General features: G+C 48.2%; 2 long non-coding RNA genes across 2 annotated transcripts; one reads left to right on the top strand and one right to left on the bottom strand.

Annotated features, from left to right (window-relative positions):
* Positions 1-19,377: 19,377 nt before the first annotated feature.
* Positions 19,378-37,198, bottom strand: LOC140579244 (uncharacterized). The gene is made up of 3 exons (XR_011983349.1): positions 36,329-37,198; positions 23,685-23,825; positions 19,378-19,874 (listed from the first exon to the last, which is right to left on the bottom strand). It is a non-coding gene; the product is annotated as an uncharacterized lncRNA (long non-coding RNA).
* A 1,829-nt stretch (positions 37,199-39,027) lies between these two features.
* LOC140579038 (uncharacterized) lies at positions 39,028-44,251 on the top strand. The gene is made up of 3 exons (XR_011983274.1): positions 39,028-39,411; positions 42,187-42,231; positions 42,540-44,251. It is a non-coding gene; the product is annotated as an uncharacterized lncRNA (long non-coding RNA).
* The last annotated feature ends 27,838 nt before the right edge of the window (positions 44,252-72,089 follow it).

The following is a 72,089-nucleotide window of genomic DNA, read 5'->3' as shown; positions in this document are numbered from 1 at the left end:
TGGTCTGGAGTTTTACTTTCTGAACCTGAACTTTCCACCTGTGTGAGAAACACCCTGTAAGATGAGAAAGCCTCCAGGCTGCCAGAATAATGCGTGCGAGCAAAGCACGGCCATGCAGCTCGTGTCACTCGTGGTTTGTTTGCTAGTACGCGGTGCAGGCTGAATAATTCAGCGGCATCGTCAGGGACGATGAGGCGGGAGCCTTGCCGGCTTTGCCGTCGGCTGGCAGGCGAGGAGAATTAAAGCACGTCCCGGATACGTATGTTGAGATTTCAGAGAAGCCGTGTTCAATTTAGCACGCCTAGAGTGCATGTCATAACATATTCATATCAGGCGTGTGCCGCTTCTCCGGGCACCTGTTCGGCGTAAATGCATTCCATGGCGTGTCCCCGATAAGGCCGCGGGGCCCTGCCAGACCCGCCGACGGTAATGGGAAAACAAAAGAGGTCGTAAATCTCATTGCACGGCCCAGAAGCCTTAAAAGACTGAACATGGTGTTTATTGCCAGATGTCTGGCATGGTAAACGTTGCCGGAAAATGGCGGGATGCGTTCCTTACAGCGTGACGGGTTTTTCTGTTCCGCGGTTAAGAGGAACGGTGCCGGTGGTGACTTCACGTCCTTCCCGGCCAAGAAGCCGCGTTGGGGCTGCACGGCACGGCGAGTGCCAGCACTGGATCACCGTCCTCCTTCACTCGTGCTTCCGGCCCCCACAGCCGGACCTGCAGCTTAACCATGCCTCCTGAATCCGCGGAGGGGGGAGAGTCCGGCTTGTGAGAGAGAGCCTGGGTCAGACGCAGTTTGCGGGGGGGAGGGGTTACCCCTGCAGTTTGCTAAATCAGCACCCCCCCCTCAACACAGCTGCCTGTGCTGCCTATGGGCAAACTGATGATTAGCCTGAAATATGACCCAGCCAGACATGTACAGCACATATGTCTGTAGTTTGTTATTTTTATGTTAGTAGGTTTGTGTTGAGCACTTCTCACATTAGTGCCAGAACAAGCTTATGGGACACTGGGCTGTCCTTGGATGCCTGTGTTGGCAGTTGCCGTGTGATGTGTGATGTGCACTGTCATGCATGAAGCCACAATCCCCACTCCAACCTCATGTAGGTACTGTGTCAGCATACCCCCCCCCCCCCAATCCCGCCCCCGCACACCCACGAGAAGCTGTCACTGCCCTCCGGCCCAAATCGGATGCCAGCCCCCAAAACGGACTGAGTGCTGTTTTAATTGGCATTTTTTTAGTTACCACAAGGGATATCAGTACTGACGAGGCAGCTTTTAATTACGAGAGAGACTCAGCACCTCAGGAACTACTCAGGCCCATTCCTGGGAAAAAGGGGGGGGGGTATTTTTATAGAAAGGGATCCAGGTTTGTAAGACGCCATTGTGTGGACAGCCCCAATATGTCAGACTCATCTGCTGGAGAGGCCGGGTGGATGGAAATCCGCATGCTGATCAGCTGCTGTCTTGCATTTAGCCACTGTAAAGGCGCACCCCCCCAGGACAGATACATCCAGATGGGGGGGGTGTGTGTGTGTGTGTGGGGGGGGGGGGGTGGTCTGTCTTGAGAGAAAACCAGGTCTCTGTGACTGGGTGACTAATTCATTTCAGCTGCCTCCCGCTCCAAGTGCGACTCAGGTTGTCTTGAATCCGGCCCTGATCCCTCTTCTTTTGTTTCCTGTTATTTCCCACATTTACTCTCTCTGTAGCGTGTCACTCAGCACTCCGCTAACCCTGAACGGGAAGCCTTGTCCCTGACTCATCCCCATCTCACATGACTCTTTTCTCCACCCCTCTCCCCCCCCCCCCCCCCCCATCTCCACCCCTCCATTTCAAGATGATCAGACAGTGCCGCTTGACCCCGAGGTCACAATCAGCATCGTGGTTCTTGCAGGTCGGGGACCACAGGTGAGCGATCCCATCAGGGGCAGCCAGAACCTGCCCATCCAATTTGTTCCATCCAGCGATTTGACCACAAATGCTGATGATTCCGATAATCAAGCCTTACGTCACAGCGTGTTGGGGTGAACCAAAGGCCACGAGTTCTACTTAAAAAAGCAGCCTGACTCTGCATGACATGGTGACCGCTCGCTTCTGGAACCTTCTGCAAATTGCAGGGGGGGTCCTGTGGGGTGAGCCTGGGCTCCCATTGGGAGTCAAAGGGTGAAACCGCAATCTTTACCCTTCCACACCTGCGAGTCAGGCCTCACATATCATCACGTAAGGAAATAATAAAACCAGGCTTCATTTCACAGCGTGAGACGTTTGCTTCTGTATGATGGAGGAACAGCAGCAAGCTCAACGTCATCCTGAAAGGTGTCGGGGTGCAAAGAAAATCTGGGAATAGTTTCGGTGGCTGAAAATTTAATCGCAGCAGGAAATGGAATCTCGTAGATGAGTAGATGAGGGCGAATATCATTCTACGATCTCAACGACGTGGACGGCTCTTCCAGAAAGGCAGCTGATGGCTGTCTGTGTGCGGCTGTTTGAGGATATTTAAAGTAAATTTGCTTTTTCTCAGATTTAAGTCTAGTAACCTTTTTTTCGTTCCGGGTAATTTTTTAAATCGTCATTTGGGAGATTAATTCCCGCTAAAGTAAATGGACAAAAACGGAATGATTTTTCCCATTTAATTTGTTTTTCAGAGTGTTTTGGGACTTAATCAGAAAAGACCGATTCCCTGCTGGCCTCTTCCGCCTGAATGTTTCAGGTGCCCTGTACGCTGCCTCAGATTATTTGAACGACTTTCTCTGCACAGGAATGGATGACGATTGGCTCGGAGAATGAGCACCAGACTCACGGTCCTGCTCCAGGAAAGAGGACGCATTATAAATACCGCAAGGTCAAAGGTCATATCGCCTCATCCACATTCACAGGAGACAACCGGCCGACATTCACGGAGACGTGCAAGAAATTAATTCGCTTAAATAAGCATGTAAAAATAAACACATATGACTAAATCTGGAAGGGCTTAACATTATTATTTCTAATATCTTAAAAAATTACTTGAAGCTCATGAAGTTTAAATGATTCTGGACATACGTCGTGACTTATGCTAAGCTCATCTGCATTACTGTAGGTAAACATATATCCCCTCTGCTAATTAGGCATCCTGTGTCTTTAAACACGCGGATGCAGGCTGGGAGGCAGCATCGTAAATCTTCATTCCTCCTGTCAAATCGAGCCCAAATTGATTGCCGGAGCAGCAGCGTACGGTTTAATGGGAGCAGAAGAGAAATAGGTAATCATTTATTTTTCTTCCATTTTCCTGATTAATGTCAATAGGTCGTCTTCCACTGCTTGGCCGGGGAGTGCAGGGCAAGGCTGGGGAGGGGGAGCGGCCCTCGCTTTTCTCCTAATTAAATCTCTCAGCCAACGCCTCTCCTCGTCGCTTGCTCCTCATCTCCCCCCCGGAGGTGTGTTTTTACATTTCCGGAACTTTCTATCCTTCCACTTCTCCGCCTCGGTTGGATAGGCGTGTGTCTCGGAAATAATTTCTTGTGCCCCCAGCGTCAACGGAGGTGGCCCAGGTGCCGGGTCATAAGGACCCGGCGTCTGACGTTGGGGGGGTGCGGCGCCACAGGATGACTCCGGTTACGCTGGAGAAGGCCGTGCTCAGACTGTGCTTAGGAGGTCATCAGCCTTCACGTCCTTCAGTTCCACTCCTAAAGATGACCACCGTGGCCATGCTGTACATTTGACGCGCTCGCCTGTAAACAGAGCCGACATCCCTGTAGGGCGCCATCTTCTGAGGGGACACTGACTTAGCAAGCAATTTCACTTTGTCTCAGACGGGGGTGTAGGAAGTAAACTTTACCTAGTGTGCTACATTTACTTTGGTCAGTACTGTGACTTGTATAGGGTTAAAATGCCTCAGCCTGAAGGTGTTTATCGCGCCCCCCCCGCGCCCCCCCCTCCCCTTGTGGGCAGATCTGTTGGCACTGAACTGTCAGCACCAAGACATGATTCAAAATCCACTGTGTCTACAAGTTTGCTGAGTATGCATCCACCCTGAATCGATGCCCCCGCCTGATCACCAAGGTCTCCAAGCGGCTGAGGCCGTCTGGGGACAAGGACGGCTCGCTCGGAGTCTATGCAGGGAAGTGGAGCGAGATAAGGAGCAGAGGTCCAGCTGTGAATCAGCCGGCCTCTGCCCGGGCCCGACAATTGGGATGGTCAGGTCCATGTCAGGAAGCGAGATGGGGAGGCAAATGGATATCGATGCTTTTTAAATTAACCTTCATTTGACTGCCGCTGGGTGTCAGCCATCTCGAGGCAGACTGATCACGGTTCGAGGACCCCGACCGTCCTGGATCATCCCTCGGGGGCGGCGGGCTGTGAGACAGCATGCGTCCCCATGGGGGCATCACGTGGCAGCCTGCCGTCTGCGATGTCTGTTAGCGGGCCACTCCAGGGCTGTGTTCTGGAATGTTCTGGGGATGATCCATGGTGTCTCTCAAACCCAAGAAGTAGTGCAGCCCTGGGACCCTGCTCTCAGCCCCTAGCAGCCAGCCTCTGTTTAGTGTTTCTACCTTTTATAACCCCCCTCCCCCCCCCCCCCGCCCCCCACAGCCGCACAAATAACTACCCTCGGCTACAAGGCGCGCTATGGCCCCGCCGAGAATCCAATAGCGGGGGCAGCCGCGTGGTGCCTGCGAGAACCCGTCTCCGCATAAATGGGCTTCTCAGATCCCCATTTCCGAAACGGCGCTTTGCAGATTGCCTCCTCGACGATACGGCCGTATAATTGTCCATAAACGCAGAGTTGGAGGGCAACGACGGGCTCACATGAGCTGCTGAAAGATCCGGAGGCGTGATTCAGTGTTTCTGGCTGAGAAGGGAGAGATACAGAATGAGGACGCTGCTTCAGCTCACGACACCGCGCTTCCATTAAGGCCCCGGGTCAGGCCCTGACAGGGCAGGGCGGGGCCTCTGACTTCAGGCTCCTCCCCCTGCCCTCCCAGCATCCGGAGCGTAAATCGCCATACCCCCGGGCCCAACACTAGCTGGCGCTGGATGTGGAGTACGCCCCCGGAATACGAGTCCATCATTTACCGGGAAGGGGGCAGACGGGAGAGACCCGAAACTGGGGGATTGGGAGTGGGGGGAGTCAATAAAAACAGACTGGAGCCACCGATGCAGAACTGGCTGCGACCCCGGCCCGGTCCAGACCACTGACTTTCTGCGACTACACCAAAGGCAGACTGGGACAGCTTAGCAACCCAGATAGAGCACAACAACACCCAGAAACAAGCTAAAATGGAAGCTCTGTCACCCCGAACGGTCACATCGAGCAATAGAGACGTAGACAGGCCAGCGGTGAGTGTCTTTGTGACTCTCTGTCCCAATGACTGGCTCATTTACCTTTCCCCATTAACCACAACGAGCACCGACACCCCCGCCTAACCCATTTAGAACTCGATCTGTTTATAGGTCATTACTGAGTCCTTCTGACACCTGAATAAAACTCACCCTAACACTATTTACCCTGTGATATAACCAGGCATACAGAGGCACGCCTGTGCTAAGCTTGTCGAACGCCTCTCACGTCCAGGGCCGTACAACAAAAGCAAGAACACAGAACCAGCCCTCATTATCTCCCGGGATTCGTGGGCCGTTTTACGGCCACTGCCATCATGTAGGGTCTGTAACTGGCACCAGAACAGTCTTTACACAGAAAATAAACTTTAAGTAAGAATGAGAAATGGGCTTTGCGACTTAAGCCAGACTGGGGAGGCCGAGGCGAGTACAGAGAAGCAGACCTGCTGAATTCTAACCTTGTAAATTAGGGTTTAACCCCAACCTGCTTTTGTCCTATATTGTGTGCAATAAAAGACACCTTTGATCAATATAACATCAGCGCTGGGAGGGGATGGACTGAAGAATTACAATGCTCATTAATTTAACATCCTGCCAACTATGACTTTTCAGCTATTAAGACTATTAGATTTTAATTAAAGCATTTCGTCTTTTTTATGTGATACATTTATTTTTTTGCCCTGTCTAGTTTGCTACATTGAACCACTGAAGTCCATTTTCCCCGCAAAAGGGGACCGTGAGCACCTCCTACTGGTGGACTGTTCAGGCTGTAAATTTTGATAAAAGAATAATAATTCAGTACTACCAGCTAAAAACTAATCTGTATGGTCCAGTTAGGGAAATCTGCATTTGGAGATTAGCTTGTAGAGATCTAAAGTGCACAAAGATGACTGTGACTCCTTCCTCACACACCAGAAATAATACTTTTTACACTTTACTAAGCTGGCATGGGGTTATTGTTAGGGTACGGGTTAGGTTTAGGATTAGAAGTATGTTTGGGATTGCATGGATATAAGGCTCATGGGAGTTTAATTTACACAAAAATGTTCTGAGGACAGAAGGAAAAATGATTGGTTCAGATAGATAACCAATCAGATGGCAGAAGAGGTGGGACCAAGACATCTGATTGGCTGGTCCTGCCTCCTCTACAATCCTATTGGCTATCTCTCTTTAAAACATGAGGATGAAAACATGCTTTTTAAAAAACTTCAGAGGTTTTGAGGTGGTTCGAGAACCTAAAATAGCTGTTTGTGTCAAAAATGCACAATAAAAAGCAAATGTTTTGCCGTCATAATTTTACAGCCAGCTGAAATTGACTGAGACTCTCTGTGTGACTTAATTGATTCTTCGCAGCCTTTCATTAGGAAATGTTTCAGTCTCTGTAAAGCTTCCAGACCTCTGTAAAAAAAAACACTCATGCTTGGAAATAAAGTGGAGGAATTAAAAAGCACTTGAAGAAAACTGAGAACGAGAGACAAGGGATATCACTATGGCCAGCTGAGGCAGTGAGATGATCTCATGAATCCTGTGAGAGGAAATCCAGAGCAGATACTGAGCATTAGCAGAACCTCCTAGACATGCTGACGCCCATATAAAACATTGCTTTTCACTTCTTGTCCAGGTTCACTGCAATATTCCCAAGCTTCACTGCATGCAGTGTGGCTCAGAGCTTGTGTCTCATTACAAAAAAATCTATATATGCAAATAGCCACCTTCTGGATGCCCATCCATGACAGACACAGCGATGGGTCTCCCATATGACCCCAGTGACCGTGTGCCTCCAACAGAACCATCTATAAAGTGAGAAGACTGACCCCGAACGAGCTCTGTATGTTTATTAGCTGATCATGGAATGGACACAGAACTGGCTTTCCATCTAGATCTGTGGACCAGCGTGAGGAACAGCAGCAAAGCCGAGGCTGCTGAGATGTGCTCCTCGGTGGGGCTCCCTGCAGCATCCTGCCTCTCTAAGAATGCCGTCGCAATAAATCTGCATGCTGTAAAACAAGTGGAAGTGTCACTATCGGTCTTCACATCAGCCTCAGCGTAATGCAGCCCCAGGGGCTGCTTGCTAATCCCCACGGTAACAATCCTCAGCTTCCCCACAACACCTCCAAGACTTAACACCTCAATTAACTCCAAATCCGAATTCTGGAACAGCACGTGCTGTAAAGCACAGGGCTCTGGAGATTAACCACAAAAAGCTGTCGTCACTGGAAACCTGAAGTTAGCTAGAAGCATTTCTAATACCTCTGTAGACAACTGCAACTTTGCTTTGCTGCTTTCAGTGTTGTTATGGCGTTGATCACCTTGCCTTTCACTGCAGGTTACAGCTGGACTTTATATCTTGCCTGTGACAAATAAATCGTTTGAATCCTTGAATCCTAATATATTATTATAATGTTTCTAATCGTCGGGAATTCATCAAGATGCTGGTATTTAGTTTGGTGGGGTGAGTTTAGCATGTTTCGATGAGAGGTACCAGGTACCAGGTCTGTTGGACCCCCACTCAACACATTCCACACTGGGCCCCAACCAGCCAGCATCTACGACGCCCCCAACATGAGGAGAACTCACCAGTTCATTCTTCCTGCTCAATCTCACCGGCCTGTTAGGGCCAAGCAGCTACTGCCAATGTGCAGCTAAATATGACTAAGCTTCAACCCTCCCTCCCCCCCAACATAAAAACCCATGAGGGCCAGAACCTAGCCAAAATGGTCACATGGGCATTAGCACCTGTTTGTATTAAGGGTCTCAATGAACAGGGACCAATCAGGGCAGAGATAGATGGATGATGTCACTGTGCTTAAGTACAGATTGACTGCTAATGGATTCGTGAATGGATGGATGATGTTTCCCACCTTTGTTGGGGCACGATTGTTGCTTCGCGTCACCCCATCACTGGCCAGAGGGTGTGGGTTAAAAAAAAGCACATAAACTACACACTGTTCCTCTTATCCACACGAGGCTCTGTTGGCTCAACATGAGAGGGCAGCTTGCCCTAGTCCTGCTGCCAAAGGGATCACAGACGGCTGGGGTCACCAACCGTGCAGGCGGGGGGGCCCCGGAGGAAGACAGAGTGCGGCCAATGACAGGTGTCTCTCCACTCACCCAGGGTTTGGCGTCTGTTTGGCCAACGAATCGCTTCATGCCAGGTGACGGAAATCAGGCTTATCCAAAGGCAAGCAGTCAGACAGACTGTCACAAAATAAAAATCACATGCAAATCCTCTATCTGTAACTCACCTGTGCCTTCCTGTGAGGGAGTGTGTCTTAGGATTACCCACTCTGTATAAATATGTGGATTGGGAACGCCTTTGGGAAGTCTAGTTTCGGAATGCCGGAGATAGCGCCGTAATCATCTGCAGTTTATCGCTAATCCTTCACATTCAGAAGCAGTCTGTAATGACTTGAGCTGAGCAAATCAGTTCTGTTTTGCGTGAAAATCATTACTGTATGCTACTTAATTACTCGTCTTTAATGTTTTTAATTCAGCCTCCGACAAACAAACGCCGGTTTAATTTCGCATTTAGGCTCAGCACGCGGCTCTGGAAAATATTTGCAGACGCTCACAAACAGCGACGAGCCGGGATCGTAATCTGCCCAGTCGGTGACAGTGAGACGCCTAGACGTTAAAAGTCGCTCTGCTTAAAAAGCAAATTAAAAAGTTAAGCGCAGAGGGTTTTTTTTCTTCACGTAGCCCTTTGCTTCAGATAAAGGGCCGGGAGAAGGTTGAGGCCACAAGATCCAGGTGTGAGCGTGTATCGATCATCCATCAAGAGCAGGGGGCCTTCCCTGGCAGTAGAAACGTAAAGCCAAACCGCCAAACTCCAGCTTCTGTGCCTTCTGACCTTGTTTATCAAAGCGAGTTGGAAAAAGGAATGAACGGTCCCCGAGCTTAAAGGTCCGGATGGATCGATGCGGGTACACGGATTGATCGCGCTTTTGCGGATATCGCCGGAAAGCTGACTGAAAGGGTTTTAGAAGATCTGAGGTGCACACCTTCACATGAAGATCTGATACGAAAGGCACACGTCGACATAAAGATCTGATACGAGGCGTGCAGCATTCACGTGAAGATCTGATAGGGGAGCCACACGCACGCTTCAACCCCCACAAAGCAGTGCGAATCCCAGAAAAGATCTCCCCTACGTTTCGCCAAGATCCCCGCCTGCATCACACACTCAAAGAGGGATTAACTGTAATTACTGTCATTGTTTTTGTTGTTATTTTCATTATCAAGGACATATTTATCATCATTAGTATAATTATTAAATAGAAACATACCCTGGTTTCCTCACTGGTTTTCTATTTTTTCCGAAGCATAGAAGTCTTTTTCTGGGTCTCTGAGCTCCAGCAGAAACACAATGAGGGGCCTCATTTTGCATGAAAGCCACACAGCCTTCAGGGATTTTAGGGCAACAAGGAAGCAGGGGGTGAGTCCATCTTTAACAAGCAGGTGCGTTATTTTAAAATCATCAAACGGAGACCGGGGGACACGAGCTGCTGGGGGCACAGAAGTTGGAGAGAAAGCTGCTTTTTGGTGAATGGGAGGGTGACATGGACAGAAGCTTTGAACGAGATGAAAAGTCAAACTCTGGGCCAAACCCCCACTGCGCCAGTGCAGGGGCATCTCCTGGGCTCGCGCTCCGGGCTGGTTCAAGCTGAGGCTCCACTCCACCATGACATCGCTCAAGGAGGGACAGAGGGGTTTACTTCTACAGATGGCCCTGTCTGAATGAGGTGACTTCCATGTTGAGGGTTAAGGGAAGCAGTAAATCATGCATTTGTGTGGCGCCCCCTGTTGGCCACAAAGAGTCACTACACTAAATGTTAAATAAACATGTTTTCTATTTAGGAGATGATAAAGGAGCACAATAAACTAACTGGCTAGCTAACTACGATCTTCTAGCTATAATACTGAGGTCCCCTGAAGGATTGCCAGTAAAAGTCTAATCTCAGCCTGTGAACTCAGCCCTCTGCATAAGAAACAGGCTCGTTACTCAATCAGCACTAAGACGTTAAAACTCTCCCATCCACGACCCCACTAAGCCACACACTATATGTCATAGTTGTATTAGTTCAGAATTATTATAAAAAATGAAATGGCTGTAAATTCCGTGGAGGAGAAAACAAATGGACAGGGAGTGCAGCCTTGCTGCGGCCAGATTCGTTTGAGGAAACATTAATTAAATTTTACCCACCAGTGGTGCCCACACTACTCTGCCAGTGCCATCTGTGTTGGGAGGGGGCTCGGCACACCTGCAACAGCTTGGAGCAGACCTCTCGGCCAGCCCTGGGAATGTGGGGCAAGCTCTGAGCCATATTACCCAGGGAACACCCCCCCCCCCCCAGCCACTCTGTGGGATGGGCGTCTATCAATAGATACTCCGGTGCCGAGGCGGACAGTGGACTAAAACTTATCATGCCAAATTAACCTTAATTATTGCTTCCAGTGACGTTTCACTACGGTCACAAAATACACCTTTACCTCCATTGGGTCCCTTGGCTCCTGCTGGACCTCTTCCTGGTGCCAGACCAACCGGGCTTTCACTCAGAAGGGCAGGGCCTTTGGGTAAAAACAGAATAATTCTGCCTGCAAGAAAGCCCTGATTTCTGATTATTGTAATGTACCCATTTGTGTCATCATAGTGCAATTTGGAGGAAATGAGATGCATGCATTTTAGGTATTAAAACAAGAAAACAGTTGGCATTCACGAAACGAATGTGCAGCAGAAAGAAAATTGCCAATTAACATTGTTACCAAAGCACAAACACAGGCTGTCTCAGAAGGGGGCGCTGATGTGATTACGGAGGAGAGATTGTCGTAAAACTTGCCTTGTTTTACATTTCTCACGTGATCGCTGTTTGATGGTGTGCTGAAGACTCAGTCATTTTCTGTTGCTCAATCCACTGGGACCCTACTGCAGGTTCCCGGATCTTTCTGTGTCCTCCGCAGCTACATTAAGTGTATTTCTATTGCTCACACAGTGTGGAACGTGCTTCCTTTTGGCTGCCGGTTTAATTACCGGACTCATCCTGACGAAGGCTCCAGAGGGCCACCTTGAAATAATTAGCATGCGAGCCGCTAACGCGGCGGTTCTTTCATCAGTGAGCGGTTACACCGTGCTGAACTCTGGGTGGTAATGGGTAGGTGAACGGGGCTGGGAAGGGTGCGGGTGGGTGAACTGGAGAGGAAGAAGTTGGGGGAGGAGATGCTTGTTTGATGCAATCTTGTCTCTTTGGTTTGGGCCGCATTTCTCTCCGTAACGAGATGGTGTAAATGAACCATGAATAGTGTCCAATTCATCGGGTGTAACGTGAGGTTAATTGAAATGGTATGTGAGCATCATTCCCACCCCTGTTGCTTCCCTCCTGCCTTTAAAGACTGGGGACTAGAATAGGTGGGGGCCAGTGATATTTCCAAAAATGCCATGCTGGGGAGGGCACTTGGATATGTACTGTAGGGTGTGCACCAGTGTTCAAATTGGGGGAGGCAGCGACAATAGGCAGCGACGGGATGGCGACAGCAAAGTTATCAATTGAATAATGTAGAGATTCTATCCAATGACTAATTTAATTGAAATTTGGTGCCCTTCTGTCGGATGGGCAGAGGATCCTTTTCACGTGGGCAGCGCTGCAGCCACATCCCTGGTGGGGGCGCTGCGACGACAGCCGAGTGGGAGGCAGTGTGGCATTCTACGCGCCTCCTCTCCTTCCCCTAGTCCTCTCGCTATCTCCATCAGCTCGACAACAGCTTTTCTGAGGGCTGGACCTTCACGACACAAGCCCACGTCGCAAACGGCCGGGGCCGTGACTCTCAGCTCCTCGTAGTTGCTGATTACTGATGGTGCGCTGACGCCGGCCTCCAGCAGCGGAGCCGGCCTGGCAGATCTGGTCTGGTTCGTGGGACGTCTTTATAAAGTGAGTTATGCACAAGCACTGGGCTAATTAAAGGTCACTCACTGTTCTCCATCTGCCGCTGCGAGCAGCATGAGGAGAAAGAACTTCATATCGGCTCTTAACCATGTTTCTTCAGAGAAAACGCAGCGGCACAGTCAGGGGCGAGGGAGAGGAAGGCAGCGGCTGGATCAGGGGCGAGGGAGAGGAAGGCAGCGGCTGGATCGGGGGCGAGGGAGAGGAAGGCAGCGGCTGGATCGGGGGCGAGGGAGAGGAAGACAGCGGCTGGATCGGGGGCGAGGGAGAGGAAGGCAGCGGCTGGATCAGGGGCGAGGCAGAGGAAGGCAGCGGCTCGGTCAGGGGCGAGGGAGAGGAAGGCAGCGGCTGGATCAGGGGCGAGGGAGAGGAAGGCAGCGGCTGGATCGGGGGCGAGGGAGAGGAAGGCAGCGGCTGGATCAGGGGCGAGGGAGAGGAAGGCAGCGGCTTGGTCAGGGGCGAGGGAGAGGAAGGCAGCGGCTGGATCGGGGGTGAGGGAGAGGAAGGCAGCGGCTCGGTCAGGGGCGAGGGAGAGGAAGGCAGCGGCTGGATCAGGGGCGAGGGAGAGGAAGGCAGCGGCTCAGTGGCAGCTCACACATCTCACTTTATTACTCTTCTTCTGATCAAAGGATTTCTCCAAGTAAAAAACAAGGTGATTATTCTCCATAGCCAAAGAAGGCTGATATTTAATTTAAGCTGGTGTCGAGGCGGTCACCACGGAAACCGCCTCATTCTTTCCTGAGGGCTCAGAAGCGCACAGAAACCCGCTCGATGTCCTGCGGAGACCTGGCCACTCACCGCCTGTGACGTCCCCAAGCCGTCTGCAGCGGAGCCTGGCTTCTCTACGCTATCCCAGAAGGCATCTGTGACAGCCGCTGTGAGCCGTCTCTATCTACGTATCTGCACTCTTCTGGTGCAGAGCATAATCACATATGAGACTCAATATTGTTCCTGGTTTAGGTGCCAGTACCCGATAGAGAATTCTATAGATGTAGAAAATGGCCGATCTCTAAGTATTACATGTAATAAGTCATCAGTGTGTGATTGGGACATTGTTAGAGGGGCTTAGTGTCATGGGTTCGCATGTTTACCCAGAATTTAAAACCGAAAAGGGCATCGCATGCTAATCAGTCGGTGGGGGGAGTGCTGGATTCGGTCCAAAGGTCCAGTCTAAACCCACGGATATTTAATGAGCAGTTGAGCCTTCTGTCAGCATTGAGATGGACCGCGGCAACTCCAGAGACCGGCTCAGCTGTCAAACTGGGCGACAAACGCTGACGAGTCACAAGGCCTGTAGCAGTCCTCTGGTGAAGGAGCTCACCTTGCCCTCCTCCCGGTGTAAGCACAGCGCAGTACACAGCGCAGTGCACAGCGCAGTGCAGCGGCCAAAAGCAGATTCTTGTCCATCAGTCATCCCAGACCTGGACCGGAGCACGGGCCTCTCCCTGCGGAAGTATGGAAATCAGGGAAGGAAAAAGCCAACTGATTACAAGTCATCAGTTTTGTGTTGTGTAGTTAGCAGACATTATAACACTAATGAGTCCATTTATCTACTGATAAAACACAGCCAGACATAACTTACACCATGGAATTTTATATTTTGGTCCTAGTCCGCAACATGCGTTTGAGACATGAATGTGGATCCTGACACGGGTCCAGGAAGCCAGAGGTATTCCTGCCACTGACATGCTGAGTGACACGTGGCACACATTAAGCATGGATACCGATCGTCATTAACAGGAGACTAATCGTGCCGATTCACACCCACACCCCCTGTCCTCTCGCAAGGTCACACTCAATGTGTTTTATGTACTTTTCAATTAAGCCGCACCTAATTTACAGTCTAATTAGTCATATAAAATATTAATGATGACTTTGCAGCCTGTAGTAATATTCATATTACTCGCGGCTTACATTTTCAAATCAAATTTACCATTAATTTTATTTTTTCGCAAATAGCTTCATTCCAGCAACACAATAAAATAAAATCTAAATCTAGTAAAGCAATCTATGGTATAATTCTATTATAAATCCTCTAATTTAAATGGTATATTATAAATGATAAATCTATGAATATAAATTTCCCTTTGCGGACTCTTCTGGAATCCGAGGTACGTGGCTCCTCCAATTAGATTCAGTGTTATTTTTAAGACCGACCAATGGAAAGAGGCTGGAGCAGCTGGGGATTGAGACCCAGTGAGTTTGGGGGTGGCATTAAAGCCACCCCCATCTCCACATCTGCGCCTGTAGGACCTGTGTCTGTTGCCTCCATTCTGCAGAGAAGGGGAGTGAGGTTTTCCGTGTTCCCATCCAGATACTCGTGCAGTGTGCAATTCGGAGCCTGAGGCGAGAGCAAGCAAGAGCCGAGTGATGCCTCGCAGTGACCTCCACCGCTCTTCATTACACGATTGTTCTGTTTTCAAAAAACAACATCCACCTCGGTGTTGAGGGGTTCAAGGTCCACGCAGAGCAGATAATCTGATTCCCTCACTTACACGGAAACAGTGTATCAGAGCAATGTGCCGCCATAAAATGTGAGGAGAAGCATCATAATAATGAAAAATAATGATTTACTGCTTGAGCTTTTTAATTCATGTTGCATTTTCAACAGTGGAAATGTGACCTTGAGCGTTTAGACATGGAGTTTTGCTTTTGCTTACATCATGTTCTGGTCCACTGGCCGCCTAGCCGACGTCATCCGACGTGCCTGTCCTTACTTCCCAGCCTTCTGGGGACCGTGGCCGCCCTAACCCTCATAATATTGACCTTTCAGCCTCTCTTTCAGGTGCTACCTCTCTGGCTAAGAAGCAAGCAGAACCAGAGACACTTGAAGGGAGGTTGGACATGGTGCCACTGAGCTTCTCAGGTTCACCACAGTCTCTCCAGGCCTGGTCCAGCCTGGTTAACTTTGCCACTTATATCTTCAGCTCTGTGCTCCTCCTTGCGGCTCGCTTTCCCGCTTTGGCTGCTCCGCGGCCCTCCCCACCGCGGCCCTCCCCACCAGCAGAAATGTCACCGTCATCCCTGGCGGCTGCGGTGACAGGCAATTTCGGCAGGCAATACGAGCAGCGTCAAATGGTGGCTCGCGACATCCGCCGTACGTCCCCGATAACGGGGACAGGGCCGGCCAACGGCAAGGCAGACGGCTAGGGAGTTATTCCGAGATTATTCCAACGGCGAGCCTCCTCCTGAAGCATTCAGCTGGCGTGACAGAAAACAGCAGCCACCACCCCAACGCCCGTCACGGATTCTGGCCCTGAATATGTCCAGGCAGTGCCTATTAGAACCGGTGTTGTTGCGGTGTTTGACGGGGCTATTTTTAGGACCATTAGGCCCAAACTTTAAGAAGAAGAGTTGAGCTTATATTTTATTTTTTTTTAGCAGACGATTTTATCCGAAGCAACACATTTGAGAAAGCAGGGTCATTGACTCCCAGGAGCCAGTGGGGGTTAGGGGCCATGCTCAAGGACCCAACGGTGAAATCACTCAGCCGATCCTGGGATTTGAATCAACAACCTTCCGCTCAACGGCACAGTGTCCTAACCCACTGAGCCAAAACAATGCCCTAAACGACTGAGTTCAGGGTCACCTTCCTTTCGTTAAAATTCCTCCTTGACAGAGTGGACTTGCGACACTATCATGCACAATAAGGCATGATCTCTGGGGACAAGCAGTTAGCCAGATATTTATGTAGCACTGATCAAATGTGATTAATACGAAAATAACAACCCTTACTGAGTCATTTAAAGTCATTAAGAAATGCTATAAGACAACTGAGTGATTAAGAAGCTGCTAACCTACATACACGAGTGCAGTGTTTCCACCATGCCTTCCATGGACGCGACCTTCTGTGACCCCTGACCCCTGCGCGACCCTACCATCAGGCAACATCACTGTGTATTACCCTCTCATCCACTGAGCCCTGGACCAGGGCAAATGAGACAAATGAAAATTGCAAATGAAAAGTTTTGAAGGAAAAAAATCAATTTACTGTCATGGTAACGGAAGATCTGCGCGACCTACCCCAGGATCCATGCAACTGTAACTGTCAATTACTGACAATAGCCTCCTGACCCAGGCTTCTGTAAACCTTCAACAGTCATTAGCAAAGACCACAGGCAGCAAACATGACTGCAGATTATTGATAGTCGCTGTCCCCGAACAATGACTTGTACTGAAAACCAATCCGTGATAAATTGCACCTTGGAAGAAACATAAGTGCCAGATTATGACCTTTGATCTTTTCAAAAGGAAGTTATTAGAAGTTATGAGATTCCCCCTGGCTGGTGAATGTCTTTGGCCAGTGTGAAGCTGCCATTCGCAAAAACCCAGAGATCCACAAAGTGGCATTAGCAGTGAGGAGGGGGGAGGGCAAGGGGTTCGAGTACCAGGACAGAACCATCATTAGCTCCTGACAACTGCGACCAAACAGCAATCACCACTGCCTGAAAACCAATAGGAAAGAGGGTCATGAATTATGAAACCAGGTTTGGGAGAAGGGGTGTGAAAGCAGACCGGTGATCACATAGTGAAGGCTGTCCTTGTCAGAACAGCGGACGGCTACCACTCTCCGTAAAGGAGAATGCTAACACAATGCAAGAAAGACAGCGGGTGGAGGAGAGAGGGAAGAGAGGAGGGAGAAGAGACTACGAAGAAGAAGGGGCCGGAGGTTCGGATGAGAGGATTCACATCCTCCAAATCTCCACATTGTAGAAACCGAAGAAAAACAATGATATGAATCGATAGATGGGTGAAGGCGGGACAGGGAGACACATTCAGCTGTTGTGGGACGAATGAAAGCAAGAACTAACGGGCAGGAAGATGGGAGCACTACGCCCCTACAAGCACCCTTATGAGGCGAAGCAGGAACGCGTTGCAGTGAGAAAGCCCATGCGCGTGTTGGTGTTTCCCTGCACCCTGATGCAGACCTGCGTGTGCAGGTAATGCGCCTGTCCATGCGGCAATAAAGGTGGGGGTGCGGAAGGCATACAGCTGAGCGGCACGTTCCACTGGCGACCCGTGATGTGGCCCGGCAGCAGTGTCATCCCCAGTCCTCCTGGGGTCCAACGCGCATCTGCATGCAGTGAGCGCCGAGGGCGACAGCCGGGGCCAGTGCTGAAGCTGTGGCTTCATTTGCACAATGTCATGTATGAGGCACCAGTGCCATCTTCTGTCCCCGTGCGCGTTTCCTGCGGCGTTTGTATTTAAAGGGGCGGGAGAGTTGGGAGCTCAGCACACACACACACACACACACACACACACACACACACAACCCCCGGGAAGCTGGGGCCCCCTTCCTAAAAAATCTCCCATAAAGAGAGTGTGCTGGAAGACCAGGCTGTCCCACACAGAAATGCATCTGCAGGTGCTTGAGCGTGTGGAACTAAAACACACCAGAGCAGCTACTCTTCCATTGAGCCATTTAGCAAGACTCTGAGCCCCTGAAAAAAAGTTCCTGGGATAGTAGATGGACAGGCGACCCGGCGCTCAGACCCTAAGGAGAGCATGCCGGGATATGAAAAAAGCAACACATTCCAAAGTACCGTCTCAGACTTATATAAATAAATCTAAATTTCAAATTTCGAACCCCAGACCGCCTCTGTTCGTCATCGAAACACTGTCATCAAGTAAAACCCGCAGAAGAGGCCACGCTGCTTGAATGAGATGCTGATTGTGGTCACGCAGAGTCGCACTGCCAGCTCTCTCTGCCTCGTTCATCTGAGATGATTGTCTTTCGTGAAAAGCCGCAGTAATGGCTGTCCTGTGTGACGACGGCGGTTAAGGCAATCGAGCTGTGCCTGGTACGTTTGCACTTTCCCCACGGATCGACATGCATTCCCATTTAGTGCTGGTGGGGGGCTCCGCAGTGCCGCCATTGGCCTGGAGGGCGCCCCCCCGCGAATGAGGGACAGGTGGACCACACGAAACAGGAACCAATGGGAGAACATGAATCTCCTTCAGCTCCACCTTCCTCAAGATGACTCCATCTGAACCCCTGATTTACAAGATCCGTCACATGGATTAAAAGCTTTATTAAACCATCAGAAACGCACTTGGGCGTGCCCATCCCGGTCCGAGGCACGCGCCTAATTGAACAAATGAACGCATCGCATTATCCTCGTAGGGAAGGGAGGGGCAAATGAGTGACAAGTAAATTAACTCCCCCCCCACACACTTTGCATGGTATAAATTACTGCAGACACGCTTTTAATTATTTCTTGAATAGTTTTCACTGCAATAAAATTACAGGACTGGTGTTCTGGTAATAAGAAAGCGTTCATTACGGGCTTTTTAATCTCTGGGATGCAGGTCTCTCACAGGGGGTTACGTGTACTGCTACCGCTCTATGTTTAGCTACCTCAGTCACTTAAAAGCGACTCCCTTCCCGTATCGTATTACTGCCATCGCCGAGCCAAGGGACTGCCTTCCCAGTGAATGGAAGCCTGCTGATACCTTATGGAAATCGAATCACGTCCGATTCCAAATGCATTCCCGAGAAGAAACACTGTCTGCGACACCTGGTCCAACTCCCATCGGAGATGAACACGGATCTTTCCGGATTTCCGTGGAATCTCCGCCGAGCCTGGATAACCGACCTAAACCCATCTGGTCTGGCTGATTGTTTTATTACATCTCTGGGACCTGGGTTCCCTTTCCGTAAGACACAGATGCATCAAGCAACTAAAAATAACACACACATTTCATAAACTGTCAATATTAACAAGTTGTGTTATTAATATCAGTAGTAGTACTATTAAGATTTGTAGCAATTAGTATTTGTATTATTACTTAGGATTGCTACAAAGAATGATCTTCATTTACATTTTCTACAAGTTCACGTGGCTGTTAACTATCTGCTTGTTCTTTAAATTAATTTTTGGAAAGTCAATTATGTTATTAAAATACAGTCAGACCTCAAACAGGAGAGCAGCGAGGCTATAATTTGACAGGTACATATTAACGTATGTTCCTCATTACACTCAAATTTTGTTTACTCAGTTGCTGAGTCCAGTTTTTCTGATATTTTTCTTTCCTGCATATAGTGGGTGTCTATGCTCATTTTTTTGGATTCTCTGCAAACTTCAGACTGCGATAATGAAATAATCAGCTTGTCTATAAATGTGAGGAAGGCACCCGTGCATCTTAAGGATAAATACAGGCTGTTGTTCCACAAAAAGCCTGAATCTGAATTTTCACCCTGATCCTTGTCCCAATACTTCACATGTGCTTAGGTAACCGTGATGTTTCATTCTACCAAAAACTGCCAGTCTTGTTGTTTTATTATTTTGATATTTTGTCTTCAAAATTTCCTTGTCAAAATATTTTGAAATAAAAAAACAAAGAACACTGCAATCACTTTGTGTAAAATGCTTGGGTTCAATGTACATTTTGGGTTGGAATCCGCAATACAGCGTTAACATTAACATGATCAGACGAGGAATTAAAATGAGAAATTCATGCACAGACAGGGATTTTCCTGATTTATCACAGTGGTACTGAGCAGTGATTCAGTCTTCCCTGGAGTGGTTTTAGTTTCTGTGAGTGGGTTTTTTTTTCTTTCGGTGGAGGGTGTTCTGAGGCTAAAGCCCAGGAAGAGCAGCTCTCCAGGAGACCCTGCTGAGAGACAGAGAGAGCCCTGTGGTTAGAAAACCATCGCCAGAAGTTAAGAGCCAGCTGGGCACCCCATCTGTGGCATGTTTGTATGTGTTGCATCAAAATATGGCGCCAGTCATGTCCAGACAGTATGAGAAACAAAATCAGGTTCTGGCAGGAAGCTGCAAGGAGAGGAGGATTAAAGAGGGAAGGAACGGGGAGAAGGAAACTGCGGAGACAACCAAGGAGGATCGATGTATAATGCATGAACTGGAGAGAAGCAACGGTATAACGGGAGGCATGCAGAAGGACACCCGCAAGTACGAACCATGCAGTGACAGAGTCGATTCATTCACCCGGCAGGGACTGATATTTAAGTGTCAGTCTTTGCAGTCTCCGCATTATTGATGACACAACTGTCAAAAGACAACGGTCCTTCCTACTGCGGCTTGTATGGATATACTGTGCGTCTGTTCGGACTGTGCAAGTCCCCTGAGCCAGCAGGTCAGCATTCCAGCCATTCACCATGCCGGAGAAGACCTTGGACCAGGTTTAGTCTCACCCCTTTCCTCATTTTGCCTCCCATGGACCCATAAAAGTAGCTGCCCACCTTTGTAGATTCCCTGAAGTATCAGCACACCCTGTGCTTGGACCTGCTTCTTTCACATGCCAGCCCTGGTGAAAGATTACAGGAGATAACATGTACTAATACCCAATAATCTGATTAGGGGCCCGCTCCGGCTGCTACCCCTCCTCAGCCAGGGGCGAACAAGCTCCTCTCGCTCACTGCGGGGGACGCACGCTGACCGGCAAAGTGAATCAAAGTGCGGCCAGCCGTGTGTGAGATCGTAAAATAGGGAATTCAGAAAGGCATTTGCAAGCTGTCGTCACTGCGGCCACGGAGAATAAATGATGGAGGGAGTGAGAGAAAGAGAGAGGGCAAAGGAAAGAGCTTTGTCTCTAAGACGATGAACTACCTCATATTTATTTAAGCTCCCCTGACTTCAGATCAGTTAGTGTCAGTTTGCAGGGCACCCAGTTCATATTTTTCATGAACTGCTTATCCAGCTAGCTGCAGTTATCTGTACTGTGCCATTTGAGAGATATTTTTTGAATATTGAAATTAGCTTAGTTACCCGAATAACCAACAAGCCGTGCAGGGAGACAGAGTAAGTACACTCTGCCTTTAAGAAGCTAAGGACACTTGCATAACTCTAGAATAGTTTTGTGTTTTTCCACATTTACTCATTCTTAAAATGTGTTTGACTCTTCCTTTGTTTTATTTGTATAAAGAGAACCCTGGGGGTCTATAAACTGCATCCGGCATTCACTGCAGAGAACAACATCAGTCACAGCACTGTCATGTCTAATAAGTTCCCAGGCTGAATAATATCCCTTCAGCTTGCTTCCCATCTGCTCAGCCCGCCTTTCCATTTGCTCCCTGGCACCAAGCTGCTAGCACTGGGGGCTGACCCCAGACACACGCAGTGAAGCACTGGACACAAACACAGGAAGTGACACGGCCAGCAGAGCCACGCCCCCTACTGCTCCTGGCAGTGCAAAAACGAGCATGGAGACCTACTACGTAAACAGAGTGGACAGCGTAGAGGAGGCAGGGAGCCAGGCCTGACATTTCACAGAATGTCCACAGTCCATGTTGGCATTTGCGTCTGACGCTCCTGGTTCCTATGAATGCTTTGTTGATCAAATGAATGTTTTAGAGCCTTAGATGGAGACTCAAACTCCCGATGCCAGAAAACCCAAAACCATGGCTGGGGTTGTCGCATGCGATCCAAATCCAGCTCTTATTAATTACTGATCATTTTTATTAGATTAGATCCTGAAAGGGAAAACACTGGATTTAATATATGCACATTATTATAAACATCATCATGAAAATTCTATAGTAAAAATAAAAGCTCTTGAAAATTATTTGTACATGCCAATATATGATGTGACATGGTAAATAGGTGCCACGGGTTTTGCCTTGGTTCATTAACATCTAACGGAAATAAATGTTTATTGACGCTCAGATCTGCAGTGCGGGTCATCTTGCCCCTAGAGACAGGTGTGATTGGATCTGCTCGCCGAAGGAGACAGCACTCCGTCAAAGTGGCACCTCTGCGGTCTCAGCAGACATATTTATCACCTCCAACCAAAGACGAGCATGGAAATCAGCCGCCGACTAGCTGGTCGTGCGCGCGAGACCGGAAACGGGGACACGAGGAGGCACTTGTGCTCACAGAATGACGAGACGTGCAGAGTTAGGGAGAAAATTCAGGAGAAGGTGTAGAATAAATGGCCCCGATAACTTATTCCTCTGCAATCTTGGCCTGTGTCTGCATATGTGAAATGGGGGGGTTCTGTGCAGGCATTAATATAAACATGAAAACCCAAAGAGGGTTTGGTGGGAGGAGACTGCGGGGAACCTCAGAGGAACCAGAGAGGAACCTGGGAGAATAAAACAGAACCCGTCATGCCACTCACCATTATGATCTTTATTACTGTTATTGTTTACATCGTGGTGTTTATGCCCCCCGACATGATTACTATTTTAATTTATTTAGTCTTTATTTTCTCTTATATTGAAAATATTACACCTCTGACTGATTAATCTATATGTAAATCACTTTTGAAAAAATGAACTATGCGGTGACTGTCAATTAAGGACTTTAGAAGTGAAAGGGAACTCGGGGGAAGCAATGTGTGTGTGTGTGTGTGTGTGTGTGTGGTCATGCTCCCCACAATGTGATTAAAACCTGTATTTTGACATTATGGGGACCATTTCTTTTCATCCCCAGAAGGGGAAACTCAATTTTAGAAAAATCTGGGCCTGCAATCGAAAAACTAAAAATGTCAAAAGCTGGGTTGCTTGGTGGGATTTAAGGTATTGCAATGAATGAATGGTCCCCACAAAGATATGGATACAAACGTGAGTCTGTGTGTGTGTGTGTGTGTGTGTGTGTGCACCTCTGGTGGTGCTCATCATGCTAACATGTGACAGCGAACTCATAATGTTGGTTGTTCCCATGTGACATTGTGTACATTACAGTTTATAAGTTTATAACCTGTAGGTACACTGTGTCTTTATTAATATCCTTAATTATTTACTGTGTCTTCAAGACCGGGGGGGGGGGGCATGTAATTCCTTGCTGGCCAAAGACAGGTAATGAGCACATTCATTCTTTCCACCTCAGTATAGATGAGACATTAGGTGGATGGTACCCAGCTGACATTCTACATTCTGCGAAATTCCAGAATGTGTGACCAATGGATGCTACGCTATCGCTCAAGGCCATTGGAACAACACAGAATATTGCATGCTCAACAATTTTGGTTAAGATGGCAGAGGGAGTGCGTCTCTGTACAAATTTAAGCAGAGAATAATACTGAATATGTATTTATTTTTGATAGTTTTGAATAGTTTTGCAGGGGTCGAGTTACATCATTGCTAAACATCCTGCATTTGCAAGATGGTGACTGCGGTTTGTCTGAATGTATGCAGACTGTCCTTAAGCGTGCGATTTCCGATGCACCCGGGGTTCTGCTTCCAGCCCCCAGAAAACCTCTCCAGACCCTGATACCCTTTTGTTTTTCTGCATCCTGAAGCTGAAACGTCCATCTCTTGGGCTGCATTCCACTCCTCCATTTTGTTGAACCCGTGTCGTCTGCCCCTCCCTTCATGCCATCTCTGTGACCAGCCCTTACCATCTTTATTACAGTGTTTCTGCCCCTTTAACTGTAAAATGAGCAAAGGTGCTGAAAGCTCACTGCACTTCACAGCCATTCCTTTTGAAACCCAGAACATCCTCCATTTGTGTCGCATTCTCTCACCTTTTCCTGGCTCTTTGCAGATCTGAAACTCCAGTCTGCTTGGCTGCAGCTTCTTTCCCGCCGTGCGTCTCCGGGACTAAAACCCCGCGGCTTTTCTTTCACCCGGTTCCCCTTCAATCTCCCATTTCAAGTCGAGTCTCCCTACAACAGGAGATGTTATTTTTCACTGGGAATTATGGAAAGAAGGGGGAGATTGAAAAGAATCGTACTAAATCAGAGCCCATTGATCCCATTGATGTCAGGCCTGTCATCTCGCTGGGCAGTGCTGCGATCGATAGGCTGATTGAGCTGACAATAAGGAGACTGGAGGCCGCGGCTTGCATACAGTGCTGAGAGCGAGCGGCCTGCACTGGTGTTTCCCCTGGCCTTGTTCATTGGCTCCCCCCATGAAGACACAACAACACATTCAGAGCGAGGGAGGGCTAGATGTTCGACATTGACGTTTGGATCTGCTCCTTGCCACCATCTGGCCTTGGGGTTGGCAGGATGGCCTAGACTGCAAGAGCTTGTCAGCTTCTATGATGGATGTACACTCAGTGGTCACTTTATTAGGTACATCTAGCTAGAACTGGGCAGGACCCACATTTGCCTCCGGAACTGCCCCAAGGGCAGACGAGATGTGCATTCAAAGAAGCCATTTTCCACAGCAGTGTGCCGCCGCGCTGTTATTTTTGTACTTGTGACCTTCCTGTTAACTTCAACTGACCATTCTCATATGACCTCTCTCATTAACAAGCCACAAAAATGCAGCTGACTCTAGACACCGCAGTTTGTGAAAATCCCAGGGGGGCGGCTGGTTCTGAGATGCTGGAATCACCACGCAAGGCACCAGCAATCACACAGCATTTGAAATCTGTTAGATCAGGCCCCTTAGCCTCTCTCTCTAATTGGCCCTCTGTGTGCTGTCTAGTGTTAACAAGCAGGTGTGCCTAATTAACTGGCCACAGAGTTTATACTAAAGAAGGAAACAGAGGAAACACAATTCGACCGGATTTTCTCTGAATAAACGTTCCAGTTAAGCTGCTTAAGCTGTCATTATTTATCTTTATTCAACTGTATGTTTAATCAAAGTGATTCATTTGACAATATTTCTTTTATTTAACCGGATGCGCAATTAAAAACAGTACAGAAGGTTAAAAAATTAAAAGCTGACCCAATAGATTATTCCTCTCATTACACGGAACATTTGGCAGTGCCAGTTTAACCTCTGACTTTCCGTTCCAACCGCGAACACAAACACACGCACAAATACTCACGAATGCTGCTGACTGATTCTGAATTAGTGGGTGAAATTTGAGAATAATAAGAGTTTTTCAGTGCTGCCCCCCTCTACTCAGATGCCTTAAGGATGTTGTTTGTCATTTAAATTCATTATTGAAATGAACCATAAGGGGGATCGGCTGGTAGCAGGGCGAGAGGGCCGGCTGGTGGAGAACCCACTTCCTGTTGGAGGACTGACAGTGCTCTCTTAGCAACAGGACCTGCCCGTTTACGATGGGCTGTATGCCCCCCCGCTGAACACTTGTATTAATAAGTGACAATTGCAGCTGCTTATTTTGATTTAATAAGCTTCAGTAGTTCAAATGTATGGCATTGAAGTGGACGGCTAAATTAGGGGTCCTCGCATGTATTAGCTGGATTTGAATGTACCTGTTTGTGTAACTGATTTTTAATACTTATATGCTTAGGTTTTTTTTTATTATTATTATTCCTGAAGGATTTTTTTTCAGCCATTTAAAATACACACATTTAACATAGCGTTTAAATTCAGAGCTGAGCCAGAGAATAGGCATTCTGACATCACTCAGAATCTGAATCAGCACACTATGTAATTGTCTCGTCAGATGCTTTATTTCTTGGAGGTTGTGACTTTACGCGTTTCAGCTTTTAGAGGAACTCAGATTTGGCTTTAAGGACGTGTTAACATTCCCTCGAAATGACAAGGAGCAAGCGTGCCCCCCCCCCCCCCCCCCACCAGCATCACTCATCACTGTGAGTCTTGATTTAACTTAAACACTGGGGCTGGGGGCCAGGGTGGGGGGGGGGTGGCTGGTGTTTGGGGGGGGCAGTCATGGTTGTTTCCTTGTTGCCATTTACTCAGCGGCACGTCCAGGAGCCCCCCAGTGGAAGGGAGAGGGAGTAAAGTTCATCCCTGCAACTTAAAGAACGCGCTGGCGGATGGGATATGGCCGTGGGAGGGGGGCGGCTGCCCCCACTTGCCGGTGCTCTCCCTCACGGCCTAAGTCAGAAAGGCAGTCCAGTCTTCTGTAGAACCGCAAGGCTTGGCATTAAAAAGTCATCAGTCTGACAGCCCCTTTGAAAAAACTTACAGGGGCGTGTTACCCAGCGGGTGATATATAACCGGGGTCAGCCAGACCCCAGGGCTGTGACAGCGGGCTCTTTCCCGTCGGAGTCCTGCATGTCTTGCCCTTCTCGGCCCAGTCCGGTTGTGACGCCTGACGTCCCGCGAGTCTCCGCAGGGATGCTATTTACTTGCCCTTGCGCATAAACAGACCAGAGCCGTCTCGCAGAGATGCTCGGAGCACGTGTTGGTCTAATCTCACTGGGGTCATCAAAACAAAGACATGCATCATGGATGCTATTGGGGTCACCAGGTCTTCTGATCACCTTTTGAGTTCTTCAGGGTGGCAGACTCACTGGGAATGTGGCGGTGGTCATGGTAGGTGCCTCTCCTTGCCTGCCTCGTCTATCCATCACAGCAGACGGCCGATCCTCCTGGGACGCTGGGGGGAGGCCCTGGGTATCCGAGGGGACGAATGCTCTGCACACTCCTGTCCTCATTTGTCTCCTGACCTCTTAGCAGAGGCAGAGCATGTAGGCAGGTGGAGCTCGCGGCCCAATTCATCTTTTGGTTTGCTGATAGCCTGTGCGGTCGAACGCCGCTGGGGTCACGACCAGGCAAACATCGATTTTCCTCTGGGGACGAGCCGATCCGGCAGCGCTCAGCCGCTCATTAAAAGATCCGGGAAATAGTTTCCACTCTGTCTGAGGGCACGGGCTGTTGGAGGTATCGAGAGAGCTGTGATTGGGGGGTCTCGGGTACTAAGGAGTTCTCCCTTGGCAGTTCCCTGTTGAGGGTTCTCCGTTGAGGGTTCTGTCACTGTATGCCAGTAAGGAAACATGTACTTTGGAGGAACTGTACCGCATAAGTGGTTCGGGAAAATAGATGAATTGGGTTGTCTGAAGTGACTCAGAAGACTAACCCAGTTCTGGACTGAGGACCTCCCCTTCTTAATAGGTCCACGTGCCATAGGTCCATAGCTTTTTAGGCTCTCATGCCTGCCAGTGGACCGAGGTCCCACACAACCTCTGGGTCAGGATCGGCGTGAATGGACTGCACAGAACACCGGCTCTCAAATGGGAAAATTGTCCCTGGATGGGGCACACTGGTAAATTCAGATTAAATCACTTCATTTGTCACCTTACTAGACACTTGGTAAGTACAGGACAATGAAAAACTTCTGTGCAAAGTCCCGCCACTGCAGTGATGCAAATAAAAAGAAATAGTGCAAAACTAGTATAAGGAATAGTAATAAGGAAGAGTATGAAAATTAGGGACAATACATACAATAAGAGGCATGTGAATATGAGCATGGATGTGCTGAATGGTCCGTTGGCCAGCAGCTCTGGACTGGGGCCCGATTGTGCACTATTAAGGCTGCCTTCGGATCACTGCAGCTGATGAGGCGTGAATGCTGTGGTTCAACCTCTAATCTAATGCTAACTGTGCAGAGTCTGGAAAGACTGAGCTGCAACTCGTTCTCTGAACAGAGCAGCTTAATCTCCTTTCGCTTTATTTGACTAAACCAATGTATGGGTGGGCACCAAGTGCCGGGTCTCAGACAGAGACCGGCCCGTTCCCCTTCACTGACCGCAAATGAGCTGGGACCTTGGTAGCTCAGAGCACCCAAAGTACGGTTTAAGAGCGATTTAAGTGCGGCCGTTTGTCATCCCTGCGACAGCTTTGTAAATATTCTGTACCCCGGCGTGTGAATGCTCTTAATCTCAGCTGTCTGACGCTGGCCGGCGTTTTCCCCACTCTCCTTCCCGGCGTCGAATGGCACAAACGTATCTAACGCTGCCAGAACGTCTGCTGAGGTTTGTCTGCCGCGCCGGTTCTTCTCAGAACACCAGCCGTAAAAGTTCTCAAAGGTCTTCGAATGAATCAGGCAACTAGCGGTGAAATAATCAACACCGCGATGTCCAGAGCTGCTCTCTCGCCATGACGTCATACCACCATGGTACCGCTGGGTATGCTGCTGGGGGGGTCTTTTCCCACTTTGGATGGCAGGGAAGAGTTCCTCATATGTCTGTCAGATCTTTTCCACAGCCTCAGAATTCTCAAACACCAGATTCAAAAACAGCTTTTGCCAAACTAAACACATTTCCAAATATCCACATTTCCCGTGACAGTCACGTCCACGGCACCCCTGCACTTCATAGCTCTGTTACTGCACTTTACCAGTCACTTTATCAGCCTGTTATCTAGCTGTGCACAGTTTTGAATTGTTTTCCACTATCTCCACTATTTTGCACTCTCTGCTTTGGTTTGCACTGTCTTTAGCAGATATTCCATCTCTCCTGAAAGTTCCATCATCATTCTTTACCACCACAACCTCACCCAACATGGTCAGCAAATTGTACAGTCACCCTCTGGCCTTGGTTGGCAAATTTATCCACCAGCCCCCCCACCCCCCGCCAGCACCAAGCTTATGCAGTACCTAATTTCTTCTAGTTTTATACTGGTCAGACATTATATCTATATTAGAATAGCATTTCTGGCGGGGTGGGGGGTGAAAATATTGCAATATATGGTATTACCAAAATACCCCCCCCCCCCCCCCCTCATCCACCTCCTTAAAATCAAGGTGGGATGTCTGATTCAGTCACTTTATTGTCAATCAAAGCTGATCAAGCAAGTATCCCATGGCTGGTGCTGCACAGCCAAAACAGATCTTGCATCTCGAATCTTCTAGATCCTTCTTCGCAGAGATGCCAGGCACCATCTACCCTTTGCTCTGGTGAACATTCTCCAGCAGCTAAAAGCACCTTGACGCAATGCCTTGGTGAGAACAAGCCACGGTATGGACGGCCTTGCTATCTAGTACTCAGCCAGCCCTGCCGCTCTTGTGGAATTAAGAAGCCAAACTTTGTTTCATTTACATCTGTAACACCCTGTCAGCTCTGTCGCCAAGACATCGAGGAAGGTCAGGACGTGGCTCCACGACCATCCCAGCAGCTTCTATTCTATAAACTCCTTCCATAAACAGGTCTGCCTCCCTCCATCTTAAACATCACCTTGCTGACACCTCAAATGGTGTCCCCGTGTCGCATGCCGCAGGTAAAACGGCCGGGGCCGGAGATATATCGCACCGCGGCGGCTGAAAATTTAATGCCTCATCTTTAATTCAGCTCCCCGTGCAAAACAGGTCCCCGCTCATCTCGGCAATCATCAGAGTCAGCCTGCAGTGCTGATTGAGCTTTGTTACATGGAGGGCGACGGCAAACTGCAACTGACACTGACACTCCCTCATCAGAGAAACGGTACGGAATAAATGCGCTGTAGAAAACCATTACGCCGTGCATTGCAGAGAGATTAAGGGATGTAAATTACCAAGGTAGAACTGGACATTAATGCACGAATGATCTGCCTGTTTTTTGAAGGTGTATTCTGATCAGTCTGTGCAAATGCAGTTCACACTCCTGGGGGCTGCTTCACTTGGAGAATGATTATCTGGCTCATGTGTGTGAGCGAGTGTGTGAGCGTGTGAGCGTGTGTGTGAGCGTGTGTGTGTGTGTGTCTGTGTGTGTGTGTGTGTGTGTGTCTGTGTGTGTGTGTGAGCGTGTGTGTGTGTGTCTGTGTGTGTGTGTGAGCGTGTGTGTGTGTCTGTGTGTGTGTGTGTGTGTCTGTGTGTGTGTGTGTGTCTGTGTCTGTGTGTGTGTGTGAGCGTGTGAGCGTGTGTGTGTGTGTGTGTCTGTGTCTGTGTGTGAGCGTGTGTGTGTGTGTCTGTGTGTGTGTGTGTCTGTGTGTGTGTGTGTGTGTGTGTGTGTGTCTGTGTGTGTGTGTGTGTGTGTCCATGTGACACAGTCTGACACACCACCCTGAGCTCCAGGTGGCAGCAGCATCTTGTCACTCGTCATCCCGCTCGTCTTGAAATGAGCCGGCAGATGCTCAGTGTTGCTTTCCGTGTTTCCTTCTCTCTCCTCCTCCTCCCTCACTCTCTCCCCTAAGGGGAGAAACATCCCTGGACTCGTGAGTGTGAAGCCACAGCAGGCTGTCCTCCCTCCAGCCTCAGGAGTTGTTTAAAAAGTCCAAAACGATCTTTACAAGGGACAGAGACTCCGGGGTACCAGTAATGGCCGCTGTGAAGAAGTCCGGGCGAGATCACGTGACGTACCGACGCCTGGCCATACGTGGGACCTCACCAGCTGCTTCGATGGCCTCTCCTTTGCGAAAATCAGCCAGCGCAGACAGCAGAGTGTGCTGGTGCTGGGGTGGGGGGGGGTAGCTTCTTGCCCGTCGCTTCCATTAAATCCACGTGTCATTCAGTCGTTGGATTAGGCCCTGATTTCCCTTAACGAACAGCCTTGGTGCTCGCGGCAGCGCCGCACGCCGTGACTCCCCCCGACCCCGTCCATCACCCACCCACCATCTGCCCCCAGGGGGGGGGCCCGACCTCCCGTCTCTTGCGTTAACCCTGCTCCAGGTCTCCTCCGATAGAGACATCCGTCAAACAGAGGGGAGTGCGGTGGGAATATTAAGCGCCGGTGAGCATGAGAGCGGGTGGCTCAGAGCCACATCGCCAGAGCGGTCCACATCGCCAGAGCGGTCCACATCGCCGGGGCGGTCCACATCGCCGGGGCTCCCCAGTCCACACCGAGGGCATGCCGGCACATCTCGCGGTTCCCTCTAACCCGGGTCATTCTGCCGGGCTTGCTAAGGGCTCCGCTAGGCCACGGAGGGGCAGCTACTTAAAGTGGACATGAAACACTGGATGTAGTTAGCATAATTTACAAGATGGATTCACACTCTGAAAAATCCTTATAGGTTTAACACTGTCAATGAAACTTGATTAAAAATAAAGTCATCTAAGTTACATTTTTTCAAACAAGTGTAGCACCATCTTGTCCTAGCATAGTATGTGATGACATGAGGTCGGCTGGAACTCTCAGCCACTTGTTACAAAACCAACTCTCCAATATTATGCCACTAAAGCTTTCCGGTGTCATACTTCGTTATCCAGAATCAACAATGTGTGGTGTGAACTATAAGTTTCACTAATGTAATATTGTTTTATCAGCCCTGGTATGTGACTCCACCGTCAGGCAAAGTGGCAATATCACAAGTTTGCTAACTAACTAGCAGGGCTACGAGATGGAACCCCTTTTATCAGCAAGACAGCAACTGTGGATATTAACATCAACTTAAATGAGTAACTTTGTGAAAGTAGATTGTATCATTCATACGAACATTTCAAATATTACTGTCTTGCTGGCATAAATGGCTTCCTAACATAAGATACAAGCAGCGCTGGGGTTTGTGGAGGCAGAGTACTAGCTGTCCGGTTTATGGGATAGCGAGTATAAAACACTACACATTGCAGTAATGCACTCGGTAATTCATTCAAGTCAAAGAAGCATTAAGAAAAGTTACACTGGCGTCCTGCAGGCCTGCCACGTTACTTAGTGTGTTAACTGCAGTTCAGAGTCATCAAAGAGTCAGCAGATCACCAGGAATAATGAGAAGGACCGTAGATATAAAATGATCAGGTACCAATAACTGTACACCGTATTGAAATGTCTCTCACAGATATCAATAGTTCTGCATTATGTTAAAATTAGGGTGTCATGGCTAACATAGCAACAGGTGAAAATCATACAGGAAGCGGTTGCTGATGAGAGTGTGACTGATCTGCAGGCTTATTTTAAATGATGAAATCTTTATTATTTTAAAATGATTTTTAAATCTTTTTTTACAATGCATCCTTTCACAATGCGACTATTGCATGTGTGCCCAAAGCAAAGTCGTGTTATACGTCTAACCCTATATCGCTGGGGCAGATTCGGTCCCTCCAGTGTCAAACTCCTTCTGACGCCACTGCATCAGCCATTGAGTTGCAGGGAATCTACTCAAAATAGCTTTTGGCTTCGTCTAGTGTCATATTTTGACTGAAGTACCCAGCACGATGTTTCTCTCAAAATTCTATGTATCACGACTACTGCCTTGCCGGGCCAACATTCCAATGATGTAGAGTGATGCAACGGCAATATGGCGGCAAACCCCAGCAAAAGCGTAAGTTAGTACCAAACATAAATCTATTATAATATAATACGTAATCACTTTATGTCTAAGATTTTCTCAAAATAAATTCCAGCACACTTAAAGCTCTAAAAATAACTCATCAAAATTAGGCTGTTTCGTGTTCTCTTGTCTCAAAAATGAATTTCGATGCAGCAGATCAGCTGCAGGTGCAGTCTTCCTAAGAAATTTCTAGAATAAAATCTCTTTCACATATGACAATATACTCTCAGACTGTATTTGTTTTTGTTTGTGTTCCTTTTCATCACATTTTTGTTTTATGTTTGAGGTTTAAGATCAAAATCACCATAAAACTGGCACAGGGCTCCTTATAGATGTTTTTACAGATGCTATAAAATAACCCATGATAAAATTGAGGTGCACATTGTACATTGCCGGTGTGTGTATATATATTAAATAATACAACACCAACCCCTAAAAACAAAGTAGATTGTACACATGTAGTGTATTAGAAGTATACAGGTTAATAAATAAAAATTACCATGGAGATTAATCAATGAACCGCTTTCTGCAAGCACCATGCAAGCATCCGTGTCTTACCTTTTTTACCACAGCGCCCCCTGGTGGAGTGGTCCCAGTTATCGCCTTAGAATTTTTGCATCCTCCGTACATCACAACACAGCAATACCAATGTGAAGCAAAGGATGCTTTCAAAAACAGGTAAGAGATACTATGTACTGTTCTCATTCATGGTCAACACAATGGATCACATCAGTCCCACTGCATACGCGTGCCTTGGCTCCACATTTTTCATATAATCAATTGACAGTGACTGGAAGAAATTGTTCCTCCACGACACACAGTTACTCCACCGTGCTTCGAAATAGGCTTTAGAAAATTAGGTAACTGATCACCTAAGGCTGACGTGAAGCGTGTTCCAGGCCACGTGAAACAGATCATGGAAAACCGCCTGACAGTGAAAGACGTCGGGCGCCTGTTGCGGTCGAGGCGAAGCATGGAAATCTATTCAGGGTTTCATCATCTAAGCAGCCATCATCATCAGAATTGGCAAGGAAATGGCTAATTATATCCTCAAATGTGTATCGAACTGACAGCCTGCAGATCCATACGGGAAACATGAACTCGTCCTCTTCATTATCGCGTTTTGGCTTTTAATGGAATAACTGTCAAGAAAATGATATGACATTTTACCAAACAGGGATTACAGAGGGAAAAAATGTGAGACTCAAAGTTAATTGCTGGCACTTTCTCTAAGAAAGATAACGTAGCAGCCTTGAGTAATTGATACTTCATCTGTGTTGATGTTGCTCACTGCGGTCTTGGGGCTACTTTAGACCATCAAACATGGACACCGCTGTAAGACAAGGATAATACCCAAAAATAACGCAACTTTCAAGACGACAGCAAACAGATTTTTTTAGCATGTGAAAGAAAATCAAACACTAAGAGAAGCTGCTCTAATGGTGAGTATCTACTGGAATAATGATGTTGGGTCAGTTCGTACAAATATTACTTGGCAAGGTCATTCATGAGAAACAGAAATGAATGTTTCATGCCAACACAAAAGTTATCATGTCGTCATTTGCTGTGACTCAAGAGGAGATGGAAGGTACAGAATTCGTTATTCATCCAGGTTCTGCGCCTGCCGAATCCATTCCCTCCCCTTAGTCTGTCATTCACCACATAAAAATCAATAATAGGTAGCAAACCCTTCTGTAGGATAAATATTCAGAGGCCGAGGAATCGCCCCCTGCTACAGCGTTTCTTACAGTGTCCATCAGAGCTTTGGGAACCAAGGGAAATGTCCTCCTTCTCCACGAAGGAAATGTTCTCCTTCTCCACAGGGGAATGTCCTCCTTCTTTGCGAGGGAATGCACTGGGTCACATGAGGAGAATCCCATTTTCAGGATCTCCTTCACCTTCATGACAGGGTACAGGCAGTGCCATCGAGGGGCGCGTCCACTGTTGTGGGTTCGAATCTCGCCACAGTTGGACATTTCAGTTCTCCCCTGTACCTGAGCTGCTTTTCTCCATTCTTGTCCTTTCAGAATCCAAAGACTCTTTCGTGCGATGACTTACTGCCGACGCGTGTGAATGTCTTCAGCTAAATTGTAGAAAAAAACTTGTTATCTTAATCTTCTTAAAAAGCAGTACAAAATGTTTTTGCTATTAGTCTCTTCCTTCTTGGAGTTTTGTTATGGAATTATGGACGTTTAATTACATTAGATAAGGAGTTGAGAGAATCATAACATAACGTACTGTGTGTGTCTGTGTGTCCCATTCTAGACGGTATAGTCTACATGGTGGCTTGTCCTCACCCATAGGTCTCCTGTGATTAGCTCCACATCCCAAGCTGAGTGGCTGTGTCAGTGGGACGTTAGAGCTTGGCTGAGAAACTCTTTTGTACTTCAGACCTCAAAAATTCAGTCAACGGGAAAGCAGGCCTTGCTCGCTGGAAAGGACCTCGGCCTCACAGAACCAGGTCACCCCAAGGAATAAATAACTCAGTGACAAGGGTGGGACAGGCCACCCCCCCAGAAGGACATCATGAGGAGTATTTACCACTGATGTCAATTCTTTTCAGTCCCACAATGTGGGTGGTCCATGGCATGATGTAAAATCCATCACCGACCCAACTGATCGTAGTCAAAACCAAAGCACAAGTCACCTACTTGTCATTATGTCACAGACACAGCAATCAGGGATGGTAATGTTTTGGGAATGTCACTCCCCCCCCCCCCCACAACCCCCAGGATGACTCAAAAACTAAATAGCTAGCAAATAGAGTCAGAAGATTGTAGTTATCTAGCTTGTTAGCAAAGCATTCTGCTTCAGCAGAATTTATTATACATTACTGTAGTGACTGTGTGTGGCCAACAGGGGGCAGCGAACCTTGGGAGCCCTAATAAAATGGGTGCTAAACACGGCTGCTGATGGAGGCTGTGAGGTGATGACCCAGCCTTATCAGATGGGCAGAGGGAGCACGAGCATCTCCAGGCCCAAACGTTCCACATAAAATCACATTTAATCTGTATCGCCATCAAACTGAGGAACACCGTGTTTCAAAGGGAAGCCTTCAAATTTAAAGTAGACTAATTATTCGGAAGTAATGGAACATCACACAAAACTGCGTGGGTTCGAAGATGGGTTGACTTTTCACGGTGCATTCCTCATGCCTCAGAAGGTGAGCTTATCAGGGGTGACGAGCCATCCGTGGCCGAGGGCTGTACCGCTATGCCGCTTTGTGAATTTCTCTCTCCTCCCGCGATCCAATACCTCAGCGTCTCACTGGCCAAGAAGCGGCCAATTAGTGCAATTATATGGAACGCCGTGGGATTTTCAAAATTCTCTTTGGTCGACAAGGGCCGTGAGATTTGCTAGGCCCAGATCGGCAGCACGGGTGATTTTCTGAGAGGCACTCTTCATAGCTGGGCTTCTTAATCTACATAGTTCATGTCTTACAGCTTCAGGGGGAAACACGCAAGTCTGAACAAATCAAATCCCGCCCACGATTGAGATCATTTTGACGCTACTGTCCACATGGAGTGATCAGTACTGGCTGAATGACGCGAGGACACCCCCCTACCTCGGGGCGTGGTCAACTCGCAGCCGCTTCTGTCGCCGTGAGTCAAGAACCGCGGGGTTTACGCGGGCATCCGCGTCTGTGACTGTGGGGATCGAAGCGAGACAATGAACAAGGAGGCGGCCGTCCCGCCTAGAGCCGGGGGTTTAATGTCACTCCGCTGGATGCCGGAGCCCCCAGACAGGCGTCTTTCAGAGGGACAGGAGTGCTCAGCTCTGAGATGACATTTCACTCCTGAGCATTCACAGTCTCCCCCCCCCCCCCCCCACCCCCAGCACCACACCTCAGTAAACAAAGCCAGTCGAACAGGCAGAAAGCAGCCTGCTCTTTGCACCAATAACACATCAGCCAAGGAAAGTACAGCACGGCACCGTGCGGAGCTGCTTCAGCGTTTAACCCTTGAGTGTTCAGTCTCTGCTGGTACTGACCGGCCCGTTAGGAGGCCCTGGCAGCCGCCCATAATCTGATGATGTCACACCAAGCCGCCCATGTCACCCTACACTGACGCAACGTTTGAGACAAAGAGGAACTTGCCGGTAAAGTTTGTGGGGGAGGGTCAGGGTGAAGCTTGCCTGAAGTGCAGCATGGATGCTAGTCTTTGTGATCCACTTGCAAATGACCTTGACAGAAATCAGAACACAAAAGGACTCCCCAGAACCACTTTCTTCCTGCTTCAACCCCCCCAGAACAGGTCCGTCCCCAAAATCATCTATTTTTTCCCTCAGACTGAGACAAATGGCCACCTTGACCCATCCTCACCTGCCTCGTTTTGTTTTTTTTCCAATGTCTGTTCCTCCGCCTTTCAATCCCAGTCCCATCTCCAGTGGACCCATAACACAGTGGAAATCCTGCTCCTTGCTACAGCTGGCGGGTCACAGGGCACAGGTGCATTGTGGGTATAAAAAAAAAAGGAAAGAAAAAGTTTTTCTTCTTCTTTAACGTGACAGATGTTTTGTTCGCGGGTGAGCTCCAGCAGGACAGCGACGTGGTACCAGAATAAAGTCAGAAGAAAACGGCACGTTCACACTAGCTGCCCGCATGCCGCGATCGGCTGGATCCTCCATTGAACACCTTCGGCTCGTAAGACTCTTTCAAAGCTTTCTGCAAGTGTCACCTTGAATTAACAAAACAGAGCATTTGGAGATGGGTAATAATAAGAAAAGTTGGCTGTCTTATCCAATGGCATCCAAGCATAGAGTATAATCGGAGAGGGTTGCAGGTCTTGACGTGGAGCCACTCCATTTCAATGCGCCCTCTCAGGACACAGCGACTCTGACCTGAATGAATGGCATAGACTGTGAAACGGCAGCCGCTTGCCACTCCATGCCACTCAGATCCTCGCAGCTTTAAATCTGGCCCCTTACTGAGTCTCCGGGTCAGATGACTCCTTTTGGCCCTGCGCCACATTAGTAGTAGTTAAGTAAACAGTTGCATTAATTGGATGATTTGACAGCCTGCTGGCATTTGATGACATCCTTGTGGGACTGGCATCATGGTGACAGAGGCTGTCAGATTAAGACTGGTACCAGAGACACCCCTGCGGAAGTGCCACCCTGTGGATTTTGGGGTAGGACTCCCCAAATGCTCTTCAGTTTTCCTGGAACCCTTCAAGACCGCTATGCAGAAATGAACCCCAAGCCCAAAACAGGAGAATCCCAAATGAAGGGGTTTGGCAGACTCCAACCATGAGAAAACTCTGGGGCCACAATGATGACCCCAGGCAGTCGGACAGTGAAGTCATCATGAACTATATAGTAACCAGGAGATCACGTCAGAAATTTACAACAGGACAAATGTTGTAAAGAGAAAGAGGCTATAGTAAGCACATCGTTATGCGCAGTGGTTCCTGTTCCCCTAATAAGCCATCAAGTGAAAGACAGATAGTAGGCAGCCCCTCCCCTAACCCCCCCCCCCCCCCCCCCAATCTTCAGCCAAACCGTAACCCAGCAACACTGATCACTGGTAAATGTCGCATTGTCTAATTACAGTGATATGAGAACATACGTGTGATCAGCGTCAGTGACTACACCTCCCAGGACCAAACCAAGTGATAGATTCAAAGCTGCAGTGGGCGTTAATTACGCCAGATCCAGGCAGTGGGGAAACGCAGCGGAAATGGGTTTGGGCCGGATTCGGTTCTGTAATTCCGAGCCCAGAGATCTGCAGCAGGCCCCCGATGCAGCAAAACAGGCACGACACCACAATATGGCAGCTGCTGTTGTTTAACCAGACCCAAACCTGGATGTTTGTTCACAGGAACCGCGACAGGGTGGAACGATTAGCAAAAGCAATACAGCTGCCAAGAGATGCAACGAGTCTCTAGGTAGACCTGAGACTCACAGGATTCGGACGTGTTCTAGTGCTGCCTCGGCCAACTTGGGAGGCAACTCCTGTAATCGTGTGAAGATGAATTCGTTCAGATCAACTCAAGTCTGCGACAGCACAGTGAAAAAGTTGGAACTCGCTTAAAAGCTTTGTTATATATACAGTATACAAATCCAAAATGCCCACAATTCTACGAATATGAAATCAGAAACCAGCGCAATCAAAAACCCAGTCAGGAGGGGGTTTTGGGTATGATGTAGATCTCTGAGGAGCAAGCAGAGAGATGGGGTACTTAGGCTTACAGATACAAACACAACAGCTTAGTTTGGAGGGAACATGGATCTCCAGAGAGAGTTTTCCAGTTTGAAAGTTTAAGAAAAAAAACAGATAAAGCTTTGGGACATGGGCTTTCTTTATTATTTAATGTCAAAACAAAATAGGAGGGACAGGAAGAACCAAACACAGCGAGAGGAATAAGAAGTTCCAAACGACAAAATGATAGAGACAGGCTAGTCCCAAATGACAGAACAAAAGGGACAGGAAGTTCCTAACAACATAACGAGAGAGACAGGAAGCCCCAAATGACATAAGGAGAGGGATAGGAAATCTCTAATGGCAGAAAGAGAGTGACTTTAACTCACAAACAATAGAACGAGAAACACAGGAAGTTCCAAATGACAGAACAAGAGGGACAGGAAGTTCCAAAGGACAAAACAACAGAGACATGAAGACCCAAACGACAGAACAAGAGAGACAGAAAGTCCCACACATTAAAGCGAGAAGGACAAGTAATCACGAACGACAGAACAAGAGGAACAGAAAATCCCAAATGACAAAGCGAGAGGGACAAGAAATCCCTAACAGCAGAACAAGAGTGACTGAAACTCCCAAACAGTAGACTGAGAGAGACAGGAAGATCCAAAAGACAAAATGAGAGAGAAAGGAAATCCCAAACGATAGAACAAGAGGGACAGGAAGTCACAAAAAATGAACAAGAGGGACAGGAAGTCCCAAAAGTCAGAATGAGAGGAACAGGAAGTCCCAAAACGACAAAGCGAGGACAGGAAATCCATAACGGCAGAATGAGAGAGACAGGAAGTCTCAAACAATAGAACGATAGTGACTGGAACTCCCAAACAATAGAACAAGAGGGGTGGGAAGTCTTGAACAACAGAACACCCAGCAGATAAACTGAAATAGGGGCATTCTGAGAGAACCTCCCCCCCCCCCCCCAGACAACAAAGCAAGAGTGACACTCAAACATGGATGAAACAGCGTGGCAAGGCAGAGACATCACTGGCAGAAATGCCAGATGGGAGACGTCCGCTCTCGCTCTGTGGATCGGGCTTCGCTGAAGGCGGAACCACGACAGACAGATCACTCACATTCCCCCTGCATGGCGCACCCCGTATGCTGCACTCTCCAGCACAAATGAAGACCTACGGATGCTTTTCCTGCCTCTGTGTTTCTCCGGAGGGAATAGCAGCACATTTCCAGGCCCGTGGAGTTCCTTAAAGGTACGTGACAGCATGGGATGCCCCGCCCAGAAAACCCAACGCTGTCAGAATAAGATCAACAGCAAGGGCTTCTGTGTCCTGCCAGAGTTTAAACTCCCTTTTATTCAACCTCCAAAGTGCAGGATCACATGCACCAGGCCAACAGGTCCACTCAACAAACAATTATTACTCAATTTGATTAAATATTAATAAATATCAGTAAAATATTAATCATGCTATTATATAATTTATAATACAAGAATTCTTTGTGTACTAAATGCTTAAAACATCATTTTGTGTCTGATCTTCCTGTCAAAGAGGAAATCCTTAGCCAGCAGTCCATCAGGGAGAGTCAAAGAGCCCCCACCTCTATTAATGAGTGGCGGAGATAGGCGGGTTTTCTTCAAAGGAGCCTTACGAGGCCCCCTACTGGATGGAATGATCTAGGAGGAGGTAGGAAATGAGGCAGAGCTCAGAGTTTAGCTGAGGCCTACATCAGCTAGATCAGGGTTCTTCAACTCTGGACCTCGATTCCAAATCCAGGCCGTGTTTTCAGTTCTCCCAGGTAGTTAGTTTAATAATTACTGATTCTGATTGGTCAGAGGCTTCACACCTGACTGACAGGTAAAGGAAGGCTGGAAAACCAGCAGTGCTCGGAACTCGAGTACACAGCACCAGCGCACACAGCGGCAGTCACTCTCAGAGAAGGGCACAGAGTTTATAGGCTCAGACAGTCAGACGGTGCTCCCGCAGTGCCGGGGAAGCAGGCGGGCAGGCGCCACATGGGGGAGCGGGCAAGCGGGCCGCTCAGGAACCACCGCGCTGGGTGTAAGCGCTTCAGAAAGCAATCTCAGCTTACCGCTGCTTGCTTTTCCCTCCCCATACAGGCGCCACAGTGATTTTCTGTCAAACTTCAGAGGAACGCAAAGCGAAAAGTAAACATTTCTCTCGCAACTTTACAGTTCAAAGTGAGCCGTGATCCGTGGATTCTGTGCATCCCGCTCAGCAGCATCTCTGCATTCCAGTCGTATAACCAACTACCCAATCCTCATGTGAGGGGCCCCCTCCTGGCCACAAACAGTCACTACACTAGGGAGGGGGGGAGGGGGGGAGGCCCTGAAGTGAGCTTTTGAGTGTGGCCCCAGAAACAACAAACAGGCCCCCAGGCATTGATCTTGGCATGATGTCGTGCACTTGGGTTCCAGGCTAGCGTCTGATAGGCTTAATGCAGGTACATCAAATAAACCTCACCAGTGCTGTCACAGCATTTAGTGTGAAGTAATGAAAGATTTCTAATTATCTCGGCAGTCTAATTAAGCAAGAGCGCCGCCTGCAATGTGAACCGCTATTCACACACAGGCCATTCACACACGTTACAGAGACGCTGATACTGTCTGTCTCCATTTTTTTGTGCACCCGAGGCTCCTTCCTATTGGACGGTCAGAGTGGGGTGTCGCCCGTCCCAAGGACCAGTGGACCTCAAATTCAGACGGTTGTGTCGCTGTGTGACTGTTCACACTATCAATATTTACATGGAATGTTTACATTGCATGGTGTTTATGTATGTCATTATTCTGCTTACTGTCTTGTTTTTTTTCAATCTCATGTTTGTTCATCATTAATGAATTGTGACATCTTTCATCCCAAGCAGTTACTATGTTTGTTACCATACCTGTGAATTCTGTAAACCTTTGTTAACGACTGAAGCAACAAGTAGTTAATAACACAAGTTGAATACTGATCTCATGTTTGTTCATGGATAATGAATCTTGATGTCATGTAGCAACTATATTTTTCTCTTGATTTGTTTATGATTTGTGCTTCATTACTAACCACGTTATTACTATTATTATTTATGCCCTGTCAGTTAAGGTGTTACCAAGTGTCAGATTTTCACTGGATAGTGTAACCGACTGTTTACCGAACACTTAATAAACTCCTGAAACAGGAATCTTTTGTAACCATGTCGCACATCTCAAGCTGCAACCACTTCCTAAAACTTCCTGAACCTGGAATGTGCAGTTTGGTTCATGGTAGGTCCTGTCCCACAGGCTCTGAACACGCAATATGTGTGTACTGTGTCATCACCAAGCCCACGCGTGATCAGTGCCCGTGTCCATGCTCCCGTGGAACACGGCATGGAAAACGTCAGATTTGCCTCTTTTATTGCACCCTGATTTGTTTTCTCTGTCATTTTCTTACACTCCTTATTTTACCGTCACGAAATCGGTGAAAATAGCAGCATCCATCGTCAGCGAAATCTGTCTACAAACAGCCGCGATCGAATCAATGCATCGACCACACTCCCCTGAGCGATGCAGGGCTGCTCCCTGAAGATTTTACCCTGAAGATTTCAAACTTTTAAGCTCAGAAGTGATTTAGCTGTTTTCCTTCGACGGGATTTTTTTTTCCTCGTCAAATTGACCATTTTCAGTATCTCGTTCTTTTGCTTTTTGTGATGAAAACAAATGTGACCAATTTTCTCCTTCGTGTCTGACGAGGCAGTGAGGGACATGTTCGTGGTTTAATTAGATTTCTGTTTTTATCACTTAATTTTGTTTTAGATAAATACACAGTGGGGGGGGCTGCCCATGTGTGACGCACTTGTAACCATAACGTCATAGGCTCAAGTCCCATGGGGATCCATCAGCAAGCTTCCATAACAGCAGTTTCCTGGCTGGTAGCACAGATGTACGCCTTTGAGTCTGTATCAGTTCTGTGTGTGTGTGTGTTATCCTAGACCTTCATTCACTCCCTCTCTCTTTCTCCCTCACGCCTTCCTTGTCTGGCTGTCAGACAGACTAACGGACCCTGGCCTGCAGTCTTCCTGAGGAGTGAACAGTGAGTGCTGCTCATTCTCACTCATGCCACCCCTCCTGTCACCGGGTGCTGACTGACTGCGCTCGCTGGCTAATTCAGTCCTTGGCTGATTCTCCCTGTTTCAGCAAAAGCCCAGGAACTCCCTCCCCCCCCTCCCCCTCCCCAGCTGACCTTCTCATCCAGTAAAAATCAGCGATGAGTCGCTTTCATATTTTTCTACTGAAACAATCCAAGAAGCGAAACAAGTGCGCATTTCTCAGCTTTAAATACTCTTTCTTTGTCCCATGTTTCATTTCTATTTTGTCTTTCTCCCTTTTTTGGTTCTGAAGGCAGGACGTCTGGGCTGTTCCTGTCCACATCAAAACAGCAGAAAGTGCAGCTACAGCGGCGTTTCCTGTTTTTCACAAATAGAAGCACCTTGTTCATGGGTACAGCAGCCGTGCCACAGCCGGGATTTCAACTTGAAACTTGCAGATCTTAACCACTATGCCCCCTGGTGAATTGAGAGGTGGTAAACAGTGTTCGTTCAGCATGGCTGCACCGCTCCTGCCCTACACTCCATTAATTCTGCATCCTGTTGAAGGTTAATTCCATTACATTGTCCACATTTTCCAGTAAAAGAAGATGGACAAGCTGAATGTAATTACCGCTAGGAATGATGGAGGAGTCTCAGGCCAGCAGGAGCAGGAGGCGGTGAACGGAGCCACAGTGAAGGTGCCAAGTGCCGACTTTCCAGAGGACACCTAGAAACTGCAGTGATGCCCGTCCCGTCCCCCGACACCGGACCAGATCACGCACGAAGAGCGTCTGTGTGATGCAACACCTCTCAACAACGTCGAAGGCAGGTCTGCCATCTTGGGGGGACAACTGGGGGGCCAGAAGAGGGCCCCGGTGAGGGGGGGGGGGGGAGTTGCAGTTGAAGTAATTTTGTCCCAAACTCAGCAATTATGCACGGCAGGATTTGACTGCCCTTGAACGGAAAACGGATTTGGGCCACTAGGGGGCGACACACTGTGTCTTATGGTGTCCTGAGCTGTGTACGCCCTTCATTCGGCCCGTTCAGGCAGGATTATAAAGCGCCCGTCCGTTTTTCAACCAAAAATAAAAGCACTTTATTTCTCATTACCGCAGAATTACTGCGATTAACACAATGGTCCAAATGTAGCCGGTCTTTATGAACACATATTTCTGCATGACGTTGACTTCTTTTGGTCTTTGGCTTAATGCTCATTATGGTAAATAAATCATGCAGCGATGGGCCCCATTAAAAACACATAATCATAGAGAAGGTGTTAAACAGCACTCGGCAAGGACGCCTTTGAATATGGCTCCGGCAACGATTAACCAGATGGAAAGCTAGTTTGTCAACTGGATGCCGTTCTCCTGGTTTATAACGCACCTCCATCAGCGCGAAGATGAACCTCTCGCTGATGGGGGGAAACAAAATTTCCGACGTGTAGAGAATGGTGATGGTTCTTGCGTAAGACAAAGGCGCGCTCTGTAAGCGGAGCAGCCTCACGCGCAGCTGGACTTCCGGACCTTTCCCGCCCTAATTCCCCTCAGAAGCTGGTTTTCAGTCACCTTAAGGAATCTCGAAAGGCCGATGATTAATGTTCTGTCGGAGTGAATTAGTTCTGAAGTGATCCGATCCGGCTTGGATCCGAGCCCGGAGAGCTCATCAGGATTCACTGGGGGGGGGGGTACACTTCACCGGGCCAGACGGCGGCCAGGGCCGCTGCTGACCCCCCCCCCCCCCCCCCAAAGCTTCCTGGACCTGTCACTCTAAGAGACCCTTTCACAAGTATACATCCTATACCGTTTACGCTAGTGGTGCTGCCAGCTACTCCAGCGGCTGCTAGTGCTGCAGAGTGATGTGTCCTGTAAGCTGCATGCTTGTGCAGACCAGCCAAACAATGAAACTTACTGGTTACTGAGACAAAGATGTGTGGCGTATCCATTTAAAGTTATAGTATGCATTTACACTTACAAATATTACGTATTAGTAATATTTCTATATTATATGATTTTATGTGATCCAAATCATTTTCAGTGTTGTTTTTGGCTCACGCATCCTCTGCGAATTTCTGCAATCTGAAATATTCCCATTTAATTGTTCATGGCCAACTGGCAACTTAGCTGAATGGATGAATGCGAAGGGATTGCTGTATTTGTTAAAGTTTAAAATGTTTATAGGTTTCTCTGTTTTGGTTTATATGTGTTTTTCGGACGTTCCTCTGACAGAGCTCCTCCACATACAGTACCTCTCAAGATGACTCAGAGCCAGAATATCGTCTAAACCTGCACAAGGTCAATAATACAATCACTAAAGCGTGCTGTTCCCGCTGTAAAACATTTATAAAACATGAACATAATGGAGTCAGATATCCAATACTTTAATAAATATTGTAACATATCATTTCAGAGATATCGCTGTGATTATTATCATGATATTCATTTTGTCCACCCACCCTCTTACTTTAGAGCTAAGGCTGACCTACCGGTTGGCTGTGGGGGGGGAACTCGATCGCTCACAAATTGCTCAAAGTGCTGAGGTTTAGGTTCAGACAACGAGCTCCGTGCTGAAAAACATTGTAAGGAACATCGGTGCTGCTAGCATTGCTAATAATTGCTATGACTTGCAGCAGCTAGCATGACGTCCACACTACGACATCACATGGCCCACACCACCCTATATATTGTGCACCCCCCATACCTTGAGACCACCTGCCTGCAAAACACTTCCCAAGTCACCTTTCCGCTTCCCATCTGTCCCCGTTTCGACTGCTAGCGCTCATCTGGACAGACTAATGTCTCTCTCTCTCTCTTCCTGCCTCATTAATCCATCAGCAGAGCACACGGGCATCGTTACACTGGCTTTTCTTGCTGTCGTCTTTGTTTCTCGTCCCAGGCAAACACTCGTAGGAGAGACACTGGCGTCACCCACCAGCCTCCACTATATACTTCACGGCTGGGAACCGCCAGACAAGATGGCCGCCTGGGAACAAAACACAGATAAAAGGGGCTTTTTCCACATTCTTCTCTACAGCTCATATGCTTGTATGTCTGTCAGGGGCTAAATTAATGTAGCAGATTAATCACATTTAAGTCCCCGAGAAACTAGTGTGCGCAAAGCCCTACTATTTTCAGGAGAAAAACGATACTGACAAATGATATATGTACTAACTTACACAGAAAACATGAGCCCTGCTTATGGTCGAGCAGCTCCCAGCCCAGTGACGTGCTGGAATATCTCCGCTGCCACGGAAACCTAGAGGTTTTAGCACCAGAGCCATTTTATACGTCCGACGCCTCGGTAATGAAATATCCCTTCAGCTCGGCGTGGCAAGCAGCGAGTTTATGGAGGAAAGGTTACCGCGTGCAAATCACTCAGAGTCAGGAAGCCGCTCACTGCGGGAAAGAGAAACTCACCGGGCCGTAAATACGTCTGCCGCCCAAGGCCGTAAACGGCAGGAAGCTACGCGGTGTGGGAACGGAAGGCTATGGAGGAATGTGCTCTCACGGCTATAAAAGAGAGAAACGGAGCCGTCGCCGGTCAGAACCGGCTGATGAACCTCATTTCAAACATAACATAAATCAGAAATCGTTTGTTGTATAAGATTGAATTTATATATATAAGATTAGGTTTATATATATATAAAGGGTTTCCTACACTTTCATTTTATTTTCCCTCTCAACCCACGTAGACAAGACCATATTTATATCAGTTATACATCATTTTGGATGTACAAATAAAGCTGTTTAAAGAGCCCTTTTATGCCCGTTTAAAACCAAGCCCCCACCCCATCAGTGAAGGTATCCTCCCAGTTGGGGAGGGGGGGCTCACCAAACCAAATGGACTGAAATAACAAGTCAGCTTCTGCCCCGTCTGAAAACCAGTGGATGTGATGCAAAGCTGGCCACTGTTCTCTAGTCAGGATTAACGGGGTAAACAGCCATTCCTGAGGGAGAGTGGGGGGGGGGGGGCTGGCCCCCTCTCTGTTCGCACTGCAGCCCAGTGCCCAGCACCGGGTCGGACGGGGGGCAGGACACCCGACACCGCCCATGGCACACATTCAGCAGCGAGGGAGGGGCCGCTTGGGCTCCGACTCATAAAAACGGTGACTAAATCTTGACAAAACGTTCCATATGGAGCATCCGCCATCCAACAGCAAACAGACAGCTGGTCGGCGCTACCTGCGAGGCTAACTGGCAGAGCCACGCGTGCACGCACACGCACACACACACGCACACACACACACGCACAGACATGCACAGATGTTTGTACCTTGTCGGCAGCGTGTTGTTCAAATATCCTCCAACAAACTGGAGAAACCCAAAAGGTCTCCCCCTAGTGGCAGACTATAAGAAGTGCCAAACTAGAGAAGGCTACCCATGTCTGAAGGATACTGGGGGTCGGGGAGGTCTAGGAGGCCGCAAATCAGGTGATGAGTGACCCACTTTCCATTAAAAAAAATCAGGTCTCCTATCCTGCAAGCTGAAGAACATCTCACGCTCCAGGTGCTGACTGCTCAGAGGCCTTGGCTGCGTACTGTGGTTTTGCATGGTGGTGTGAGTCCATGTCTCTCTGGTGCTTTAATAAACACGCTTCTGCATTTTTTAAAATCTGCGAGTCGTCAACACTAATGAACCGTGGTGGTAATGGGGCTCTGAGGGACATAAGAGCTTCATTTTATAGGTCAGTCTTCATAGGAGCCGCAAGCGTGGGGCCAAACCTCTCGCCGTGACGTCCACCGTCCACTTACCTCCTCCCCGCTCACAAAACATTCCTGTAAAGTGGGTTTTTTTTCATGTTGTTTGAGGAACTCAAGTTTCCAGCAGAGACCTCATCTCTGAATAAGCACCGTGTTTAAACATAGGCGTGATGCTCCGTGGCGCTGTCCGCATGCTACAGAGGCAGCAAAGACTTCACGATAATAAAGCGACACATGGCGTCAGCCATTAGGCGACACAGGCAGCCATCTAGGGCACCCTCTGCTGGGGAGTGCATTTCACTTCATTCACTAGTACTGGGCAGTGTGATTAGAGACACGCCCGAATCTTAACAAGCTGATCCCTTAATTACGGTCTGCCTAACAAACATCCTTGCTTTGCCCACATTATACCAGACAATCACTCTCCCCCATTCATCAGCCATGTCCAAAATATGCATACTTAGATCTCTGGTCTTCAGCCATTGTCTTTACATTCCCCTCAACTTTGTCTTCCTTGTGTTTTCTAGTACTTGTATTGTGTGTGTGTGTGTGTCTCTCTCTCCCTCTTGCTCTGCCTCCCTCACTCCATCTCTCATCCTCCCTTCCTCCTAATGAACTTCTACGTTTTCCAAATTGAAACAGATCAAGGGAGTTACTTTGTCTTGAACATTGGGGGGGGGGGGGGGTTGGGGTCTCCACCCATTTAGGGGGATACATGATTATTGGGGGGGTTGTATTAGCTGGTTTTGATTATGACAACCCCTCCTAATTTAAGCCCATGACATAGACGCACCTGTTTCTGCTTGCGTGTCACTTAGCTCTCCCTTCGCCCCTCCCACCGGAGCCCCGCCAAGACGCTGCTTATTCATTAGGGCGACTCGCCGCTAATTAAGCTCACGTTGGCAGTTCTCCGAGGCTCCTGGAAATTGATCCGCTCTCTGTCCCGGGACGGCACTGTGATTTTTAACATGCACGCAATGCGCCCCCCGTTTCTCCTGAGACTCCCCACTTCCTCCTCAGCTCAGTGTCAGGTTTTCCCCCAGGGTCCACCAGAGCAGGAGCGCCGGAGGCGGTCATCCCCGGGTCGGCCGCGCTCCACCGCGGACGCAGTCGCTCCACAACTTTTTAATTTATTGCAGACGAATATCTATACAGGCTGTTGAAAGCTACGCATTTTTACATTATGCAACTCTTCCTAATTCCCCCCTAAGTCTACACCCCTTCTGACCAGATAGAGCTCGCTGGTATGGAAACAGCAGATGCCTATTTACATGAGGCATATATAGGCCTATGGGACAGGGAGACCTTTCGATAGCAAACAGCGCAGAAAGAGATCGCAGATGGCCGATCTACCATCCCGCCGCATACCGGTCATTCTTATCTCACTCGCTAGTAATGATCGGTCATCCTCGTCTGATCGTCACTAAATTAACCTTTTTGAACCAAACAGTTCCTGATTACCTAACAGCAACATATTTCTCTGTTTAAAGAGCACGTTCCGTTCTGTCACAAATACAGACATAATTCTTAAAGCCACTACCTGCAGCAAAAATATTACCATTATTATTCCCGTGATTATTAGCGTTACCGCCGACTTGACAGGTGACACAAATCTGAAAATGGGACACAAGCGCGAGGGACGCACTTTCCGCGGAGCGCGACTGAGAATGTTCCAGAGAATGAAAAGCTATTATAATAGTGGCAATAATGATCTCCGAACGTTATTCACAAAACAGCACTTGAGGTTATTTTAGCGCTCTTGTTTGCAAACTCTTAAAGAAGGAGAACAATGAGTTCGACGCAGAAGCGGTAGGCATAAAAATTAAGGGGGCGGGTTCATTTACAGCTATTCAAATACTCAGATGACCCCCTCCCCCAGGCTGGGTGACACAGATTAGATTGTGCGTCATCGCTGGAAGAAGCCACTGGGTGTCCTGTTCTAGAATGCGATTATGACACTCCTGAAGTAGCACTTGTGAGGACATGTGAAGTGTGTATTTATCTCCAGGTTAGCCTGCTGCTGTGCAAATGACAGCACTGCTTAGTGGAGGGGGCGCGGGTCCAACAGAGCTTCTGGAAGCCCCCGTTCATCGTCCCGTCATGGTCCAGGGAATCTCTCATCCATCAATGTCGCCCAATTAGGACACGGAGTAAGTGCTGCTGTTTAACCCCGGAAAGCGCCTGCCCTCCCTCCACCAACTGTCCCAAACCCACCCTGCCCCGCCCCCAGCCATCTGCCGTGACACCCGATTCATCGGCCTACTCTGCTGCTGACACTATACCTCTGCACTGTATCCATCTCTTGGAGCTGAGAAGTTCCATGGCCTTCACCCAAAGAGGGTTAGTGCAGGGAGACCAAGGAAGGACCATGGGAACTTTTCTTACGAAAAAAAAAAGTTCTAAGGGCAGAACGCAAAATGATTGGTTCAGAGAGAGAACCAATCAGATTGTAGAGGACCCACCTCCTCTACAATCTGATTGGTTCTCTCTCCAAACAAGTCATTTTTCATTCTGCCCTCAGAACATTTTTGTGTAAGTAGACCTCCCATGAGCCTAAGGAAAACAACCATAAAGCCAGAGAACAATGGAGGGGGGGATACGTCCTCAGTGTCCTGAGGTCCTGTCCCTGTAGCATCCAGACGACTTTGTTTAGCATTCACAGGTTTCGTTTGCATGTTGCTGAGTTTCCCAGTTTCAGTCTCTGGATCATTCTGGGCGATTCAGTTTCTGCATCTAAGTCACGGCAGTCATCGAGTGTCCAGAGATCTGGCCTTTCCCCCTTCAGCCTTTCTTATTGTGACTTTCTCTCTTCCTGCAGAATACTGTAAACAGCGATGCCTCGTGGCCATATGATCAAACGCCGAGCCAAGCTAAATATACAAATATTAGCTCGGGTGAGAGAAAATGTTTGGACTGAGGCCAGCAGTATTGATTTTGATGAATTCCGCGGACACAGAATGTAGTTGAGGATTTCACCCACTATTATGGACTGGACTTCCCCCAACACATTATACCAACAAACTAGAAAAACCTCTGTCAGAAGGACACTTATGGTTGTATCATGAGCGGTACTTTTCAAACCTCTTTAATTACCACCACAGTCATTTTTCTGAGATCTAAACATGTAACTATACCCATAATTCTGTACCCATTTTTTAAATTTTAGTTTTTCACGGTCATTTTGTTTCATCACTGGATCATTCTATAAAACATACTTTCTTGAAGCATTTTTCCATCACGGTCTCTGTCCAGCAACAGACCATCATGCTATAAAGCCCGTCATTCTGTGGCAAATGAATTTATGGATCCATAAAGACACTTTCGTCTGTGAAACGTGAGAGTGGCCACTACCCATGACAGCCTCTCTCCTTCCCTGTGACACAGAGAAAACAAACAAGCCCATGCTGGGAGAGAAGTGACACGGTGTCAGTTATTCCAGGACAGAGAAATTGTGCCTGGTTTGAAATAAGCAACATAAAAGGAATGCTTTGGGGCTTCCTTCAAACTAAATATAATCAAGCAGCATAACATAAGAGGATTCTGGGTAAGGGAACAGACAACAGAGTGACTCATTTCACCAGGAGTTTTCGTTTGTTTGTTTGTCACATTTTGATGAACTTTCCCCTCAGCCGTAAGACGCCGTATCATTAATTCTCTGGCATCACGCTCCACCCTCGTCGTCCCCCTCCCCCCCGTCAGAGATCATCTTCAGGAGACGAGCTTGTTATCTCATTCCAAACGAGTACCTCGCAGATGCTGACAAACGTGCCGTCAACGAGCGCCAGCGGATGGAGATAGAATATGACTGCATCCTCCTTTGGCGTGTCCTCCTCATTGTCACTCTGTCGGCATATTACTGTTCATCACTCTGCTTTATTTCCCATTAGACAAACGTCTTCATCAGGTTGGGGCAGGATCCTTCACAGGCGGTCTGTTACTTTAGGTATTCCACCTTCATGCATTGTTAAGGCTTTTGCTACTGATATTCTCATTTGAGGCACCAAAAGACACCTACGTCTCAGGAAGGCCATCTCTGACCTCCAGGGTTTTAAGGACAGACCACGGACATGGGTCTATTTCGGTTGAGAAGCATGACTTCATGATGGATTCTATTGGAAGAATCTTATACTTTCTCACCAGTTGCTCCAACTGCAGCCTCTCTTCAATTTATAGCAGGACTAGGGGTTAGTGGAGAAGACAGCAAGGTTAAAGGTCTTCTCTAATGAAGGTCTTCTGTGGGGTAGGTCTTCTGTACTGAAGGATTTCCATAGTCATGGTCTCCTGTACTGTAGGTCTTCTGTAAGGAAGGTCTTCTATAATGAATGTCTTCGGTAATGAAGTTCTTCTGTGCCAACAGTTTTACATAGTCAAGGTCTTCTGTACCGAAGGTCTTCCGCCACATTGACGTATAACAAAGCACAGATCGGTGCTTTATATACAAGAACCGTTATTTCAGTGTGAATGCCGCTTTCCTCAATTGTTGGCTGTCCATGTGGCTTCCTGAGGAGCAATTTCAATGTGCCAAGAAATCCGTCAGGGAAAAAAACATAAAAAAATATAAAAACTTATACAGGCTTAAAATCCTGGTCTTTGTTTTTGATGCACTCAGTAATCTCTGATTGAAATGCTAGAGTAGACAGCCTAATGTTTACTTGGCAAAAAAATCAATTACAACACTGAACACGCAGCAGCCGAGGCACATTGATATATAAATTCTTGTATGGCTGAAATAAAAATCTCTTCTTTAGTTTCTTTCACCTTGAGGCAATTTCTTAAAGGTCATTTCAGCAAGCTGACTTGATCTATATACAGTTTATCTGTTATTTGGGCCTGCAATGATTTTGTTGAAGTATAAACAACCATCATTTAAGAATCTGTTTTTAAGTGCAGCCCTCTGTATGCGACATTAAAACATGAAACAAACAGACACATCCTTGAAGTAAAGAATTAAGTGTACCCCCATGCTCCTCTTAAATTTGCTTGCAAACAATCCACACACTTTGAAGGGATTTACATGGATGAAAATTAGACTGTTTTCTGAAATTCTACGGAGATTTACTGGAAAAGGCTTACATCCGTTTGGGCCTAATTGAGAAACGACAATTTTGAGGCACTTTGACGTCAGCTCTGTGGCAGATCGGATAGAGTTCAACAAAACAAGGAAAGAGGTCTGGATTGGCTCAGTTATCTAGGAGAGCAGTTTCTTAAAAAGTGAGACTTCTCAACTTATAGTGGGAGGGTGTCTGTGGATGGCCCCCACCCTAGCAGACCCTCAGCTGTAAGTTCACGAAGCTCATGAGTTGGGGAGAAGCCCTACCTTCCATTCACTGTATTGTGACACCCACAGACATTTCAGAACCTATATACCCACTCCAGGTTCATGTGATGAACCTCTAAACTTTTTAAAAACTCTTCTTACTTTGCCACAGAAGCTTAAGTCTCAGAAAGTTGGGGTGGAAAGATAAGCATCAAAGCTATCATGTCAAATAGGGCTGAACGGGTGCCAGAACATTCTGGAAGAATCTCCTCTCCTCGTCGTTCTGCTTTCTCAGCACCTCCCACGCTTTATGTCCACCTGTCAGTAGAGATCCCCTCGTATTGACAATCCCGTCAGTCTCTTTGTCGAGTCCATTCTGCCATGGAAACACAACGCAGGAAACTAGCTGCAAGTCTTGTCCTTCTCTCAAAGTTCTTAACCACACGAGTGACATAGCTGTTAGCTGCTGTCATTTTCTGGCACGTTCCGTAATATCCGTCTTAAACAGGATATCCCTGAACCCAGAGCTGGCTTTCCCCTCATCAAAATGCTTCTCTCAACAGGCAAACAGGTGGATGTTAGCTAATAATGTTAAACTACAGTAGCAAATGTGATTTGCTTTTCGCAGCAACTTGCCGCCCTCTCCTTTGGACTTACCTTCAATTATCCTCCCTTTCTGTACGTCTTAAACTGCAAGAACTGCAGCTGGAGCTGCTTTCAGAGGCTGAAAGCCCTCGCGGTCACTAACGGCATGCAGACGATCGCTCACTATGCGAGAGGAGCTCATCTGCAATGGAAAAATAATGGGAGAGGCAGCAGGCTGGGGAAGCACATCACTCCATGTTTGGTTTGTGGAGATGCAAATTAAATAAGTGGCGGAAAATCACTGACGGGGCTCTAAGCGAAGCACTTCATCATTAGCGACAATGAAGGAACCGTCAGGCCGATGAGGAAGATGAAGAAGACTCCTCATCCATAGGCCAAGCGCCCATTCGTGCTCTCCATCAGCATGTAGAAGGTTTGGGTAAATGGCAGCTTTTCCCCTCCAGCAACAGATTGGCCCACTTCCACCCAGTAAAGAGCCTGGGGGATGAGGCTCTCTCCCCCATCAGAGGGGCCTGACGACGGCCTGTAATCCTCAGCGAATAGCATCACACGCTCCATGCTGGACTGTCCAGAAGATCTCAGAAGACTTCACTGCATGTGCAAACATTCCAGAACTAGTTGTGGTTCAGTGTCAAAAACGAAATACAGGCTAATATTACAGGAAACATAAGAGAATCACTCTGCAGTACATCCATCCATCCATCCATTTTCTGAAACCGCTTATCTTATTCAGGGTTGCAGGGGGTCTGGAGCCAATCCCACAGACGCAACGTGGGAAACGACCCAGGATGGGGCGCCAACCCATCGCAGCTCTACAGTGCAATATACGCAAAATGAAAGAACACAACAGGAATGAAAACGCAGTGTAAAGACATCGTAAGACAAATACGTTTGCAAGGCAGATTTCACAGATGCAGACCAGACCAGTAACCTGAAGTGGTGCACAAACAAAAGCAGTTGTTCATTGTTGTGCAAATATATCGTGCAAAGAGACAATGGAGAGGAATGTCCATACATTGGAGGAGGGGAATCGTCCCTGGGTAGTTTGCTCCTGGGTGTCTGGATTATTGAGATCTTGAGTATCTGCCACAGCAAATAATGAGGGAGCGAGGGTGGGGATTACAGGATGAGGGATGTTTTACATCAACCAGGACCACTGCTGCATTACAGGCCATGAGACTCACACTGACCAGGTTTGCTTTTTATCTGCTTTCCTCGCCCTGAGTTGTTTCCGCATCTCCCGTCACCTCGCCCCAGCCCTCCGCTCTCACCTTTCTCCACCCTGTCTACATCCCAAAATAAACACCACATGACTGTCCGGCCTCAGCGTCCCCTGACTTTGCCCTGCTGTCCTTCTTTTCTGGTGAAGGGCATGAAGGTACCGGCGGGTCCTCCTCAGGAGACGCGGGTGTCCTGAGAGATGCCGGATGAAACGGGAAAAAGCCTGCAGAGAAAACCACAGAAAAGTATGAGCACCTGTTAGCTCATGTTGGCGCAAACGCTTTCCGCCCAAGGAGGCTACATGCAGGCATCACTGAAGGATGAGTTTGAGTTCAGAAAGCATGACTCACTTCGGGAATCGATGGGTATATATATCAAATAAAACATAAAAATAAGCGATGCGTATCCGTCTTTACACGGAACGAGTCATTCAACCGAGCTGTTTACTCACATAAGAGCTTTACAGTGTGTTTCTCTGGATCCATCGTGACCACGTCAGAGAAACATGGAAACAGAACCACTCCGGGAAGCACGTTTGAGCGAAATTCATAGTGACATGTTGTCTCCTCCTTTGCCACATGGATGGGGGCTGATTTAATGTTTCACTGTGAGATGGGAGACTCTCCAGTCTATTACCATGATGAGGGCTTCAGAGGCAGACAAATTAACCAGCTTTGTATGTCCCTTGCTGGGGTTGGGGCCCAGGGGGGTCGGGGGGGGCTCCACGTGGCACGTGGATCAAGCTCATGAAACTCACCTGAAATCGACTTGCAGTCGAACCTGCATCTTTCTGCTGAGAGGCGGGGCTGCAGCTGTCAGCCACAATAAGCGGGTGGCAGGAGAGTCTCTGCCGGTAATGGTGTTCACGGGAACCAGAGTCACAGAACGCTTCCTCTAATTCGTCGGCGCGGCTAAACCACTTTGTGCCAGGAGGGTAAGTGCAGCGATTCCTCTTCAGAATGAGCCGGTTAAGATTCTCGGAGAGCAAACGGCATCACGGGGAACACTCCCGGGTGTCCATAACAGCTATACGGAAAAATAAAAACCGTATGCTAACAGCTTCAAAGCAGCGCTCCCGCCTCCCTCGATCAGGACGTCAACGCCGCTTCTCTGGCTTATTCCGCACAGTATTCCCACAGACGGGACTGTTATTAGATCGTAGACCGTCGCTAACGTCTCAGGGTAACGTCTGTAGAACAGCACGATGGTCTGGATCCAACCCACACCCCGACGGGCGGCGTGTTCCAGTCAACAAGCCATCAAGTTGAGCGTTAATATTTTCATTGCGCTTGGCAGACACAAAACGAATTAAATTTACATTTTGTTCATTTAGTCTGTTCCCAGAATGATTTTGTCTCAGGATCCAGAGGTAATCAAAAGACACAGACTAGTTGACATCATTACTAAGATGCTTACTTATGCATTCTACAAGAGGCCTACCTGGGCTAAGTTGGAGAAAATGTTCAGCGGGGAATTGAATGTATCTAATTTCCTAGAGAAATACATTAAGACAAGGGAGAGTGTGTGACAGGCTTACAATCAGAATCAGGAGGGGTAGCCATTACCGGCTTGACTGAACTGGAAAATACCCTTTCTATATACAATCAGAGACATAATCAATTCATATTAGCCGGGGAGTAAGATTGTTCTCACCACACCTCACAAATATTTTCAGTGTTTTAAAATTCCGCAGATGTTAGCATGTAGTCTCATATAAGTAACCATTATTCTATAGAACTCCTATTTTTTGTCCACATTTTAGGTTTCATCCGCTACAATGTTGGCATAAATACGAACAAAATACTACAGGGTAGCTGATACCGATATCGTTATTCTGAACGTAATGAAAATGGAGGAAACAGAGGACAGGGCTAAATGCTGAAACGTCACGGCCAATAGCTGGAGAAGACAGTTACATTCTGACTGAAGAAATTGGTTTCAGTTCTGTCGGTCCTTTTAAATCTTTACATCAGTAATGTTTAAAGTTTTACATCAGTAAAAACTTTCTACTCTGATAAGGGGCCAATACTTTTGTGACTGTGTCACATTTGAACATGGTACGGGTACCATAAAACAAAGGCGGGCTCATAGGTCAGGTATTTCCCACATATTAGTTTTCACTCTTCTGGAAGGGTTAGGGTCAGGGTTAGTGCTGTTTGTTTTCACTCTCCTGGAAGGCTGTTTAGTTCTGCTGTGTGATCTTCCAGCCTGGGAGAGGAAAATGGCTGCCATGCTTACAGCACTACTCAGAGCTTCTTATAGACAAAAAAAAAACAGAATTCCTCCTGAAAAATCATCTTTTGAAAATCTCTTAGAAGATTGCGTGGGATCCAAAAGCAGATGTCTGCGGGCTCTGGTGGAGGGCCGATTTCATCTTCAAATCTGGTGAAAATACAAGAAAAAGGACAAATATTGTCTCACCTGCTTCTTCTCCATGACGCCCCGAAATGAGCAGGACCCCTATCCTTATGGGGCCCAGTCATGTGACACGATTTATAAACCTGAGTCTGTCTTTTGTTTTATTACCAGTAATGGCAAAGCAGAGCCCAGCTGTCTTTCCACTTCTGCCATTCACCCCCTCCCCCCCCCCCCCTTCGTGACAGACACCCCCATGATCCCTTTGTTTAATCCCAGCTGCTGTGCTGCTTCCATAGCTCCCATGCAAAATGGGATTGCAATTTGTATTCCGAGCGGGAAGGAACACGGACACACATCGGAAGGCCTCTGCGCGGCCTCAGAACTTTCCCCGGATCTCGTGTGTTCACTTCACATGAGTGGATAAACGTCTGGGGGCCTGTTTTGCTTCCTCGCAATTTATACGGCTGAGTTCCGAAGCAGACAAACGAAGGAAGCTCTCACTGCCTGCCGTTCTGCTCCTTCTCCTTTTCACTGCGTTTCTGTGGGATGCTGAAACAAGGCCGCTGATCACTGAGGGCCCCACAGTCTTGTTTGTGTGGCCGTTTCATTCCCATCCTAGTGTACAAACCATTACCAAACACATCATTAAGCAGGTCAGAGATCAGGGTACAGATGCCCTGCATAAAGGGTGCACTGCCGGGACGAAAGTATCCCCTTCCTCATGTGAGGAAGGACCAGCACGCGGAAACACGGTGACTGGAAGGGGGCCACAGACTCACCCCTTCTAGATTTAACATCTAACCAGGAGGTTATGGGTTCAAATCCCCTGGGAGTAGGGCAGGGACAGACTCCCTTTAGCCACTGAAGGAGCAGGATTGCAGGAAAAGCCCACGTCAGTTAAGTAGGTCTTTGCAATGACACACGGGACAGTAGCAGAGCGAAGTCTATCAGCCTAATCCCTCCGTCTACATCATGGGCTCCCTGATTAATACGCTGATTAAGAATTTTAATGAGGGGATGAGAGGACCCATATAGCCTGTCAGTCTCCATGTCGGACTGGTCCTTTTCACCCCAAGATCGGGCTGTATTTACACAGACAGCTTTCACGGTAGCCACTGCCTGCTAATCCGGGGGGGGGAGGGGGTGTGTGTGTGACGCAGCCCTGATATTCCAGCACATTTGCGCAGTGATCTTGCTCCCAGGGCATGTCAGCCTTTAATAACGCCCTCCATCGATTTCATTGTGATGCAAACAGCCCCAGAGATACTGGGACAGGCCGTCCAGCCCTGGTCGAGCAGCTCTCTCCGGACGCTCGACACACGCTGTTATATGTAAGGGGATGAGGGTGAATCATTCATATTTATGCAGCTGCCTTAAGCGGTTACCTTCAGCACAGCTGGGTGTTTCCAGTGTCTAAAGAAAAGCTACCATCTGCCTCCCATCCACCATGTTACATAACTGAACATCTTTATTTCAGAAATATAGTTTTACTGCATCTTTAAACACTTTGGGGAAAATAATATTTGCACTATGGATTATAGATTTATGGTTAGCTGGGGATACACTTGCAGAAATGTTGAATGAAGTCATCTTTATCTTCTTCATCATCTTCATCATCCTCCACTCCAGCTTCTCATAGTTCCTAGCCAATCCTGATATCTTCCTCCCCCCCCCCCCCACACCACACCAGAATCTGGAAGTGGCAGAATCCCCCCCCCCCCCGAGCGACAATCTGAAAGTAAGACATCTCCACGCAGTCCGTAGACAGCTTCAGCCGTGTGCGGCAGCTTCTCTCCGCCCGGCCCCACGGATAGGAAGACAGGACGCTCTCAGAGGGTGACGGCTACACGACAGCCCCGCTCCGGTGTGCCGGCGACTCTGACACTGCACCTCGTCCCTCTTTGAACGCGTCTCCGGGAAGATCGACTTCAGCACCAAGGAGCCTGTGATTTTGGTCACCGATACCAGGTGACACATCGACCCTGCGCTGCTCTGCCGTTTTGGGGGGCAGGGGGGGCGGTCTGCGGTGCAGCGGGTTAGGATGCCGTTTCAAACCACAGGTCGGCTGAGTGACGTCGCCGCTGGGTTCCTGAATGAGACCTTTAGCCTCTAATTGCTGCAGGGACTGACTAATCCTGCTTTGGATAAAAACAGCAGCAAAGTAAATGTATATGTGAGCCACCCCCGGCCCCCAAAGGGCATCTATGTAATCCTCATTTATTTACTGACTTGTTTTTTTATAAGGTGAAAAATGTGTGGTGAATCTTAGAACATTCTCTGCAACAGGCACCTGAATCGCTGTCTGAGGTCCATGTACAGTTACAGCGAGCGGTGGAGGTCTGGTGTGTGTTCATATGAATCCATCCATCGACCTTCCAACTGCTTATCCTAGCTGAGGTCGCAAGAGTGTTTGGAGTCAATCCCTGGCGGCACAGGGAACAAGGCTGGGTAATACCCATCCTAATTAATCAATAAATAAATCTATTAATAATTAACTAATCAATCATTAAGATCAGGTGTGGACAAAGTGAATCGATTCCCACCGAAAAATTGTCACTAATACTAACTGTGGGATTATTCCTCACTTCCTTGGAAAATCTCCCCTTTACCCACATCTGCTCCTTTGAGATTTCCCAACATATACTGAGGTCTGGATCTTTGCAGAAGGACTTCTGGTTTTCCACACAAATATGGGAGCAATTTTCTGCCTGGGACACGGGCGAAAGAGCCATTCACACCCACTGAGCCTCCCCATGGGGGACGTTTAGGCCGCTGAAGTGGGAAGAGAGCAAATATATGTTTCTTTAGCTCTGACATCACCTGCCTCACACACACAGAGGAGAGGAACGCCATCCCTACCGTCACACTGTAGCATTTACAGATTCCTACCCGAGCTCCTTGACACAGTCACCACGATAATAAGAAGGCTGAGAGCTGCATGTCAGTGATGTCACCGTCCTTCACAGTCCACAGCGCACCCTTAGGGACACGCGTCCTCACGGCGTCTCTGCCGCCATCCGCTGCCTTTGTTTACATCACCGCTATCGTGACATCGCAGCACAGGGACACGGATGTACCCAGAAGATTCCTGGCAAAGCTGTTCGCGGCGACAGGAGAGCTGGGTAATTCACTTACAGAGCTGCTTTGTTCATCATTTAAGGGATTTAAAACATATTATCCTCCATGTTTATCAATCAAAGTTCTTTCCCGTCTCATCTCGCTGCCACAACCGTGCTGGAGAAGTGCATCATCCAGACACCACCCCCGTCTGACCTTTGACCCGACCCTAACCGTCCTCCACATCATCTCCCAGACTGCCCGGTTCCCACTGCCCTTCAATGACACGCACCCCTACCAGACCAGCAGGTGGAGCAGTGATAAAAGATCTGATCCAGAGAAGCTAGTGTTAATTGTTCCAGTACAATATCCAGCAGTAACTGGAAAGGCCAACAGGGCCTCGATAAAACAGCAAGTAGAAACCACACTGCCACTGCCTGAATTCACTGCAGAGAGGAACTGAAAGCAGGAATAAGTATGATTCAGCCTCAGTGTGTCATGGAGGACCATCATCTCCTCTCTGGCGGAAAGCCACCGATCAAGGATGGTCCTACCTCACCACTGGCCTGCCATCCACGCACTGGGGGTGGTTGAGATTTGCACCAAAATCTCTTTAGTGTAGACAAGCTGACTAACGTCACGGCCATATTAGGACCAGAGGTGAAAATTTGGCAAGAGGCCAGACAGGGTTTCATGGATTACTGCACCCGAAATCAAAGCAGCCAGCAGCACTGTGGGTTTGTGTGCTGGCCGGAACCATAGCAGCTGTGACAGAAGTGCTTTCTTAAACATCTCTTTGACAAAGAAAATGTCCGTGTGACTTCCAGCTTCCACTGTGTGCTCGTCTACATCAAAGGCATGAGCAACAAAACACAAGTACCCACAATCACCTCTATTTCCATAGCAACAACAGGTGATGCACAGAGCACTACCATGAGGCCGATGGCGATGGCAACACTAATATAGCGATAAGGTATAAATCATAGATGTGGCCATTTTATAAAGTGAGAGCTTTGTATAAAAGGGGTTTCCTTCCTTTTGCTCATACTCCATCCATCCATTCGCTGTCCGATTCAAGGTTGCGGGGGGTCTGGAGTCTACGGGCACAAGGCAGGGGGATGGGGCACCAAGCCATCAAGGGCACACTCACACACCATTCACATTTAGCTCCAGTTACCCTCAGCATGTTTTTAAACTGTAAGGCAGGGGGAACTGGAGCACTTGGAGGAAACTCCATGCTGACACAGGAGAAACATTCAAGCTCCACACACGGACCCATGAACCCAGGTGTGAGGCAGTAGTGCTTAACCACTGCACCAGCCTGCCCTGCCCCCCAGCCGCGTAACTGGAAAATGGAATCGCTCTGCCGCTTAATAAACAAGGCAGCGCCTGCTTCCCGTAAAGCGCCAAGGCGGAATGATGCCCCTGTCCGGGAACGCCCACTGTTTACCGCGGAGACGGGGCGCTCCCAGGGCCCAGAGCACAGGCCGTCAGTACGAGGTCTGCTGTTCCATCCTGTCACAGCTGTGCCCCTGGGAGGTGACGCACACACACACACACACACACACAGAGGCACATGAAGAAACACACAGAGACACACAAGCACACGCAAAGCCTTCAAGAGACAGACAGGTAAACACAAACACAGGTAAACACACAGACTGGTTAACACGTAAACACACACACAGGTAAACACACAGACTGGTTAACACGTAAACACACACACAGGTAAACACGTAAACATGCAGACTGGTTAACACGTAAACACACTTGCAGGCTGACTGACGCCTATGAACATCACGCAGCCCTAACCCTAACCCTTACCCTAACCCTTACCCTAAACCTTACCCTAACCCTTACCCTAACCCTAACCCTTACCCTTACCCTTACCCTTACCCTAACCCTTACCCTAACCCTAACCCTTACCCTAACCCAGCGTGGGGGTTCAGTTTATCAGTCTCACTGACAGGTATCAGCCACAGCAATAAAGTGGCAAGCAGTGAATTGGACTTTACACCCATCACCATGTATAAATGTGCTTCTGCAGTGGGCTGCTGGTCCATACGGGGAGGGGATGGGGGAACGGCTGAGAGAGAGGGAAAGATATGGGGGGTCCAGGGCAGCCCCAGGGTTAAACTGTGGGTGGATGGTAAGGGGTGAGATGTGACTGATGTCAGGCAGCTCCCAGGTTAGCCGGCACCCCCACACTGACACCCCCACGCTGACACCCCCACGCTCACCTGTCGGAAGCCACAGACACCTACACTCCCCATCACCATCGGAACCATCCTCGTGACGCCGTTTCACTCGTTGCTTGTTAAAATCGCCACGCAGCGCCGCTCTCCAATGAACGGGGGTGATAACGGAGCCGTGCTAATTACTGCACTGTAAGCACGCATGGTGTTTTTCCTTAATGACGAAGGATACCGTCGCCTTGTGAGCTCAGACCGCGAATGAGCATGGAGGAGAGCTGTCCTGGGGGGTCCCGGCGGCGGGGAAGCCCACTGCCTCTCACGGTGCCCCCACACACCCGACCCTCATTAGCGCAGCTCCAGCCATCGGCCGCCGCCGGCCTCAGTGCGCGCTGACGATCCGTCACCAGCTGGATGTACCGTACCACAGGAGTCAGTTTAGCAAGGGCAGCTAGCTGGGTCGCAGTACAGTGGCACTGAAGGCCACACGGAATCAGGCTGGGGACTGGAGGTGAGTCACAGGGACAAACGCAGCAGTGTCCTCCTTGAAAAATCCTACGATGCGTTTGGAGCCGATCAAAACACTGCAGGGCCACGGGGCCAAGACCGAGTCACACCTGCCGTCCAGGGTCTCTCTCGCTCCACCCTCTCTTTCTCCATCCTTCTCTCACCCTCCCATTCTACCTCTCTTCCTGCGACCTCCACCAGCATTTGCTCTGTTTGTTGTGGTTTCAGATGAGAGCTGCTGGTAACAGCGCTCGCACGTTTTTATTTATTAATTTTTTTTAAACAGTGCAACAGCGACACCTACAGGCCGCCACTTATTATTTTTCGCCATCGAAGAGATTACGTAACGGGGTGCTTCACATGATTAAAGGTGTCACACTTAATCAGAGTGGCCCCTCTTGCCTGCCTTCTCTCTTGTCACTTTTATTTACGTTTTCACGCAGAGAGGAAGTGAAGAAGATGTTTTGATTTGCTCCAGTGGTGCAATCATCAGGAAGTGCATACCTAAACCATCCCATGGTCCTTCCAGGTGCTAAACAGACCACCTCCTCCAGGGGACATTAAGGAGACGCTCAGGTTGGCACCAAAGGCTAGCAAGCTCCTTGCGATATTGAAAGGAGAAGCTTAATTACGCCGTTATGGACCCTGGGCCCCTACAGGCAGGCCATCTAGTTAATATTCAGCTGAAACGTCAGCATAGTCCCTGAGAGTGAAAACTCACACCCTCCACAGTGGCCGGGAGACAGTGGCCACACCGCGGCAGCCCAGCGGCCTCCCCCTCACGCATCTGGCCGCCCGCATGCTAATGGCATTGAACGCTAACTGCATGCCGCGCAGACTGCTGTTGGTATGACAGGACGGAGAGAGGAGGGGCCGATATGAGGGGTGGTGGGGGGGGGAGGGCAGCTGAGAAGGGGAAGGCTCTGGCACTTTGTCCCCCACCTGCCGGGTCTCGTGAGACGTCTGGCCTGACGTGTCCCCAGAAACAGAGCCGCGGCCACAGGAGTGACACAGCGTAGCGAGAGGGGAGACACCCAGGGAGGCAGAGCAGGGAAGGTGAATGTCACACGTAGGCGCACACACATGCTCACACACACATATATGCACTCTCAATCACATGTGCACACACACACATATATGCACTCTCAATCACATGTGCACACACACACATATATGCACTCTCAATCACATGTGCACACACACACATATATGCACTCTCAATCACATGTGCACACACACACATATATGCACTCTCAATCACATGTGCACACACACACATATATGCACTCTCAATCACATGTGCACACACACACACATGCTCACACACACATATATGCACTCTCAATCACATGTGCACACACACACATATATGCACTCTCAATCACATGCTCACACACACACATATATGCACTCTCAATCACATGTGCACACACACACATATATGCACTCTCAATCACATGTGCACACACACACATATATGCACTCTCAATCACATGTGCACACACACACATATATGCACTCTCAATCACATGTGCACACACACACACACATGCTCACACACACACATATATGCACTCTCAATCACATGTGCACACACACACACACATGCTCACACACACACATATATGCACTCTCAATCACATGTGCACACACACACATATATGCACTCTCAATCACATGTGCACACACACACATATATGCACTCTCAATCACATGTGCACACACACACATACAGGCATGCTCACACAAAAAAAAAGGTAAGCTATTGTAGGTTTTATCACATTGTGGTGAAATCTGGTCCCCACAATGTAATAATTACAAAAACATGTGCACACACACCCATACATACACACACGCACACACGCAGACACACACACAGTAAGCAACACAGAAAAAGATGAAAGAAGGTCATTTCACACCCGCTCACCGGCGCTGCTGAACATCCCATAATCTCCGGAGAGGAATCCATCAGAAGCTAGTTTGGATAACAGGAACACTGGCTCAAGACAAAACAGTGTCCAAAAATAGATTTTTAAAAAGCCCATAATAAAAACTCATTATTAAGCAGTCACACCAAAGCATTCTATATATTACTAGCTGTTTATGAGACTCACGTCCTAAAGATAATATATATTTGCAGGCATTCATAGTTAAGAGTCAGAAATATTGACAGGCAGTGCCTGGGTCGCCTGCAGAAAAGTCCTTCACAGTCCTGGACACTCACAGCATCCTCTGACCACCGCCCACCGCGGCCTCGAGGGATGTGGGCGGTTGAGAACCTTCGTTTGGTGGCTGAAGACTCAGAAAAGCCAGTGTCGTCTCTGAAAGTGCTTCAGCTGAAGTCAGGGGCAGTAGAGATGTTTATCATCAAAACGTCCCAGTTACACTTCAGAAGATCAGGCCCCGATACGTGAGCACTGTCGAAAACACGGTGAAGGACTAATCACCTTGTCTGGACTGGTTTATGTCAGTTTGTTAGTCTGTTTGATTTAAAGATCTGTTTGAAGTTTTCCTGGGGCTCCTACCTTTGTTTACTTTTTTTGCATTTGGAGATCAGCCCTGCAGGTGCAAAATGAGTCGAAACGGTGAGATTAACAAGAGGAGCAGAGATGTACTGATGCCTGAAATATGCAGAGTGACACACACTCATACACACACTTTAAACCAGCACCAGCGAGCAGCAAGAGGTGTTTATGGAGCGGGCAGTTTTATATTACTGACATTTAGTCTCACACATGCTCTGTAATCCACTGCAAGAGCAAAGTCTTATCCAGAGGCACTTCGGCAAGAGAGAAGTCGGCTCCATCAGGATTCACACCAAGCACGGCGCCGGCTGGGAACTCAAACTCACAACCTTCTGATGTGCTGTCTGGGGGCCTAATCCCTTCTGCCTCGGAGTGACGCTTTTCTAGTTGCGATAAGCCGTAGGCGAGGACCGGACCCCCAGCTGCTCTGATTGAATTTCCAGCGCGCCACCGTATTTTATCTCACCTCCGTTATTCGCACATGAATCTTCTGTTCCTGCCTGAGCTGCGGCGCCACTTTAATTCCGGGAAATGAAAGAGGAGCGCACTGATGTATTTACAAGCGCATCCGCTCCTTTTTTATTTCCCTCGCCGACGCGCAGAAATTAAGAGCGCGCTCCCCGCACGCAGCAGGTGTGCGGCGCGCTCCCGAGTCTCCGTGCGCGATATTGCGCCTTAGGCTTAAGTAAAGGTGGCCCGGTTTCATTCCAAATTAGATTGAGGGGTTCATTTGTCTCGATATAAAGCCCGGGCTTCATAGCGCTGTCAGAATGAGTGATCTACTTCCCCTTTCTGAGACAGCCCGTAGCCTGCGGCTCAGGACGCTCTCAGTTATTTGTTTTCATTTTCCTGCTACGTTCCTCCTGCTTCAGCGAAGGGAAAGCTGCAGTGTGAACGTGCGAGCACAGAGTCTGAAATGTGGCTCTTAAAAAAATCAAAATAACACATAAAAATAAATAATAATATAAAAATCGCTCATCATTTTTATCTTCTGTCATACTTTTACGTGCCGATATGGGCTATGCAGCCTTTTGCACATACCGCCTCAGAGACCAACTCTCTAAGGCGAATAAATTTCTGAATATATGAAACCGCAAAGGAGGAAATCCCAGAATGACCAGCAGTGGGCGCTCTGGGGTGCGCGCGCGTGGTGTGACTGGCGTGCTGTGCGTCACGTCCAACGGGCACCTTCCTCTGCGGGTTATTGCGCGTCCTCACCCTCTTCATTATTTTCATCATTTTCTTTTCCTTTTTTAAATAATTCCTTTGCAAGACCAAAAAACAACTTTCTTAAAATTCTGTTGCTTCCCTGCTGTAAAATAATGAATTTCCCTTTGTTTCCATAGACAAAAGGACATATTGCTTTTTCAGAGGTGTCAAAAAGCAGGGGGATTCAAAGTCACATTCATAATCACCTATCCATCCATTACTGCTTAGCCAATTTTCATGTTTATGATTTTGCCGTTATTTTATTTATGTTTTCAATAAAAATACACTTCATGAAACAATTGACACTGACCCCAGCATTAATAAAAATAAGTTTGCATTTATTCAGTGTTGTAACATTTACATTTCTTTTGAAATGTAACGTTACCGCTGATACAGAATACAGTGTGACATTTGTGCATGAAAACACGCATGTGTGCGCATGCTGTGTGTTCTGTATGAATCTCGGCACATGTGCATACACACACGCACACACACCGCACCGTCACGCGCGTTCACACTGGCTCGGCCGCCCCGTTATCCGCAGTGCCTGGACGCAGAGAGAAGGAGCCTGACATCAAACCATCACTGAGTCCCAGCAGCCCTGCCATCTGCAGAGGGCGCCCTCTAGGGGACCGGAGGCTTGGCTGCGGCTCTTAGGGCCACATTAGAGGACATGAGAGAGATATAGCCAATTCCTGCTTCGAAAGTAAGAACAGAATCTGAGCAATTGTAACTGCAAACGTGAACATCGCTTTGCCGAGGAAGGAGAAGGAGAAGCCAGGGGAAAGAACACAAATAAGAGACTCCTTTAATATTATCCAGAAGAGAAGAGACACTGCAGCATCCTCACTCCCAGATTAAACCCCATCCATGGGGAATTCCGCCTCAGTCAATCATTAAATATTTCATAAAGGACCCACAGAAGCTGGAGTGCGTGGGAGATTTTGGACAGTGTGGTGATCAGTCATTCCTCCACCCAAATCATACTAAAATATCTCTCAATGTGTCACTTGTGTGTGTGTGTGTGTGGGGGGGGGGGATTTTGGACAGTGTGGTGATCAGTCATTCCTCCACCCAAATCATACTAAAATATCTCTCAATGTTTCACTTGTGTGTGTGTGTGTGTGTGGGGGGGGGGGGGGGGGGGGGGTCATATATAGATTACATTGTGTGCACCAAATGTCCCCACAATGGAATAGAAATATGTTATTTTGACGTTGCGGGGACCATCTTTTCAGTCCCCACAAAGAAAACTTAATTTTATAAACATCCGTGACTGCAATCAGAAAACTATCCATCCATCCATCCATTGTCCAAACCGCTTATCCTTCTGGGTCGTGGGAACTAAAACGCCAAAAGTCTTGTGTTTTCTTTGGTTACTTATGGTTAAGGTTACGGCTGGGTGTAGAGGTTAAGGGTGTCATTGCTGGGATTAGGGTCTAAAAATCAGCAACAAAAAACCAAGTCATTCACACAGAGAAATAATGTGTGTAATTTGCAGGTTTATGCTGAGACATAAACTGTCTGAGGGCTTGTAAAAAATATCTGAAGCTGTCTGAAATAGTTTGAAATAGACTGAAGCTGTCTGCAGGTCTGTGAAGATGCCGCCTGGAATTTGTGAAGATCTGTGAAACCGCCTGAAGTTGTATGAAGATCTCAGAATCTCCCAGAAGATCTCCCACATTCTCTGAAGGTCTCTGCATGCCCCTGCTCTAGTTCCTCTCTCTGAAGCAGTTGGTGTTCCTCCATGGTGGTTCCTCTCTTGTTTTCCTTTGTTATTTCCACTCTCAGCATGCATGATCTTCTGTTCCACTCCCCCCCCCCACCTTTTGTGATTTAATATCAGTTTAACACTCCCCGCTTCCAAAGGTCAGGTCCCCAAAAGAGATGTGACAATGCCATTTATTTATTTGCGTGTGCATTATCAAATCCAGCGCTCCGCAAAACTAGAAAACAACAATGCGGCTATCTGGTTTTTATCGTACATTTCTGTCTCTCTCATCTCCCTGGCCTCCCCAGGGAAGCGATATTTATCGCAGTCATCAAAGGCATCAGATGAGTCCTGCAGCTGGAACGGCTAATTAAGGAGAGGATGAACAGCGTGGCTCAGCCGTGCAGGGGAAGCCATGAATTACAAATCTATTATCCGAGAACAACTTTAAACTAGTAACCAGCTATTAACTTATAACCGGAACGTGCATCGCATTTTTCTGCGGTTCTTGAATGGCTTTTGGAAGGAGTCCCCTGTGGCTGTGCATGGCGATTGGCAGGGTTGCAGTCTGTCCAATCTCATGCTATTAATGGTGTGATGTCATCAGCTGCCACACCTCCCTGGCGTAAACGCCGCACTAAACACTCCGTAAGTCACCATAATGGTGTATTAACAGTTCAAAATGGATTCCTATTATAAGACGGCAGAGCTTTATAAATTATAAACTGCCAATAAACCGACTCCCCGTGTGTCTGTAACGCGTTTGCGCTTCCAAAACAGCAGCATGCAAACGATGAGAAGCCTCTGCGGATGAGCAGAAACATGCAGTAATTGGACAATTAAAAACTTCAGATCCCACAAGATGACCAAATCAATTAACGGCAAAACCTGGAGAGTTCAGCGTTTCTGCCATAAAAAGCATTCATTATTTCCTAATTGGTTGTGCTGATCGATATTATTTTAACACCCTATTAGCGGTTGTGCTTTAAAGGTCACCTCGTAAAGTTTAATGCTAACCCCATCGTTAAGCCTGTCCCTGGGAGAGCATCGCCGTGCTTTGATTAGCTGAGTCTGATGTTCAAGGCATCCGGTCCGGACCCGAGATCACAGTCCCAACCAAATCCAGACTCAGCTTGTATCCCAGGTGCTCCGACCAGCCTGCTAATTTCACCTGAATGCTTTGACTCTGGAGGTTTCATACTGTCAGCATTCTGGCGCCCCCTTCAGGCATTAATATAACTATTACACCTCACAGGCATCTTTAATCATGGGTCGATGTTTTTATAAATCACTGTGTAGCCGCACATGCTTGACCTCAGAGACCTCGACAGGTTTGAACCTGCAGGGCAATTCTGGGCTGGATCTGGGATGATTCTTAATGGGAAAAAAATGGGAATCAGGCGGCACATAACATCACGTCTTTGTTCCTTCATCCCACCCCACATCCTCTTCCCAAGATGAGCAGCACATTACTGAAGGTGTTTTAAATCAACATTTACCAATGCTGATGGTCCAAAGCCATCAACAGTATGCTGTCTATCCCAAACGGCATGATGTGTAAATGACGATGCGTCCGGACGTGATAAATAATGAGCGGAGATTTTCCTCCTAAGCACTGTCGTTTGGACGGGCCACTGCCTGTCATTAGCTGGCTTAACACACTTCCCGTCTGTCCTCTCATTGGCTCCCACGGGGTTAAACCAAAAAAGGTGATTGGCAGACACTGCAGTCCCGCCCACTGGAGGCTAAAAGCCTGCTTTTTCCCGCCAGTGATTTTATGGTCTGTGCCCTCGCTAAAAGTGTCTGTGCCCTTGGCTGCTCTTTGTGCAGGCGGGGGGGGGGGGGGGGGGGGGGGGCGGGTGAGGCCTTTCCTTTGAGGGGGGCACCGCCTGTGCGCGCTTGATAAAGGTGTCCCAATGTCACGCTCCCGCTGGATCCCTCCCTCGGCCTCTCTGTCCTCTGCTGAGCCACCTGCCAGCATCATAGCGGATCCGTAGCCACAGGACGGTGTACCTCAGACCCAGGCAGCAATCTGTATCCCAATGGACCCGTCAGCTATCATCTCCATGGGGACGATCTCACAGGACTGTCACATGTTGACACTCATGTCCCCAGAATACTTTTCAGGGCGGTTTCTAAAATGGTTCCCAGTCCAAACACCACGGACGCATCCCGGATGGGTGGGAGGAGGGGGCGGGACTGGCAGGAATCTGGACCCTATTTGGTCCCTGGACCTCTGTTCAAAACAAGCACACTGTCACTTCTGGGGGTCATTTCAGAGGGAGCATGACAGGATCGGTGGGCTTGCATGGGATTGCGTCAGATGCGCAGTCCCAGAAACTCAGCCACTTAGACGGAACACGTGTCTGTGCTCTCAGAGGAGCTAGAGCGTGCCTTCTCCACACGCCAGCACTTAAAACGGGCGTCGCCCCTGAACGGCTCTCTCTTCCGCGTCCTCGAGTTTTGAATTGAAATTCATCGCCTCTGCGCTTCCTAAGTCAGAGGCTCAGGTTAGCAGCCGGTACATCACAGTCTGAACCTGACATCTCAGTGAAAACAACAATCCACAAGGAAGGAGAAGGCGGGCCCTCAGAAACACGTCATAGCCGAGACGTCCAATGCCTGATGCTGGATGGGTTGTCAGTGATAAGAGTGACACCAGAGCCAGCCAATAACACGTGAGAGCATGTCTTGTGATATACTAAATGATGTACAGTGATTCTGTGGTCCCTTGTTTCTGGCTGAAAAGTGTGCAGCCCCACACACTGTCACACTCACTTTGCTATAAGTCCCTTCTAAAGATGCTGTGAATCAGAGACATGCACACACACACTGCGGTGTGTCAGCGGCCAGCATTTTCACTAAACCGCTATGCTAACACTGTGGGCCCATCATAATAATACCACTGTTGTCGTGACAACAGTAAATGCCCCCCCCCCCCATCCCTGATGAATCACAATGTCTTCTGTGGTTCTCATGGAGAATGGAGAAGTGCTAGCGTTCCATGTTGGAGGGGTGGAATGTAAATAAAAGATGATGTCATGGTCCTTGACCAATAAGCTCGAGATCAAAAGCATCTCTTTATGGGGGGGGCATTGTAAGGAGGGGGGCGGAGCCAGACAAAATCAAACGCCCTGTACCAATTAAATGTTGATATTTATATCATAGGGGAAGAACATACAGACTTCAGCTCACAATACACTTGCTGTTTGTCTCTCTCCAGAGAATGAGCTCATGTTACCTGTTAAGGTAAGTATCGGTCCTCTTAATTACTCCCTACATTTTGGGACACTTCAGGCCTGTGTCCCCCTTGTGGATGGGAAGGAAATTCACCCCCCCAACCGCCGTCCATCATAAGCAAGGAACACAGAAAATCAGCACAACACTGTGAATAAGTAAAGTGTTTTTATGCTGAAAACTTTGCTGCCAAAATAAAAAATCTGCCTGGAGCTGCTTTGAATGGGTGACCTCGCATCACGGATCGATGTGAGATGAAAGATGTGTTATGAGGCACTGCGAAGAGGCAGAGTCCACTGTTCTGTTCTGCAGTCTTTGATACGCGTTCATGGTGCCCAAATAACACCACTGGACCCTGAATAAGCCCATTGATTTTGGTGACGCCTATTGGAAGCATTTTTGAGAGAGACCTAACATAAAAGTAAGCCTAACCCCCCCTCATATCTAGTTCAGAATTTCTCCAATACTCCCGAATTGCTTCTCGGCCCAGAAAGCATGGATCAGCGCAGTTACGCCTTTTCCTAAACAAACTTCACTTGTATTTTCCCAGAATGCACCACAGGAAATTTGTGTACCTGGGATTGGTTTATCCACAACATCCTCTATGTGTGTGGTGGCTCACGATGCAGCACGTTTTCAGCCGAGCTACTGGGCTATTTTAGGTTAGCCAGGTCTCTCATCAATCAGGAAGGCAGGACGGCGCCATGACATGACACACCAGTGTTATTCTCCTGCTGTCACAGGCAAGATCCGTCTCCTCATAGTCCTCCCACCAGCGTTCCGGGGAGCTCTGGAGAACCTGCCATAGTCATGGCTGACAATCTCCACGAGGTCTTTGGCTCAGATCCACAAACACCTCGGGCAGAACCCCAGCCGGTGCTCACCGTGGACCTCCCCAGGTTGACATTGGTAATTACACATTCGTTATGCCCAGACAGACATTCGTCAGGTGGGAGGGAGGCCTGCTGGATAGTGTGGGGCGGGGGGGGCAGTCGATTTCTATGCCCGTCCTCCTGCACTCATCTGCTTGTTCTCCCCAGGTTTATTCGTTACAGTCATACAACACCTGATTTATGGAAATCTATTCCGTTAATCTAACCACAAGTTCCAAAAGTTTGTTTTCTAACTAGTTCAAGATGATTCCTTAAATACACCTCAATCAGGAAGTTTAAAAATGCCCACAAAGGCTTCTGGGAGGAAGCCCACTAAGCTGGAGGTGATGGTGTGGTATATCTGAGCGGGGAGGGGGCATCAGAGGGGGTGGGGGATCTCGTCGTTCTGCGACGT

This window comes from Paramormyrops kingsleyae, chromosome 17, assembly GCF_048594095.1.
Source record: "Paramormyrops kingsleyae isolate MSU_618 chromosome 17, PKINGS_0.4, whole genome shotgun sequence".
NCBI classification, from domain to species: domain Eukaryota; kingdom Metazoa; phylum Chordata; class Actinopteri; order Osteoglossiformes; family Mormyridae; genus Paramormyrops; species Paramormyrops kingsleyae.
This window is presented reverse-complemented; position numbering and strand designations above follow the sequence as displayed.